This window comes from Lactuca sativa, chromosome 1, assembly GCF_002870075.4.
Source record: "Lactuca sativa cultivar Salinas chromosome 1, Lsat_Salinas_v11, whole genome shotgun sequence".
NCBI classification, from domain to species: domain Eukaryota; kingdom Viridiplantae; phylum Streptophyta; class Magnoliopsida; order Asterales; family Asteraceae; genus Lactuca; species Lactuca sativa.
The window spans coordinates 124,711,320-124,783,408 of record NC_056623.2 but is presented as its reverse complement, the minus strand read 5'-3'; the positions used below and the strand labels follow the sequence as shown (position 1 = coordinate 124,783,408).

The 72,089-nt window shown below is 37.2% G+C and overlaps 1 long non-coding RNA gene and 1 pseudogene across 1 annotated transcript; one reads left to right on the top strand and one right to left on the bottom strand.

The window, feature by feature from the left end:
- The first annotated feature begins 9,610 nt into the window (after positions 1-9,610).
- Positions 9,611-10,118, top strand: LOC128127830 (VQ motif-containing protein 4-like; annotated as a pseudogene).
- A 17,940-nt stretch (positions 10,119-28,058) lies between these two features.
- On the bottom strand, positions 28,059-30,454 carry LOC111893498 (uncharacterized). The gene is made up of 3 exons (XR_006192158.2): positions 29,894-30,454; positions 29,234-29,323; positions 28,059-29,142 (listed from the first exon to the last, which is right to left on the bottom strand). It is a non-coding gene; the product is annotated as an uncharacterized LOC111893498 (long non-coding RNA).
- Positions 30,455-72,089: the final 41,635 nt, after the last annotated feature.

Sequence of the window (72,089 nt, the reverse complement as noted above, 5' to 3'; positions counted from 1 at the left end):
TCCAAACTACCACCACCCAACCTTCTATGAAAACTCTACACATCGACGCCACCATCCCCACCGTTTGTTCCGGTCATCACACTCCAAGTAAGATTTCATATAAGCTTTCAGTCACTTTCTTTCTCTCCCTACCGTTCATCTGTTTCAGTCACTATCATGCACCACTTGAATCTTGATGCAATCGTGCCACCATCACCATTAACAACTTTAACGCTTTTGGTTTTTTATTTGCATCTTGACAGATTTTATGTGTTGGTGTTTTGCAGGAACATAGACTTATATGTGCCTATTTTTGATTTAATGGAGGATTTTTACAGATATGATATGTCAACAAAAATAGGAATGATTTTTCTTTTTGCTTTTGGGATTTTATGATTTTTGGGTTTGCTGATTTTGGGGGTTTCCAACTAGAGCTTGAATGCTTTTGGGTTTTTCTTTGCATCTTGACAGATTTTATGTGTTGGTGTTTGCAGGATTCATCTGGGTTTCCAACTAGAACTTGCTATAAAAAAATAATGTTAAACGCGAATGTGTAAGTGGCTTACTAGTTTCTACAACATGATTCAAGATGATTATGTTGTGCAATGTCAATTAAACTACAATTAACTCATGCCCGTTGGCTTCAGGTATGCAATTGACCTTTTTCCTCTAATTTTCTTAATAGTTACATGATAATATTGCATATATTTTGTTTTTAGATCCGCATATTTCAAAAGGATTATGACAAAGACCCTATCATTGTTTCTAAAAAGCAATTCAGGATGCCACCTAGAACTGTTTGTAGGGTGTGGATAGTATTTTACAGACCTGAATGATGTGGTGGATTAGGTATCAAAAGTTTAAGGAATTTTCTTTCTATACACCACTCTATTAAACACCAATCTAATATACTTAGCCTAATCATTATAATTAGTAATTGTTAGTTACACTGTTTTCCGAAAAAATAATTTTTTTTCTATTTTTTTTTCTCTCTCTCTCTCTCTCTCTCTCTCTCTTTTATATATATGTCAACCAGTTTTGTTTTGTTTTTTTTCCTTTTTTTACATTTCAATAAAAGTAACGTTGCATTATATTAGACAAAATTGCAAAAATGGTCAATGTGGTTGACAAATTTATGTACTTTTTGTCCAAAACGAAATTTTAGTGCACTATTGGTCCAAAATTAGATATTTTTATTGTTTTTGGTCCCTATCAACTTAAAATGACTATTTTCCCCTTAGATTTGTTTTTATATTTTTTATGTTAATATTTTAATTAATTAAAAATTAAAAAAAAATGACCCAACCACTCACCCCTCTCTCTCTCTCTCTCTCTCTCTCTCTATCTCTATCTAGTTTTGTTTTCAAGAAAACACACATGCACACACACATACACACACACACACACTCAAGAACATACAACCCTTAGTTGCCACCATCACTACCAAATCCTACCACCGTACACCACCATTCGCTGCCAACCACCACCATTCGTCGCCCACCCATCCACCTTATCTCTCTCTCTCTCTCTCTCTCTCTCTCTCTCTCTCTCTTCGCCTACCAGAAATCTCCTATTTTCCCCATGCATCTCCTTTATCGGAAAGACGTGCTCAAACACAAATTGAATCACCCATCAAAAATCGTTGCCAGGTGGGTGACGTGCTAAATGAACCCAGTCAACATAGATGAAGAAAGACATTAAACCCAAATCGGATCACTTACCGGACATGGAGCCTTCAGTGGTGGAAGATTAGTTGTAGAAGAGGACAAAAAACTCTTACAACGACTTTAGATCCACCGCTCTATCTCCCCTGTCTCACTTGAAACAACCACATTCATCACCTCCACAGCCTCCATCTCCATCTGTTTCAGCCTCATGCACCACCATAGAGAAACACCTCCTCGACCCCCTACAAACGGCACCGTTGGGGTTATAGACGGATCTGACAGAATCCGAGTAGACCTGGGAGAAAGGGTGAGGGAGATGTGACAAAGGAGGTTGGTGGCAGTAGTCTCGTAGATCGGTTCGACGAAGGTAATGTGTGGCGATGATTAGATCGAATCTCCAGTTGTTGAGCCACCACCTCCTCCTGTCTCATAGATGATGATTAGAGATAGAGTAGAGAGAAAGAAGGTGGGGGTTTTTTAGGGCTTTCCATGGCAGATACCACATATGGTGTTAGTGGTCTTCTAACGATGAGACTATGGTTTTCCTTCGGTTCTGGTGGTATAATGGTCGCCGATGAGGGCATGGATGGTAAGGGGTGACAGTCTCGGACTCGGTGGCGGTAAAGGGAGGTGACAACGATGAACGCTGATAGTGGAAGAGGGATGTTATGATGACACCGGTCTCATTTTGCAGATTTGGAAAGGAAAAGATGGTTGTCCGGCAGGTGGAGGGTCAACAAATGGTGGTTCGATAGGTGGTAGGTGACCGGTGATGGTGTTGTTGTTGTGTGTGTGAGAGAGAGAGAGAGAGAGAGATAGAGACAGAGAGATAATATATATACGTGAGTGGGGGTAAAGGCGAGTACAAGGGGTGGGGTAGGTGTTATTTCTTTTTCTTTTAATAATAAGAAATTAAAAAGGAAATTAATAAAAGAAATATAAGGGCATATCCATCTTTTTAAGTTGAATGTGGAAAAAAACCACACAAAAATGTCAATCATAGGGACCAAAATCACACAAGGTATTCAAAATTTAACCAATGGTGCACCAACATTTCGTTTTAGACCAAAAGTACATTCATTTGCCAAACACAAGGACCGTTTTTGCAATTTTGTCAATATAATATGTATTTAACTCAATATTTTTTTTGATCTTCAAACTTTCATTTTGATATATTAAAATATTTTTACAATCATAAAATTATAAATTATAATATTAAATAAAAAATTATATTAAGTTTGTGAGTTCAAGACACAAAACAAATATAAAAAAATGGGATAATATCTCTGTAGCACATGAAACTTTTTACATTTGGCTAATTTGGTCATTATTGTTTTTTTGGTACATTAGACCACTAAAATCCATTTTTACCTTTTAATTACACCACTATCTAAAAAATGAGAAGGTTCATTGGTTACAATACTTATGTGGCACGCTGGTGTGTCCAATAAGCTTATGTGGGATACTGATGTGTCGAAGAAGTCGAGTTGTCGAACAAGCCTAATTAATTGAAACTCTCAATTGGCCCTTCATTTAAGTGTTTCTTACCCTTTTATGAAAAGTCAAATCCTTTCAACCGACTCTTTCCGTCCTCAAGAACAATGTCTTCGAGCTAATCCACTTCAAGGAATCAACTACAAGTGACTCGTGTTTAGTCACGAGAAGGAGTAAAGCTTTGTGATTGTGGCGTTCCAGCTAAAGAACGAACGTGTTGGAAGATAACAAACCCTGGGAGGCATTTTTGGAATTGTCAAAACAATTTGGTAGGTCCCAATAATCCTGATCTTGATAACTTACTATTTAGGGTTTGCTATGGTGTTTCTTCGTCTAAAGACGATCATGGTTCATTGTATTTTGTAAAAAAAAACTACTTTTATTTTCTTCTTGATGATTATTTGTGATTGTGAATCAACCCCATTTTGTTAGTACATTAAAGGTAGCTGATTTTCTTAATCTTTAATTACTATCAAAATTAAAGCATTTTCATTTATAGATGCATTGGCTTTTTACTGACTAGGTTGAAGAAATGTACCTTCTTTGAATGGAAAGACGAAGAACAGGAAGAAGGGTACTATAAAAACCTTCTATATTCTCTGAAGCATAAACTTGATGCTAAAGAGGATCTGTCTGAGATGAACAATTTGAGGAGAAGGATTATAAGGTGGAAAATAGTGAGAAAGAAGTTTATGATGCAAGGAAGGCAATAGGTAGGTACAGGATGATAGTTGCCTTGTTGTTTGCTTACTTGATCTTTTGTGTTTTGAAGTTAGGGGTGATTGTACTTAGTTAGGGTGGTTGTTGTAAGCTTTTGTATTTTTTTGTAAAAGCGGATTAGAAAGTCAATAATGATGGGCATTTTGTATGTTTTGAAGCTTCTTTTAGTTACAAGTTGGGCTATCAACTTTGATGTGTTGATGTTGTAAACCGGTATGTCCCTAATGAAAGGGTATATGATAATTAATGTAAAAAATATTGAAAGTCCCAATTGTAGGGCATTTTGTAAAATCAGATGTTGATGTTACTGAAACATATGCATAGCCTGTATTCTTAATAATTATATTTAATTAAATTGGCTATTGTGCATGCTATTATATTGGGAGCAAATTAGAAAGTGGTCCATGTGGAAGTACACAATATGTATGGGGACCATTTGTGGTTAATAGTCAGTGGGTGTTTTTATAATGAAAAAATAGGACATTTGAATCCATTATAGAACCATATCCACGACCATATTACACACTCACATGCATGTATATTATTCCAAATTTTTCCATGCAAAAATATTCAAAGCCATATGTCATGAGCTTACTTAAAACGGCAACATACTTTCATAAGTGAGTAAAATATCATTTCATGTCAACAGTTTACTTAAAAAGGTACCATACATTTATTAGTGACCAAAATACCTTTTTATGTCATGAGTTAACTTAAAAAAGCACCATGCATACATAAATGACCAAAATACCCTTTTATGTCATTAGTGAACTTAAAAAGGCACCGTGCGTACATAAATGACTAAAATACCCTTTTATGTCATGAGTTAACTTAAAAAGGCACTATCCATATATAAATAATCAAAATACCCTTTCATGTCATGAATTAACTTAAAAATGCACCATGTATACATAAATGATCACATCACATGTGTTCAAATACACATAATTTCAATCCAAATTACCATCATCCTAATACACAAACTTTAAATCCAAATTACCATCATCCTAACACGTATACTTTAAATCCAAATAACACCAAGTAAAAATCAACACTAATAAATTAGAAGAGCTTTTCCCTTAGAATTTGTTGGATCATCAACACCACCAATTCTCTTGCCTAATTTCAGCTTCAAGATTCACTCTGACTTTCTTCTCCTCATCCTCTTCAAAATCTCTGAAATTGGTCTAACCCTTATCTGCTAAACTTGAATAATAGGAACAACCTCCTGAATTTGAACATTATCAACAACTTGGACATTAGGAATAACCTCATCATCTTGAATATTACCACCTTCCTCAGCTTCCTCACCCACAACACCCTTATCACCTTCCTAACTTCTAGGTGGAGTAACTTGCATAGAATGACTAAAATCCCTTGCAATACCGGATTCGACATTAGTAGGAGTAACTTGAATAACATTTTGAGTAGTATCCATCTCAATTGGAGTCATTTCAACCTCTTCATTTTGTTATGGTTCACTTGTACCACCATATATGGCATGATATAATTATGTTAGTAACAAATCATATGTAAATAAATTTAAATTTTAAATGGTTTTACCTGTCCTGCATTTTGCTTCACAAAAACTTTCTGTTTCTTCACATTTAACTTTTGGTGCCTTCTCTATGGACAAGTGGTCTTGTTGTGATCTATCTCCTTACATATACTACATCTAATTTTCTTTCCAACCTTAGAAACCTTGTGTGTTCCTGTATTCTCTATAGTAGATTTCTTCCTCTTAGTAGCTGGCCTACCATGCATCCTTCTACTAATAGGAGGCAATGGTGGAGTACAATTTGTCTCTGGCCACATGTCACTGCCATTCATGGGGGAAATTATGTAATTGTATGCCTTCCTAAATGTGGTAGTGCTAAACATGTTGTCTACATAGGCTTCTACATCCCTATTAAGATAGGATACGCTAGCTATAGAATGAGCACATCCATATCCATTCAATTGCCACAACCTACATGAACATGTTTTCCTTTCTAAGTCCACCTCATATGCATCTGTTGCTCCCCTTACCTCAAATTGGTTTAATCCACTAGGTAGTACATGATAATGCCTCTGATTTTTTAAGCTAATTCACCTTTTCCCTTATCTATGGACAAATATGATTTCCCATTGTTGTCCCTTTAATTTCAAGTTGTACATTCTGTCCATCATTTATAATCTTAACTCCTCTAACATGGTTATTATGAGCTTCTTCCTGGCATCTACTATTACAACATTAAAACTTTCAGAGAAGCCATTTTCAACTACATCACAATACCTTCCAACTTGAAAGAAAGCTCTTGACCATGTTTTAAGATCTTTCTCCATGAGATATTGACGGGCATCTGGGTTCAATATCTCAATTTCCTTCATCACAACTTTAAAATCTTGCTCAATTGTGGCTTTAGATTCTCTCCAAAACAAGGTATGATATATGACACCAGTGAATCTCTTCTACAAATTCTGGCAAATATGTCTAACACACTGTTTGTGCTCTACATATGGAAGCAACTCTTTAATAGCCTCTATCAAACCCTATATTAATAAAAAGGTTTAAATCAGATAGTTTAAAATAAATATAAATGAATTACAATGTAAAATACTAACCTTATGTTGGTCTGACATTAAACTAAAGCCATTGCCTAAATTCAAGTTTAGATCATCAATGAGAAGCTCTAAAAACCATTTACAATTCTACTTGTTCTCCACACTAACCATTGCCCAAGCAATATGATATATATATTGTCATTTTCATCCCTCCCAATAGCACAAATCAATTCCCCCTTACAAACATCTTTAAGAAAACATCCATCAAGACCTATTATCCTACTACACCCTTCAATCCAACCTTGTTTATCTCCTTGAAAACAAACATAGAACTTGTTAAAATATTTCTTTCCATCTGGACCATCCTCCACATCTAGTTTCACAGTTGACCCAGGATTTGTCCTTAAAATCTCATGATCATATGACCATAGCTTACCATAATGTTCAACAAGGCTACCTTCAACAAGATTCAGTGCATACTTCTTTGTTCTCCTACATTGGCCCATACCAACTTGGATACCAAACTTGGTCATTACATTTACCCTAAGCTTCCTTACACTCATTTTCTGACTTTATACAATCTCTTTGGTATACTAACTCCCAATCCATGCATATGTCACCAATGATCCAAACTTGAAGTTCCTAGTACAATTATGATCAACTTTTAGTGATTTGATTTGGAAACTCTCTTCATCACTCATCCAAGAAGCCCATAATCTAAATGTGCAAGCACCCTTACTACACCTCACCAAAAGTCTTTTCCTATCATTTTTCCAAAACACAATTGATATCCATTAGCCACAACATAGTTTCACAACATTGGTTTTACTTACCCCTGGACCCTTAAATCTCATTCGTAGAATTGGTTTTTGTTTTTTCCTGTGTAATAGCTCATTAAATATGGAATTAGTTTGGATGTTAGGTTCAACTTCTCTCCCAGTATCATCATTTACAATGTTGTTATCCTCCTCCTCACCAACACATAACTTACTCAAGAAAGGATCATTTGATGTCCTATTCATATGCACTACATCCTCATTAAATTTAAAGACAACATTCCTAAGTTCATATATGTTATCTTCATTTTCACCATCATTAAAAGACTCATGTTCATCATCATTATTATCTTCATCATCAAACCACCCATCAACACCAACCCCAATATGATCCACATAAACTGAAATTACATCATCTATTCCATTAGCATAAAAAATAAAAGCAGCATATTCCACATCATCAGAAATAGGATTAAGCCTTTCCATCAGGGAATTGCCTGGTTTACAGAGTAAAATTTTTTACACTATTCATGCATGAAATGTTTGTAGAAGGTCAGAAACTCAGAATAAGTCATAAAAGAAAAGTCGACATCAGTAAACATGGTTTTCACACCACCAGTGTAAGAGAAAGGATTCTGATTAAATACTCGTTGGTAGTTGAGTTCCACCATCGCAAACACTCCATTAGGTTCCGATTTTGCCACTGCTGCGACTTCTTTGGTTCTTCAGCTCAATAACAGAAATGATTCATAAACCCTATATCAGTTTCGTTTACAGCTTAATAATGAAGACGTGTGAAGTTCGATAGCTGAAGACGAAAGGATTTAAGCTTCGTATACCATTTATTGACGTGGCATATCTCATGTGGCATCGGATTAGCCAAAAAATATATATTAATTGACATATATAAAATGTCAACCGGAAAACCATTTAAAAGTATGTAAAATGACTAAATTAATATATCATATACTAGTTTAATGGTCTAATGTACCAAAAAAACTTTAATGACAAAGTTAGCCAAATGTAAAAAGTTTCATGTGCTACAGTGACATTATCCCTAAAAAAGTTATGAAAAAATATTTGGGAGCCGCATGACACCATTGGGCTTTTTTTTTTAATAAAAATTCTTTTTCTTTTGTGTTTTCACAATTTACACATTTTTTAGTAGCATAATACTGATACATCTCCCATTTTTTTTAATAACCACACCTTCTATTTATATCGTTTTTTTCTCTTGTGTTCATCAACTAACCATCTTTTTTTTAATTATAGAAGCCACATATTTTCAATAGTGGATATATATATATATATATATATATATATATATATATATATATATATATATATTCTTTAAGACAATACTTTTATCAACATAAATGTGACAACAATACATGTCATAGGCAAATTTAACCCTTTATTTTTTTTTGAAAAAACATCATAAATGATCCCTGTGTTTTCCCAGATTCTGAAGTTTAGTCCCCGTGGTTTAAAAATCTCATAAATGGTCCCTTTGCTTTCAAAACTTTTGACAGATGGTCCTTATTGCTAACTCCGTTAACTTTTGTCCGTTAATTGAGGGGTATTTTCGTCATTTCACACCACAGGGACCATTTATGATCTTTTTAGTTATTTTTTTTAAAAAAAGAAAAAACTAAATATAATTATTTAATATATAAAATCTCTCTCTCTCTCTCTCTCTCTCTCTAAATCATAAGTTCAGAACGAGCTTTCATCTTCCCTATCAGTGATCATTGCAGATACAAACTCGTAATTGAAAATTTGGATTAGTACTGATTTCGATCGTCAAATTCGTAATTGAAAATTTGGATGAAATCAGAATGTGATGATCAATAATCATTGAAAACAATCCAGTCAATCAAGAAGAATCAAGAACATAAAACATAATATAAGAAAACAAACGCTCTGTTTATTTCTTTCTTTCTTCTTCTTCTTCTTCCTTTTTAATACTACAAGTCTTGTTCCACTTGGCAGCGTCAATATACAGAGTAATCATCTAAAGATTTTCTGAATTTAGAGAAAGAAAATGTCAGTTACAAACTGATCTCTATCAATTTTATGACATTCAAGTATTTCAGGGCAGTTGATCTCTTGATATGGAAGGCGTAGAATCAAAATCACAGTCACCAGGGCAGGGTAGTCGAAATATGCCAGAAAATTCTGCATTCCTTTTCGAAAATGTGGAAGGTAAACAAAGCATTTATTTATCATACTAAATACATCTTTACATTTCAATCTATATGCTAATTGAGCTTGAATTTTCTTGGAAATTAGGGTTCCAGCAGTGTGTTAAATAAATCCTTAACGTGATTGAACAAGATGAAAATTTACCTAAAATTGGTGATATCAAGAAGTCTAAATTGACAGCAATGGTTACAGAGTGATAATAGTGTTTTCTGACCGATACCAAAGATGAAAATTTACCCAAAATGGGAAAACACAGCATTGCTAACCAGATCATCTGAAACAGTCAAACAATCCACAGCCACCACCAGGCCAGACTTAGCTGCGAGAAACCCTATCCCTGCCATGAAAACGAGTCCGAACAAAAAACCATCGAAGCTGTACGAGCGGCAGAGCAGTCTGAAGAACTTCAAAATCAATCGGTTGGCTCCTGGATTCACAAACGGCGGAGGGTTCTCCGGATCCCCACGGAATCCCAATTCCCAACGCGCCGGAGATTATGTCCCCAAGTCTTCTTGATTTGCCGTGGTTGGTGCTTAGTCCGGTCACACCTCTTCTTTCCGATCCGTTTAATAGGTCTCCGACGAATGATTGTTCCCCAAATTTGGATGTTGAGGCTGAAGAAAAGGAAATTGCAGAGAAAGGATTTTACTTACATCCGTTGCCGGCGACTACTATGAGGATGGAGGGTTATATGTTTCGATCGAGAGAGATTAAATTTAATTTAAAAAAATAAAAGAAAATAAAACATCATAAATGGTCCTTGTGGTGTGAAATGACGAAAATACCCCTCAATTAACGGACAAAAGTTAACGGAGTTAGCAATAAGGACCATCTGTAAAAAGTTTTGAAAGCACAAGGACCATTTCTGAGATTTTTAAACCACAAGGACTAAACTTCAGAATCTGGAAAAACACAAGGACCATTTATGATGTTTTTTTTTCCTTTTTTTTAATCTATATGAAACACCAACACATGAGATATATATATATATATATATATATATATATATATATATATATATATATATATAAGAAAAAGAAAAAAAATAGTTTTTCAAAAAACAATGCAATGATTAGTAATAATTGTCAATATAATAATTATATTGTGATTATGATTTAAAATGTAAGCTCAATATAATACTTACTTATATGATAATAATTAGCATCATTCACCTAAAAAGTAAACCTAATAATATAGGTTGGTGTTGTAGATTAGTATGTAAAGTAGAACCCAAAGTTTAATAGGAACTAGCTAATCTCTCACTACACCCATCCCAAGGTTGATTGATAGGATCTTGCTAATAAAGTTTGATAACATAAATGATAAGGTAATACTAGAATATATTTTCTTCTTTTTTTATAAAAATAAAATAAATAATTGTTTGATTTTGTTAGGTTGGAGTTGCACTGTTGATGATTTCTATATTGGGAGCACCTGTGGTGTTTGTAGGGTGTGAGCAATTTTATACAAATCTAATAAAGCTCGATGGTAACTCCATTATCAAGACCATGCTTAAATTAGTGGTCTTTGTGCATGCTTTCTCTATTGTTTACTAGAAAACAGGTTTGTGATTCTGATTTGGTTTAATGTTTGAGGTGATGCTGTTGTTTGTTTTATTTGGTTGTGGTATTATATTTTTAAGCGCAAAATCAGTTAATTAGGTGAATTCATATTAGCTTTTTTTCTCTAAGTATTTTCACTTTGAATGTGTAATTATACAGGACGTAAATGTATTCTTTTGTATAAAAACATTCATTCTCGAGACGCAGAATGATCTTTGTGTGCAAGAGATTGGCTGCGAATACATGCTTTGCCTCCATTGTCAGGCCTCACGACCGTTGGAAATAGGATCCTGGGTTGTCAGTTACACTTCTGGTAGCATCCTGGATGAAAGTGGTCAACACTATGCAAGTACATTTGTCTTGACTTTTGTAGACAAAACCAACATTTTGTCTCACTTTTAGATTTTGGGGATTAAAACAAACACCTTAAAAATGATTTGTTGGAACCGATACATTGAATAGAGTGAACAACATATAACTTGGAATATAATATCAACAAATTAATTTGACTTAAAAGTCCAAACTTTTCTCCTTTAAAAGATATTGATTCACAGAGAGCAGGTTTCATAATCCTTAAAATAACTTCCTGTTAGATTGCTAAGTAAACTCTTTTAGTTTTTTATTTTTATTTTTTTTGAATTTTTAATGTTTGTGTGTATTACAACATATTAACCTTAGATTTTTTTTCTCATTATTTTGAATTTCAAAAACGAATCCATATGATCATTATATAATTTAAACAATAGTTTTTAATTTGAATATTTGGATTTTTAGATGTGCTTCTATTTATATTGATTTGGATGTGAATGTAATTTTTTTCCTTTTTAGCACTACTTGACCAATGAGCAACGACTATCGATATCAACAAGTTTTTAAGCTTGATTTTTAACTATTTTTGGACAGATTTGCCCTTGATGTTGGAGAGTATCTAGCTGGTCAAGCTGTGCATGCTCTTAACATTGGAAATTATGTTATTTTTGAACATATTTGCCCTTGTCCCTTCTTCTTAATTGTTCTTGAAGTCGACAATTTTAACCTGGTATTCTAATGTTGCTTCCAAACCCAAATCCATTTCCCGATTCCCATGAAGCATGAGGCTCCTTAATACATTACTTTTTCTACGTTACTGACCTTGATGAGGATTTTAGTGAATATACCAAAAAGTAAAAGAGAAGGTGAGAAGCAATACTTTTTGGGTTAATACTAGTTTAATGAAATAGCAATGTACTTTAGAATTAATGGAAGTATCTTCGGTTATAAAGCAATATTTACATTACACCCATAGTTACCAGAAACGCGGTACGATACGGGAAACGAGGTACGGTACGGTACGGGGTTCGCGACATATAGCGTATCGGGTACATGGGGGGTAGCCTCATTTCGGTACGAACCGGTACAGTGTATTGTATAGTCCGTGCCTAGTTCTAAGACATTTCATAAAATATATAAAATATATGTATACTATTACTTAGCAGTTTAACGGTTCATGGTTCAAACATTAAATACTTAATAACAAAATACCAATTACCAAATCCCACAGCCACCGTAAAACGCGGCTTATCTCCCGCCCAAATTGCCATGTTAGTCGACGCATAAAATCCCATCGGAAGCAACAAAAACGACTTCAGGTACGCTCGATTTTGACTCCATGTACACTCGATTTTTACTCGAGGAACGTTATTAGAATCGATTGAGATCGCCTGTATCCAATTCGAGGTTCGCCCACATATCACGTACCGGACCGATTTCGTCTCGATTGGGTACAGGGCGTTTGGATACGTGGTACACCACTGTTTGAGCGTTTTTGGTAACTATGATTACACCAGACATTTTGTATGACATTTTCAGTAGATTGTTAAAAAGTAGTATAATATTACTTAGTTTCTTGATGAATTAAATTGATATAATTAATTGATAATAATATCTAATAAAAATGACCAAATTTTAAAAATAAAATTTGAGACATTTGTAAGGATGATAAACCAAAAACAAATGATTAGGTGTTTCACTTTTTTATAATAAAATTTATTCTATATGGTACGGTTCGTTTCATTTTCTAATCAAAACCGAACCGACAACCGTAATAATCGGCTTTTTAATTTTGAAAATCAAAACAGCACCAAACCGATCGGTTGCGGTTTTTCAGTTTTCGGTTATGACCAATTGCAGTTCAGTTTTTTTAACCCAAACCACAGCCTATTATAAAACTCAGCTCAACTCAGAAGATTTAGAAAAAACCAATTCAGTTAGCCATTAAACCAGATTAAAAAAGGAAATTAAAACTTTCAAACTATAAAGATGCTATTTCAAACCCAAGCATGTCACACGTCTTGAGAATGTGAAGCGCACGTGCTTCTCAAGGCTACTCCCACCCTTGCATTTTATAATATTTTACTGCCTTTTATATTTGATGTTGAGAGTGATGTGGGACTAGGGGTGTTAAAAAGTCGGTTCGGTTTAGATAATAATAAGTTTTGAACCGTTAATACGGGACGAGTACCTCATATGCACTAACCGTAACCGAACCGAATTAGCAAAAAAATCGAACCGAACCGAACCGTATAAAGACGGGTAACCTTGGTTCGGTTCACGGGTACCCGCTAAATATAGTTTTCATTCATATTAATTCACGTTAATTTTTCCGAATATCGGTTTCTTTGATATCAATTCATAAAATAATTTTCCAGCATTCAATTATTAATTAGGACATTTACATTTCTTTAAAAATTTGGTTTCAAGCGCATGGTAATTAAAGTGACTGTAACTTTTATTTGATAATGAAAATCTCGAATGAATTAATCCACTTAAATAATGAAAATCTCAAATGAATTAATCCATTGAATTAGCTTCATAGTATTTGATGGCCAGCTAACTACTAATCATTATATTATTGTTAGATATCATCTTGATCAAATTTATTTATCCAGTAAGGAGTAAAAACAGTGTTCATTTAATTTACTCATTTTTAACTATTAATGGCGCCTTCAATCCAATGATGTTAAACGACATTTTATTTGTTATTATTTACCAATGATATATATATATATATATATATATATATATATATATATATATATATATATATATATATATATATATATATATATATATATATATATATATATATATATATATATATATATATATATATACTAAGCAGTTATCACGGTCCAAATTTCAATAGCGGTTACATGCCGCTATTTGAAATCGCGGTTATCGTGGTGGTATAACAGTGGTATAGCCGTTTTTTAATATAATGTAAAATTTATATTATATATTTATACAAAATTTATATATTAGATTATTACTACTATATAAAATTAATATCATAAAAACTCATATAAAACATAACATAATCTATATATAATATTCTAATATAGTTATATGGAAACTAAAAAGTGTCAAAATGTCATTACAGCGCAAGTCGTTCGTGGTTTCTAAGTACTGAACGAGAAAGGGAAGTTGTCATTTGTTGATTTGTAGTTTGTAATTAATTATAATTATTGTTTGGACTTATGAAGGCAAAAAGTGTAGTAGACTAGTTAAAAAAATAAAGATTTAATACTGAAACAACACACAATCGTTTTTTTCTGTAACGTCCCAATTTTCACGTCCAAAAATTTCGTTTTAAAACATTACTTTAGAAAACATTAATAATTAGAAACATTGTTTGATCAACCACATCACATCGTAAATCATGTCTAAAAGCCAAATCATACAACCAATCAAAATATCAGAGTATAAATCCTAGGGAAATCTAATAGATGCGGAAACCAACATGTGTGCATGATGTGCCGCTACCGTGCCAACTCCTTCCCCTTCGATGAAGAGGTACCTAAAACCAAAACTGTAACTATAAGCGCAAAGCTTAGTGAGTTCCCCCATTGTACCACATACCATAAAATCACATAACATACATAAGTTGTCAGGCATATCTGGGTGCCCGACCTACCCCTTCGGTCCTCTCGACCGGATACTGCCTAGCATATCTGGGTGCTGGCCTCCCCTTCGGTCCTCTCGACCGGATACTTCCTAACATATCTGGGAGGTGGTCTCCCCTTCGGTCCTCTCGACCGGATACTGGGGACTATTTCACCCCTACTACTACCATATAACACATATATCACATAGTCTATATAGCATGGCTGGGCATGACCGCCCCTTCGGCCCTATCGACCGGTATTCTGGGGGACTATCTCCCCCTACTGTCACTAACACATAACATAACACAGGTAGTAGCAACCCTAGATGAATATCACAAAGACAATCATTTAATCACATATCTCCTACTGGTGGGCCGGTATTGTGGTCTTAGACCCACCGCTACTGGAAGGTAACTCACCTCGTAGTACCTGCTGATCTGTGTGGGAATAGTCTGTCTGGTGCTGCTGCTCCGGAAATCCTCCGGCTGAAATTCCCACCAAACACTTAGTCAAATACTGCTAACTGTCCTTTGGGTAAAATGATCATTCTATCCCTGATCATGCCTTAAGTCAAAGTCAGATTCAACTTTCAATTGACCCGACTCACCGAGTTGGCTCGCCAACTCGCTGAGTTCATGTCCAAACGACTGTCCTGAATTCTGCTTCTACTCGTCGAGTTTGGCGTTGACTCGACGAGTTCTCCTTCCAAACTGCTGTTCAAGTCCTTCATCCTACTCGCCGAGTTGTATGAACAACTCGCCGAGTTCATCTTCACCCGATGAATAATTTATACCGTGACTCGCCGAGTTGTATGAACAACTCGCCGAGTCTGTTCTTGATCTAAGGAGATTGCCTTGAACTCACCGAGTCTGGGCATCGACTCGCCGAGTGCCATTATGGGTGAGTTTTGGCTTCCAACTCACTGAGTCCACCCCGGACTCACCACACAACTCGACACAGCTAAAAGGGGACAATCTCGGAGACTCGCGACCAGACTCGCCGAGTCAGTTGAGCGACTCGTCGTGTTTGCTTCATGCAAGAGCCATAAACGCGATTTTGCTCGAATCCAGTCCATGCCATTCATCGATCTGGGCTCCTAGAGCATGAATAACACGTAAAGTTTTCAACTTTACGTGTAAATATCCATCTATGAGGTTTTTAGGGTTCAAAATGCACCAAAAGAGAAGATCTAAGGTTTTCATGCAACATGGGTCCATAAAGGCAGTAGATCTGAGCTTCTTGAGCTCAACCATGCCTTGATCTAGAGGTTACTCAGCTTATTACGAACCCCCACACATACACAAGCTTGGAAATGGATCAAGAAAGACTTTAATGGAGCTATAAGGGACTATAAGCATGAAAGCAAGGGGAAAATCGAGTCATACCTTAGGGAACACACTGAGAAAGCTCAAAGATGCTTGACCTCCTCTTCTTCTTCTTGATCTACTCTTTTTCCCACTCCAAAAATTCAAGGGAGCACCCAATTGCTTGAAACTCACAAGGAAACAACTCTTGAACAAGGTATAGAGCTCTGAGGGTGAATGGGGGCGAGATTGGGGCAGAATGAGAGTTTAAATAGGGTGCAATCCCTTGAAACTTAGGGTTTCATCCAACAACGGCGACTCACCGAGTCCAGGATATGGACTCGCCGAGTCGCCAACTTATAACGTGTCCCGGGTCCCGGCTCTACTCGGCGAGTCGGGCCTATGACTCGCTGAGTCCAAGGCTAAAAATGGAAAACACTCAAATAAGATTTACATACTAGGACCCAGGTGCTACAATTCTCCCCCACTTATTTTAGACTTCGTCCTCAAAGTCTGTTGCTCGATCCTGAAACAACTCGGGGTAATGCTGCATCATCTCATCCACCGGCTCCTAAGTCCACTCCGAACCCTTGCGATGCTGCCATTGTACCTTCACTAGTTCCACCCTCTTGTTCCTCAAACCCTTCGACTTCCTATCGAGGATTGCGACTGGACGCTCAATGTAATTCAGGCTGTCATCAACCTGAATATCCTCCAACAACACCACTGCTGAATCATCCACTAAGCACTTCTGCAGCTGAGAGACATGGAAAGTGTTGTGGATCTGGCTGAGCTCGACTGGCAGATCCAGCCTATACGCCAGCTTGCCCACCCGGGCTACAACCCTGAATGGTCCAATAAATCTCGGGCCCAACTTGCCCCGCTTCCTGAATCGAATGACGCCTTTCCAAGGCGACACCTTCAGGAGAACCATATCCCGACTTGGAATTCCAAGTCGGATCGACACTTGTCGGCGTAACTTTTCTGCCGACTCTGAGCAGTCTGAAGCCTGCTCCGAACCTGCTGGATCCTCTGTCATCTTAAGCACCACCTCGGTGCTTCCCATGACCCTCTGGCCAATCTCACCCCAGCATATCGGGGTCCTACACCTCCGTCCGTACAACATCTCGAATGGGGGTCGGTCAATACTCGCGTGGTAGCTGTTATTGTATGAGAACTCGGCTAAGGGAAGATAGGTATCCCAGCTACCACCGAAATCTAACACACATGCCCGCAACATATCTTCCAAGGTCTGGATGGTCCGCTCACTCTGACCATCCATCTGTGGGTGAAAGGTGGTGCTAAAATGAAAACGAGTGCCCAACTCGTCATGAAATCTCTTCCAAAACCTGGAAGTAAAGCGCACATCTCGGTCTGATATCACTGACACTGGCACCCCGTGTCGCACTACTATCTCCTTGATGTAGATATCGGCGAACTTTTCGGCCGAGATGCTCTCCTGGATCTGAATAAAATGGGCGCTCTTGGTCAATCGGTCCACGATGACCCAAATCGAATCTACTCCACGCACAGTCCTGTGAAGCTTTGTGATAAAATCCATCGTGATGTCTTCCCATTTCCACAACGGGATGTCCAACGGCTGCATCTTCCCATGCGGTCTCTGATGTTCGGCCTTGACCTTCCTGCATGTCTAGCACCGCTCGACGTACCATGCCACATCCCGCTTCATGTAGGGCCATCAATAGTCTAGACGAAGATCCCTATACATCTTCGTCGCCTCGGGATGAATAGCGAATCGAGACTTGTGCGCCTTCTCCATCAAGATCTGGTGCACGCCTCCGTGATACGGCACCCACACCCTGTGGTGTAGTGTCAATAGTCCTCGGCTATCATAATCGAAGGAGGAAACCTGACCCACCACACGCTCGCTCTTCCGATGTTCCTCCTTGATAGCCTCCTATTGAGCCTCCCGAATCTGCTCCAACAGGGGAGTCACTACAGTTATCCTCATGCAAATATCCCTGATCGACGCCGCCTTGCGGCTAAGCGCATCGGCCACCACGTTGGCCTTTCCCGGGTGGTAAAGGATCTCACAATCATAATCCTTCACCACGTCCAACCACCGACGCTGTCTCATGTTCAGATTTGGCTGATCCATGAGGTACCTCAAACTCTTGTGGTCCGTGTAAATGGTACACCGAACCCCGTAGAGGTAATGCCGCCAAATCTTGAGGGCGAAAACCACCGCCCCAACTTCAACTCATGTGTCGGGTAGTTCGCCTCGTGAGGCTTGAGCTGCCTCGAAGCATAGGCAATGACATGCCCCATCTGCATCAATACCGTGCCCAACCCTGAAATAGACGCGTCACAATAAACCACAAAATCCTCTATGCCCTCTGGCAGGGCTAGGATCGGCGCCTCGCACAATCTCTGTCTCAGTGTCTCAAACGTTGCCTGCTGCTCGGGTCCTCACCGAAAGACCACGACTTTCTTCGTCAACCGTGTCAGGGGTACAACTATCTTGGAGAAATCCTGAATGAACCTCCGATAGTAGCCTGCCAAACCTAGGAAACTCCGAATCTCAGATGAGACTTCGGAACCTCCCATATCATCACGGCCTCGACCTTGGCCGGATCGACCAGAATCCCATTTTGGTTGACAAGGTGTCCGAGAAATTGCACCTCGCGCAACCAAAACTCACACTTGGAGAACTTGGCATACAAGCTCTCCCTCCTCAAGGTCTCCAATACCTCTCTCAGATGCTCCTTATGCTCTTTCTGCGTCTTGGAATAAACCAAGATGTCGTCGATAAAGACTAGCACAGACCGATCCAGCATCGATCTGCATACGTGGTTCATGAGGTCCATGAACGCGGCAAGGGCATTGGTGAGCCCAAACGGCATCACCACGAACTCATAGTGGCCATAGCGCGTCCGAAACGCGGTCTTCTGCGTATCCTCCTCCCTGACCCTCATCTGATGATAACCCGAACGCAAATCAATCTTGGAGAACCAAGATGCTCCCTGAAGCTGGTCAAAGAGATCTTCAATCCTCTAGAGTGGGTAACGGTTCTTCACCGTTACCTTGTTTAACTCCCGATAATCTATACACATCCGGTGCGACCTGTCCTTCTTCTTCACAAACAGAATCGGGGCTCCCCAGGGTAAACTGCTTGGTCTAATGAATCCCTTGTTTAGCAGCTCCTGCAGCTACGTAGACAACTCCTGCATCTCAGGAGGAGCCAGCCGATATGGTGCCTTGGCTATCGGAGCCGCACCAGGAACGAGGTCAATCCTAAACTCCACCTGCCGCTCCGGAGGTATCCCAGGAAGCTCCTCTGGGAAAACATCTACGAAATATCGCACCACCGGAACCTTGCTCACGGTCGCATTACCCGCCTCCCGGGTATCCATCACATACGCAACATATCTTGCGCATCCCTGCTGAAGGTAGCGTCTAGCCCTCGCTGCTGAACATACTGCGGGTCCGCGCTGTGGCCTCTCGCCATGAATCACTAACTCTCGCCCACCTGGGGTCCTGACCCGCACTAGCTGCTGCGCGCAATCTATCACCGCCCATTAGGGCTCAACCAGTCCATGCCTATGATCACCTTGTTCCCACGCAACGGGATGCGAACCAAATCCACCAAGTAGCGCTCCTCGAACAAACGCAATACGCAGTCCCGACATACCATCGATGCTCGCACCGATCGATCATCAGCAATTTCTACTTCCAAAGGGCAATCCAACATGCCCGAAGAATCAGGAAACTTCTTGCTAAGCGCAAGGGACATAAACGATCGGGATACACCCGAGTCGAACAACACTTGAACTGGGATACCGTTCACATGGAACGATCCTAACACATATACATATACCAAGCACATATCAATATCATAACATCATATAAATTAACGAGAGGGAAAGAATCATACCCGTCACCACATCGGGTGCTGCGCGTGCCTCCTCGGTGGTCAGCTGAAATGCCCAGCTCCTCACCACTGGAGCCTCTGCCTTGCCCTTCTGGCCATCTGTGATCCGCAGGGTCGCTGGAGCTGGCGCCTTTACCGGCGCTAAAACTGTCAACTGGGGGCAATTGGCCTTCTTGTGGCCCCTCTGGTTGCAGTGGAACACAGCAACTCAGACATCTGAATAACTGCTGCCGGAGCAGTGCAATCCCTGCTAAAGTGCCCAGACTTGTCGCACTTGTAGCAGCCTGATGATCCCAACCTGCATGCCCCCTCGTGCATCTTGCCGCATTTCCTGCAGCGACCCTGTCCCTGTTGGCCTTTCGGCCCCATATCTGATCCCTTGGGCTTCTTCCCCGAAGCCCCTCCTGGCTGTCCCTCCTTTGCCTTCCGTTTCCGGATGTGCTCCAAATCTATCTCCCTCTCCCTCGCCCTGCCAATCATGGAGTCCAAGGTGGGGCAAGCTAAAAAACTAACGTGCTCCCGGATATCAGCCCGGAGCATGTCATGATAGCGGGTCCTCCTCATGTCCTCATCGCTCGCATATTGGGGCACCAACAGTGCCCTCTCCCGGAATTTGGTGGTGATCTCCGCCACAGTCTCAGTCGTATGCCTCATGTCCAAAAACTCTCTGGCCAGCTGTTGAAGCTCGACAGCCGGCGCAAACTCTGCCCTGAACCTGGTCACAAAGTTCGACCAGGTCATAGCCTTGATAGCTGAGGCTCCCAAAGAGTCACCCACTGACTCCTACCAATCTCGAGCTCGGTCTCATAAACACCCTGCTGCATACCTCACCTTCGACCCCTCGGGGCAGAAGCTAGTCAACTGTGCAGACTCGATGTCTGCAATCCATCGCCTGGCAGCAATGGGGTCCTTCACCTCGTGGAAATCCGGCGCACCACTGCCCCTGAAGTCCTTAAAGGACACCGTGCGAGATCCAGACTGACCAGATGCCATGTCGCTCCAGAACACCCTGAGGCGATCCTCCATCAACTCGATGATCCCTTCCTTGATCGATCCGAAGATAATGGGGGTCGACTCAAGGATACCTCTGGTGATCTCTGACGCGATGAACTAACGTAACCTCTCATCTACTGGCTCGGAACCTGATCCCGAACCCGATCCCTCTCCTGAACTGCCAACTGCTGGCCTCGGGCATAGTACCACCATAAAGAAATAACAACTGTTAGCGATACTGATACCCCTGGAGGGATCCCACCCACTACAAGTTCCCTAGTCTTATCTTAGCCTTCCTCGGTTCGGGTACGGATCCTCTGCTTTCAGTAGTACGGGCCCATACTACCTTCCACATCTATCCGTACCTTCCCCAAGGACCGCCTCGACTCAACCAGGTCCCTTCCCCTACCGCTGATCACTGCTACTCTTTATCCTAGGCTTACCCTAGGAAACCTCTGACTCCACCCAACCTAGTCCTCAGCTGCTGAAGGCCTCTTGGTGATGCCAATTAACTATTACCTGAATACAATCACATGTGCTGAGGCTCGGATAATCCTTCGAGTAAGGGACTCATCTCTACAACGGTTAAGACTCAAACAAGAGCTACGCAATAGAGTCAAATCCAACATTCTGAGATTATTCAACCCTGATCACATGTGACTTTAACGTATTCACCTAACAGTTAACTCCCATCACTTCAAGGCCCACATAGCACAAAGCAAACAACATTTGGACGTAAGAAAGACAATCTCCAGCAACTCTATCCTCGAAGAGAGAACTAAACCAGCATACAATGCTAAACTCGTACTATCAGGAATAACCTAAACAGACTACCCTACTGCTGTCTACTCAACTTTAGCATGCAACTCTTTCATATACTGAAGCACATAAAGTAGGCACATAAGGCATCACTCCTAGATCCTTAGTCCTATCCTAGCATGCTGTTCTACAGAAACTGATAAACATAAATAAACTTGTATGGGTACATCGGGGAATACTTACTTGAGCTTGGCTGGTCGCGCACATCACACACATTGTTCTTTCTCTTTTCAAATTCTTTTCAACTCCTTTTTATAAAATGGTTTTACTTTTGAAAATTTTCATACCAAGCCCTTAGTTTGAGTTCAGACACACCCGAGAGTATGTCCGAATCCCTCAAACCAAGGCTCTGATACCAACTTGTAACGTCCCAATTTTCACGTCCAAAAATTTCGTTTTAAAACATTACTTTAGAAAACATTAATAATTAGAAACATTGTTTGATCAACCACATCACATCGTAAATCATGTCTAAAAGCCAAATCATACAACCAATCAAAATATCAGAGTATAAATCCCAGGAAAATCTAATAGATGCGGAAACCAACATGTGTGCATGATGTGCCGCTACCGTGCCAGCTCCTTCCCCTTCGATGAAGAGGTACCTGAAACCAAAACTGTAAACTGTAAGCACAAAGCTTAGTGAGTTCCCCCATTGTACCACATACCATACAATCACATAACATACATAACTTATCAGGCATATCTGGGTGCCCGACCTACCCCTTCCGTCCTCTCGACCGGATACTGCCAAGCATATCTGGGTGCTGGCCTCCCCTTCGGTCCTCTCGACCGGATACTTCCTAACATATCTGGGAGGTGGTCTCCCCTTCGGTCCTCTCGACCGGATACTGGGGACTATTTCACCCCCTACTACTACCATATAACACATATATCACATAGTCTATATAGCATGGCTGGGCATGACCGCCCCTTCGGCCCTATTGACCGGTATTCTGGGGGACTATCTCGCCCTACTGTCACTAACACATAACATAAAACAGGTAGTAGCAACCCTAGATGAATATCACAAAGACAATCATCTAATCACATATCTCCTACTGGTGGGCTGGTATTGTGGCCTTAGACCCACCGCTATTGGAAGGTAACTCACCTCGTAGTAGCTGCTGATCTGTGTGGGAATAGTCGTTCTGCTGCTGCTGCTCCGGAAATCCTCCGGCTGAAATTCCCACCAAACACTCGTAAAATGACCATTCTACCCCTGATCATGCCCTAAGTCAAAGTCAGATTCAACTTTCAGTTGACCCGACTCGCCGAGTTGGCTCGCCAACTCGCCGAGTCCATGTCCAAACGACTGTCCTGAATTCTGCTTCTACTCGTCGAGTTAGGCGTTGACTCGACGAGTTCTCCTTCCAAACTGATGTTCAAGTCCTTCATCCTACTCGCCGAGTTGTATGAACAACTCGCCGAGTTCATCTTCATCTGATGAGCAATTTATACTGTGACTCGCTGAGTTGTATGAACAACTCGTCGAGTCTGTTCTTGATCTAAGGAGATTGCCTTGAACTCGCCGAGTCTGGGCATCGACTCGCCGAGTGCCATTATGGGTGAGTTTTGGCTTCCAACTCACTGAGTCCACCCCGGACTCACCACACAACTCGACACAGCTAAAAGGGGACAATCTCGGAGACTCGCGACCAGACTCGCCGAGTCAGTTGAGCGACTCGTCGAGTTTGCTTCATGCAAGAGCCATAAACGCGATTTTTCTCGAATCCAGTCCATGCCATTCGTAGATCTGGGCTCCTAGAGCATGAATAACACGTAAAGTTTCCAACTTTACGTGTAAATATCCATCTATGAGGTTTTTAGGGTTCAAAATGCACCAAAAGAGAAGATCTAAGGTTTTCATGCAACATGGGTCCATAAAGGCAGTAGACCTGAGCTCTTGGAGCTCAACCATGCCTAGATCTAGAGGTTACTCAGCTTATTACGAACCCCCACACATACATAAGCTTGGAAATGGATCTAGAAAGACTTTAATGGAGCTATAAGGGACTATAAGCATGAAAGCAAGGGGAAAATCGAGTCATACCTTAGGGAACACACTGAGAAAGCTCAAAGATGCTTGACCTCCTCTTCTTCTTCTTGATCTACTCTTTTTCCCACTCCAAAACTTCAAGAGAGCACCCAATTGCTTGAAACTCACAAGGAAACAACTCTTGAACAAGGTATAGAGCTCTGAGGCTGAATGGGGGCGAGATTGGGGCAGAATGAGAGTTTAAATAGGGTGCAATCCCTTGAAGCTTAGGGTTTCATCCAACAGCAGTGACTTGCCGAGTCCAGGATATTGTCTCGCCGAGTCGCCAACTTATAACGTGTCCCGGGTCCCGGCTCTACTCGGCGAGTCGGGCCTATGACTCGCCGAGTCTAAGGCTAAAAATGGATAACACTCAAATAAGATTTACATACCAGGAACCAGGTGCTACATTTTTTTGTCAAAGTAGCCCAATATGTACGAAATTGTAAAAGTGGGTGTAGCGTCACTATAACGCTGATGAGTTTCGCGGTATATAGCGCTCAATAGAGCCGTTAATAGCGTCACAACTATTTGTAAACGCTATTTCAAAATAGCGGTTCAGTAACATCGCAAAACGCTATAGCACCGCTATAGCGCGCTATTGATAGCATAGTATATATATATATATATATATATATATATATATATATATATATATATATATATATATATATATATATATATATCAAACGGTTTGGTTCAGTTATCCGCAGATACCTAAATATCAAAACCATAACCGACCCATGGATATTCGGTTTCAATATTTTTCATTTTCGATTTTATTCGGTTTCGAATTAGCCGGTTCGGTTCGGCTCGGTTTTTCGGTTTTGGAGTTTTTTTACACACCCTTATGTGGCACCAAGAAGTAAGAAAACAAAGGAAATATCTTATACACATTGTTTTTAATTTTTAATCTCTTATATATTCTTAATTTTTACAAATTGAAAAGATATTTATAACAATACGTTATCTATTTTAAACAACAAATAATAAAAGTTGATAATCCAACAAATATTGAGTACAAGATGACGTTGGTTTATATATTCAACATATCATTCTAGGAATCAACCCATCAATTGTTATATGCAGATTAAATTATACGAATGATCCCTATGGTTTGCGGTAATTTGCATGTTTAGTCCTTAACTTATTTTTTTTTTAACTCAGAAGGTCTTTACTGTTTGTTTTTGTTACGTGTTTGGTCCCTACTATTTGTTTTTGTTACGCCCTTGGTCCATATTTTACCTAAAAAACTATTATTTAAATAGGGAAAAATGGTGGGGTAAGTAAGGTAAAGTTTGAGGGGTGGGATTTGAGAAGTGTTTATTAAATAAAATTAAAAAATCAAGGGAAAAATAGTCTTTTTAGGTAAGACAGAGACTAAACGCGTAACAAAAACAAACAGTAAGGACATTCCGAGTTAAAAAAATAAGTTAGGGACTAAAAATGCAAATTACTCTAAACCAAAGGGACCATTCGTGTAATTTACTCATATATATATATATATATATATATATATATATATATATATATATATATATATATATATATATATATATATATATAGAGAGAGAGAGAGAGAGAGAGAGAGAGAGAGAGAGAGAGAGAGAGAGAGAGAGAGGGAAGGGTTATTTGGTAAACATAAAACCCTAAAAATCATAAAAATACATAAAAAATATTTAGAGATCACGATACTTTTTAAAAAATTTCTTTATAGAAAAATCGCAGATTTTTTAATAAAATCGCTGAAAAAAATAAAAAATCTGTTTTTTTTTTTTTTTTAAATTTCAACGACTTTATACAAAAAGCTGCGACTTTCATAAAAAAATTCAAAAATAAGTTCAATATAGAATCATTATTAATTAAGGAACCAAGAAATCAATCAAAATGGTCGAAATTTAAAGCGATCAACGGCAAAAGGAAGGGTTGTAGACTTTTACAATTGACGCACATGCACCAGATTATAACAAAACGCACTTCTTTTTTTCGTTTAAAATTTTTCTAGGCCATGTTTTTTATCGAAAAAAAACCGAGTATACCGTTCACGATTTTTCGTCCTCTTTCCAAAGAGATCCATAATGATATATAAAAAACGATTTTTTTTTTCTGAAAAAAACTCACTTTATTTTAATTGTTGAAAAGGTAAGGTCTATATTTTTATAGAAAAAATTATTAAATATATCAAAATTCATGTTTTTTTGTACTTTTTAAACATAAATTCATATTCATGTAAAAAAACGATATTTCAGTTCAGATTCATATTATGAACATGTTCATTAATTTCATGCATTATTTTAATTGTTGAAAAATTAAGGTCTATATTTTTATAGAAAAAATTATTAAATATATGAAAATTCATGTTTTTTTGTAGTTTTTAAACATAAATTCATATTGATGTAAAAAACGATATTTCAGTTCAGATTCATATTATTGATCAGAGTTTTTTCACATTGTGAATGTTAAAAAATTGAAATATTTACATTTTCGATTCACAGTGTGAATCTATACTGTTCGAGGTTTTGTTTTTGTTTTTTTTTTTTTTTTTTTTTTTTTTTAAGTCGGTGTTCATGTTCATTAATAGAGTACAAAAAATTAATATTTTTGGTATAATTTTTTTTGATAAAAATAAACTTAAATATTGAAAAAACTAACAAAATGAGGGAAGTTTTTTTCAAAAAAAAAAATTATTTTTTATATATCAACATGAATCTCTATGAAAAGATGATGAAAAATCGAGAACAACGGTATATTCAATTTTTTTTTTGATAAAAAATGTGGCTTAAAAAAATTTAAACGTAAAAAAGAGGTGGATTTTTTTGGTATAAATTGGTATGTGTGCGTCCAATGTAAAAGTGTATATTTATTTCCTTGGTCGTTGATCATTTTGATTTCTGATGCTTACTATTGGTTCTTTGATTCCTTGTTAATTATGGTTCTTTATTTAAGCTTACATATTATATATATATATATATATATATATATATATATATATATATATATATATATATATATATATATATATATATATATATATATATATATATATATATATATATATATATACTATTTCCTTTGTTCCCTGTTCCAAACAAAAATTTATGTTTGCCCTCATTTTAGAAAAGCATTAGCATATCTTAATGATAATAAAAATCTCAACATTTAATCTTTTCCTTTCCTATTTCCTAGTTCACTGTAATATTTTAAAACTTTTTTTTGTTTCATGTTTTGCTATTGATACAAACATTGCCAAACATAACTAGTTACCCAATACTTGTAACAATATGTGTTCACACAATCAGTGTAGTTCAGTTATTTTGCGGTTTTTGAATTTTTAAAACCAAAACCAAACCGAATATTTCGGTTTTTCAAAAACTAGAAACCAAACCGTTGGTTTTATATTCGGTTTTGGTTTTTTGGTTTTTTTTGCGATGTTCGGTTTATGGTTCGGTTTTTGCTCACCCATACTTATATCTATGATAGAGGTAACTCAATTATAGAAAAAAGCTATAAAGATGTTAAAGACTTTATTTTTAACGACTTACCATATATACTACTTTGAGATAAATATACAACTTAGTCTCAATGGTGACCACTTTAGATAAAAACAATAGTATATATATATATATATATATATATATATATATATATATATATATATATATAAATTAGCCGTTTACCCACGCTAAGCGTCGGACGACAAAGAGTTTCTTTCTGAAGATAGTAATGTGATGATTAGTTTCCTTTAGACAATAAAATGAAAGTACATTGTTATTTCTTGCATTTGCCTCTTGATTTGTTTGGGCAAAATGAAAGAAAAAAGCAATGCACTTCTATATTTTTGTCCAATATAGCATGCTACTCTTGTTGTGATTCTTTAACAAACATAGCACCGAATCATTTTCACTGCATAATTCTACTCAAAATCCAAAACTCGACAAAAATAGAAGATTAAAGATTTACTTGAGAGTAAAATACAAAATGGTCCCTGTATTTTTTTTAATTAACTGCGCTCAGCCTAAAAATTGAATCTGTTTTTTTTTTTTTTCAATTCACATTCTCTTTTTCAAATTTGAATAATTGCTCAAAGTAAAGTGCTAACTATTCCCTGCTATAACGAAGTGAAAGAATGGGGCTCTAATGCATAAAAATAAAATTGTAAGTTGTTATTGCTTGCATTTGACCCAAATAATAATAACAATAATAATAATATTTTTCTTGTTATTTTAGAGAATTAAATTGTAATTTAATTAAAGTAATAATCTTCTTTAACAAGATGGGCGAGGGTTGTCTAAATGAATTAACACTAACCATTAGAAAGTTTCATATAATACCGACCATGATGTACAACTCCATGGCCATACCAAGGATTAACAATGTGATGTTGCATGTCGTATGGACCATTAGACCCATAGTGTAGATCCACTCCACTCTACCCTAAACCTGAAATGTGTAAGTTGTAACAATGGCATACGTGTAGTAATTACATACAAAAATTATAATTCATATTTGATATAACTTGCAACTAATCCATCACATACCTGATGTACAGGCCAGGTTATGAATTTCTACTGTAACAATGTCATACGTTTAGTATATCCTATTGGTGTTTCAAAATAAAAAATTAAGACAAAGTGGAAGAATATACTACAAAACTAAATAAATATATAAATAGTGCCTAAACGACTAAAAAGTTATTAGATGTAATATAATATATAATTAAAGTATGTAATTATGTATAATCACAAATTAGTATGAAGTGGAATATAGTTTATTTAAATGTATAGAACTTACATCATGGTAGTATAAGATCATTCTTTGGTTTGTCAATTTCAAGTGTTCTCCACACTGTACCAGGCTACCGGTAACTAAACGTATCAAAAGACAAAAATACCCTTGGCCTAAAAACATGAATCCTAAAGGATATGGGTAAACCTGATTGCTTTCTCCACACCCCTTTTTTCCTGTAAAAGCCAGTTTCCTGTGCTAATCTTGCATTTATTCCTCACCTTAAAGCAATAAATACAATACAATGATCGTTATCATATATTGTAATTAAATGTTTTGATTATTACCTCTAATATTGTATTTGTTAACAAAGCAATTTCATCATTATAAAACTTTGATTTTCTTTTAATGGCTTCTACAGAAGCTTTTTGTGTTTTGGACGTGGACCATATTGCATTTTCCTCCTCAATTTCAAGAAGCGCATCAGTAATTTGTGGCATGCTATAAAATACAAAAGAAAGACTCAAGTATGAGGAAACATTGTTATAAGGTTGATTGATAATAAAATAAACACTTTTGTTAAACTAATTACCATAGCCGATTCTTTCTTTTTCTCCACCAACATATTAGTAGAGATATTTGCAATCTAATTTTGTACTGTTGGGTATTCCAAGTTTGCCCTCTGAATCAATAATAAAATTATCATTATAAAGAAAATAATGAAAACACCATGAATTTAAAAAACATGCAATATGCAATTTTAAGGTATGATTGATATAGTTGGATCTTGAATTAGATCTTCGGATAATGGGATAAAGAAATACATGTGGTTTTGATTTAAATTGTAAAGAACCCTAGTTTCAGTAGAAAAAAAAATCAGTTTTTATGCTTTTCTAAGAAAGGGGTTGGGTGGAAGAAAGAGAGAAAGCATGAGGCGACTCGTATAGACGTTGAACCATCTTGTTTACTCCTTTTCTAGACCCTCGTAAGTCGTATAGATGCTTCTTCTCAGTCTCTACCCTCCACACCGACCGTCGCTTCTTCTTCTCCATAAGGTACTGTGGATTTGGTTTCATCATCGCTGGATAATATAGGTAACTATCATCTTCACTACCGGTAATCTTCAGGAGCAGATCTTGTGGTATGTTGATTTTGTGCTACCGTTACAAAACATTGAAAAATCCGAACCTAAAAAGGCATAAAAAAGAAACGCAGTTACAAAAACAAAAAGAATCAAGAAAAGATGTAGAACCTTTAGCATGAATCCATCTCTTGCTCTGAACCCTATAGGTTAGACCATCTTTGTGCGTGTGTCTGTTATCATAAACCAGAAATCCAAAACACCCGAAATAGGATTTTAGGGGAAGCGAAGGCAGATAATGACAATGGCTATGAATGGTGGTGACGATGATATCAGAAACGATGGTAACGGTGATGGTGAAGTCGGTAAACGGTGGTAAGATAGGGGATGGTGCGGTGAAGCAGATGGTGAGGTGGTCGTCGAGTGGAAAGTCGTTTGAGGTCGTGAGAGAGATTTCTTTCAAATTTAAATGATATGTGTAAGAAAGGAGCACAGTCGAGAAAGACATGTTCAAGCACAATGGAAGCACTGGAGCATGATGTGCTCTTATGCACAGTGTTTAACATTTTGACAAATGCTAATGTTTACAATACCTCAACCTCAAGCTTGAAGGTGTGCAATTATGCACAACAGCATAAAGTTGTATATTCTACATGTCCTTTTAGTTTCTAGTGGATGAAAAAGGAAGGCAACTAAGGCCCAATGGTAATCACAAATTGAAAACTGTCTGACCAGAATGATGTTAATTTCAATTTAAAACATTCCTCAGCCAATGAACTTAAAAAGAACAAGCTACGAAACTTTAAATCTCATTGTATATAAAGCCGTGTGAGTATCATTATATCATCACTTGCAGGTGCATATGTGTGCAAAATTCGGGTTATGAAACAAGTATGGATGGATATGCAAATAGTAAAACGGAGATTTACAGTTTAGTCTTTGTATTCTGTAAATTCAAAAGCATAATATGAGCTGATTAAATATTCTATTTACTTCTCTGTTCTTCTTTTGAAATCATTTACTCAATTCATTCTCAAATTACATTCAAACTCGATTCCAAATCTCATCAATTGGTATCAGAGCGGGTGTTCTTGATTTGATCAAGAATTGATCCTTGATGGCTTTCTTGATTTGATGATTCTTCATGTTCTTATTGATCTTCGTATTTTGAGAGTGTTTTGTGTTCTAGAAATTGAATTTTTCCTTGATTTGATCCATAATTCGATTTTCTCTTTCTAGAATACTTGTTTGTTTCACTTTCTCTCTCTAGAGATCTCCTTGATTTACACTTTCTCTCTCTAGAAAACCCAAGTTTATATCATTTGATTTGAAAGAAAAGAAGCAATTATGGAGAAATGGATGATACATAGTAAAGATGTTCAAAGTGAATGCTCGTTTGAATATCTTCTTTATAACTTAACTGTTGGATTGAAAAGTGAATGTTATATTGTTGTAAATGGAGAAAAGAATGAAGTTGGAGAATTAATTAGTTGTCCAATTTTTCGAACCAAACATTTGTTTGATCGTTTGGTTACAACATATTAAAAGAGACGAAGAAATAGAAGAGATGGAGAAGTCATAAAAGGAATTTCTCGTGCTGAATGCAAATATGGAAGCAATAAACTTTAATATTATGCAAATTGTCGTGAAGCTCGGGATGGTGTTCTTGATGATGATGATGTTCAAGAAAAAGGAGTTCAAGTTGATTTTCAAGATGAAAAAGTTTTTTGCTCAATTGGAGTTCAAACTGATGATATTTTGTGTTCTTGTGATTCATTTGAAGGATTGATTCCTTATCGGAATCCGGTGATCCAAGAAAATCACAAATATCAAACTCCAAAAGATTTTATTCAAACTCAAAATGTTCATGTTGTTGAAAGTGGGTTTGTTCATGAAGTCAAGTCTTCAAGATGCAAAAAGATGAGAAAGAAAAAGAAGAAGAAGATGAATCGGAAGAATATGCGGGTTTACTCACAAAAATCGTCATATGTTGTGAAGCCAAAATCCGTGAAGCAAATTTGGGTTCCAAAGCAATAATCTCCAAGTGTTGAATTGAATTTGAAGTCAAAACCCAAATGTTTTGGTGGTTCTTTTGAAGATGTTCTTGATTTGATGAAGAACATGAAGAACACGAAGAACAAGTTGTACATCTCGCATGGTGGGTGGTACAATGTTCGATTTGGAGATTTTCTCATTCCAACAAAAGAACCAAGATCTTCTAAATTCGATTCGCTTGTTGAAAATGGAACTCGATTTGTCAAAAAGGTATCACAAATTCTCAAATGGATTCCAAAACGTCCATGATTTCAATTCGTGTTTTACGTTTTTCGTTTTTGATCAATTTGTCTTATTGGATCGAATCCATTTCAACCTCGTTAATTGATCAAATTATTTTTCTCTAGATCAAAACCAAACTAAACTCATTTTTGTTTAATTTCACTGTTCATAGAACTCAATTAAATCGAAATCTTTTGAGCCCAAAATTGATATCACAACTGTTCATCAAGCACGATTTAGCCCAAAACCTTTTAAGTTTGTCACTGTTCATCTTTGGCCCAATCTTTTTCTCTAAACTGGTCACAAATCCGAGTTCTTATAATTTTTTCTCGTTGATCGACTTCTAGACTCTTCGGTTCTTAATCAAGATAGTCGTTGATTAGCTCTTAAATCGAAACTGAATCTTGATTGATGTCGTGAAGACGAACTTTGGAATGTTATCAATCTGGGATGATCTTGTACTCATGATCTTCAACAGATGAATTTGTTTCATCTGTTTTGATTTCAATTGAATGGGAAGAGATATCGGAATGAATGTTGAAATCAATTGATTCATGTCGATTTTGAGTAAGGTTCGATTGAAGATAATCAATTTTTGGTTCCTGTAATGAAATCGAAGGTTCTTGATAATAAAGAACGATTGGAGAAAACGAAGAACGAAGGATCGACAATCGATTAGGGTCTAAGTTGATTTTGGATATTTGGAAATTGATTTGGGAGTCAAACCTTGAGGATAGATTCGATTTTGATAGCAGATGGGTTCGTTATTGATAGCTTAATTTGTATTTGGAGTCGATATATCAATGATCAAATGATTTTGATGTTAAAGTCGAAGAATTGAAGAACAAACTGGAAATGGGTTTTGTTGGAGTTCGAATACACCGACTTATTTTAATCAAGAAAACAAAGGAATTTTTTTGTGTTTGTGGATCAGTCAAAGGATACAGTGATTTTGATTCGAAGGGTGTTTTGAGTTTGAACGAAGAATTTTTGGAATCAAAGAACTAGGTTAAACATACGAAGGATATTATTGTTCATAATATTGTCTTCGTATGCTTCGTAAGAACTGTAAGGACAAAGAATTTTTTTTATCGATTAATGTACGAAGGGTTCTGTAACGAAAGCAAAGAACGAAGCCTTGGTTATTTGATCAATGAATTGGGGAAGAACTTGGATTTGTACGAAGAGATTTTAAAAGATTCATACGAAGAGGTGTTTTGATTTTTGATTTTCGAAGGGTTGGTGATGTGAAATCGATTTTGGTTTGGATGATTAAAGCCAAGGCTGAGTTGGTGTTAGTTTTGATTTTGGTGTCTCGAAATTTTGATCTCGCTGAATTGAAAAAAAAACCGAAGACTTTGGGTTACTAATTTTTGAAGAGTAAGTTTAAAGTCAATGTTTGGGGTGAATGAAAAGAGAAGGACGAATTGTTGATTTCATTAACGAAGCATGAAAACTGAATTCATTTCCTAATTAACGAAGCGTGTTACTAGGTTTTTATTTTCGAAGGGTGGACAATGAATTTACGAAGGGTGTGAATTTCCGAAGAGGAGAGAGAAAGAGTCTTCGTATGTTCGTCCCTTAACAAGAATTGGGAAGAAACCACACAACTTACGAAATTGGTCCCTGATCTTACGAAAGAGTGACAGTTTTTTCAACTCTTCGAATGTTTGGTCACACTCTTAGTACGTTTTGGAGCAAAAAGCCAGATTTTTCGAAAATAATCCCTGAGGCTTCGTAAGTTTGGCAGTTTTCGCCCAATTTCGAAAAGAACTAATTTTTGCTGGAAATTGAAGAATATTCATTTCTGGTCCCTGTAGTTTATGTGAATTTATGCTTTATGCCCGGTTTCGCAAATGGGCTAAAGTTTTCGCATATTTGAATGTTTTTGGCGCAACGAGTCCCTACAAGTTTCAGAAAGTGACAATTTCTACCCGGATTTTGAAAAATCTTGCAACTTTCACCCAAAACGTCAAAATTTTTCATAAATTGAAAATTTTTTGTGGCTTTTTCGTGATTGTTTTTCCGTGCAAGATTTTTGGTGATTCAATTTTGGTACACATCAAGGGGGAGTATCGTGAAGTTTATTCCTCAGGCGCTTCTCATCCTTAGTGGGTTTTATAATCATTTTTTGATTATAAAAAGGGGGAATGATGGGTATTCGAAGCTTCTCGGGTTTGTCGAATATTCATTTGCGGATTTGAAGACCGGTGTTACTTCAAGGGGGAGTTTGGTCTTGATCGCGCTAGCTCGTTGGAAATTAAAGCCGTACATCCAATCTTAACTTTGAGGGGGAGAATGTTAGGGTGCAAAGTCATGCTTGGATGTAATGTTTTAGGCTTTCCTCTTTGTATGTGTAAATGGGTTGAATCTTTTCCTATAAATAGGAAGTGAGTGACTCCCATTATGTAAAGAGTCCATTTGGAGTGTTAGACTAGAGAGAGAAATTGTATATAAACCCATTTGTATAATCTTTCTAGATCTAATAAGGGCTTACAAAGATTTATTTACTCCTTGTGTTCTTGAATTTGTATGATGAATCACTAGATCTTTCTAATTCCGCATATGCCATCATAATCAACACCACATCAGATATTATAAGATGTAAGCAAGTTTTGTTGAATTTAGTTACCAGCCTTGCAGTTATTATATACTCTTGGAATGAAAAGGGATTCCAAAAAATACTATCCAGCCTTGCAGTTATTATATACTCTTCAAACAGCTGTAACTGCAGCTGTAATAGCCACTATGGCTCAAATGAATTCCGGTGATGCCAGTGGAGCTGGAATGGGCATCAACTCCAGACATGGTGAAATTCCCTCACGTGCGCAGGGGTGTACTTATAAGGATTTCATGAACTGCAAGCCGACACTTTTCAATGGGACCGGAGGAATCCTTGCTTTGTCCCAATGGATCGAAAGGACTGAAGCTGTCTTCGAAATGTGATCATGCCCTGAAGAAAGCAAAATAAAGTTCGCTGCTGCCACTTTCACCGAAAGGGCCTTGACATGATGGAATGGCCATGTCAAATCACTCTCCTTGGTAACAGCCAACGCCATGGGCTAGGACACACTGAAGGACCTACTGATGAGGGAGTACTGCCCTAGGGGTGAAGTTCAGAAACTCGAAGAAGAACTTTGGAACCTCAAGATGAAGGGGACTGACATAATAGCTTATACTGCCAGGTTCTGCGACCTGGTAGCTATGTGTCCTAACATGATCCCTACTGAAAGCAAGAAGATAGAACGATACATCTGGGGTTTAGTGCCCCCGTATCGAGGGAACGTGTTAGCATCACGCCCTACGACTTTTGACAGCGCCAAGGAATTGGCCCAAAGGTTGATTGATCATGAAACTCCCTCCACTCCATCAGCAACCACGATGATTACCACTACACCACTCAAATCAACCGACAACAAGAGGAAGCGTTGGGATCAAAAGAAGGGCAAGAAAGCTCAATCCTCTTCTAAAAACCAACATATGGTAGCCGTCCATGCTGCCACCACTCCTGCTACCCTGTACCAGCCAAATCATATGTTGGAAACCTACCCAAGTGCCCCTTCCATCATAACGGCCCCTGCCGTGAATTGCACTGCACTAACTGCGACCGGAAGGGCCATACCGTCCGGTTTTGCAGATCCCAACCCAAACCTATCTCTCAAGTGCCCAACTCGGGAGTGAGCCAGGCTTGCTATGGCTGCGGTGAGGTAGGTCATTTCAAGAAAAACTGTCCAAAGGCCGGAAATACGCGAGGAACAGGAAGACTACTCGCTATTGGCCACAATGAAGAAGTAGCGGACCCCACAGTAGTCACGGGTACTTTCTTCTCGACAACTCTTATGCTTGTGTCTTATTCGATAGTGGAGCAGAAAGAAGCTTCATAAACCAAAACTTTAAACACTTACTTAAGCAATCCCCACAAACGCTAAAAGAAACATTTGTCGTAGAAATGGCTAACGGAAAGATAGAGAGCTCTAACGAAATCCACATAGGTTGCACCCTCACGCTAGATGATAATTCATTCCCAATCGACCTCATACCAGTATCGATCAAGAGTTTCGATATCATTGTGGGCATGGAATGGTTGAGTCTCCATCGTGCTGATATCCTGTGCTTCGACAAAGCAATCCGTCTAAATCTACCGAATAACGAAACCCTGTTAATCTACGGAGACAAACCTAGTACGAGCCATCGTATCATCTCGAGTATTCAAGCCCAGAAGTACTTGCGTAAGGAATATCATGCATTCCTTGCACACGTTGTCGACACAAGCCAGAAAATGAAATATCTAAAAGACTTCCCCGTCGTATGCGACTTCCCCGACGTCTTTCCTGAGGAGCTACTAGGTTTACCTCCTAAACATCAGGTTGAGTTCAAAATAGACCTAATCCCAGGAGCTACCCCCGTAGCTAAATCGCCCTATCGTCTAGCGCCTGCTGAGATGCAAGAACTATCCGGTCAACTTAACAAGCTGCTCAGCAAGGTCTTTATAAGACCAAGCTTCTCGCCTTGGGGAGCACCGATCTTGTTCGTAAAGAAGAAGGACGGATCATTCCGTATGTGCATCGATTATAGAGAACTCAACAAGCCAACGGTCAAAAATCGCTACCCTCTTCCCCGTATATACGACCTATTCGACCAACTGCAAGGGGCGAGTTATTTTTCCAAGATTGATCTTAGGTCCGGGTATCACCAGTTACGAGTGCTTGAGGAGGATGTCCCGAAGACAACCTTCCGAACTCGTTACAGACACTACAAGTTCGTAGTAATGTCGTTCGGACTAACCAACGTGCCCGCGGTATTCATGGATTTAATGAATAGGGGGTGCCGTCCTTACTTGGATCAGTTTGTCATCGTCTTCATTGATGATATACTCATCTACTCTCGAAGTAAAGAGGAGCATAGCGATCACCTACGACAAGTCCTAGAAACCCTACGATCAGAGAAGCTATATGCGAAGTTCTCGAAGTGCGAATTCTGGATCCGAAGAGTCCAATTCTTGGGACACGTGGTTAGCGAAGAAGGAATCCATGTGGACCCATCCAAGATTAAAGCCATTGAGAACTGGTCAGCACCGAAGACGCCGACAGAAATTCGTCAATTTCTAGGCCTCGCTGGCTACTATCGTAGATCCATTCAGAACTTCTCTCGGATAGCAAAACCTCTAACCATATTGACCCAGAAAGGCGTGACATTTGATTGGGGAGAGAAACAGGAGAAGGCGTTCCAAACCCTGAAACGAGCCTTATGCACTGCACCAATACTATCCCTCCCTGAAAGGACAGAAGATTTCGTGGTATAATGCGATGCATCAAATCAGGGGCTTGGTTGTGTTCTGATGCAACGAGGTAAGGTCATCGCCTACGCCTCAAGACAGCTGAAGACACACGAGGTCAACTACACCACACATGACCTCGAATTAGGAGCGGTCGTGTTTGCCCTAAAGATCTGGAGACATTACCTGTACGGTACGAAGAGCACAATATACACCGACCACAAAATTCTACAACACATATTCAACCAGAAGGAGCTCAATATGAGACAATGACGGTGGGTCGAGCTACTCAATGATTACGAATGCGAAATTCGTTATCATCCAGGTAAAGCCAATGTAGTAGCAGACGCCCTAAGCCGGAAAGAGCATTCTGGTCGAAGAGTCAAGTCGTTAACAATGACTATCCATTTGCATCTCTCCACACAGATTAAGGAAGCTCTGCTTGAAGCGTTGAAGCCTGAAAATGTGGTGGGAGAATCCCTGTGAGGAATGGATAAGAACTTGGAAGTCAAGAGTGACGGAGCTTTGTATCTCATAGACCGAATCTGGACACCGCGACACAGTGGCTTCAGAGACTTGGTCATGAAGGAAGCCCACAACACTCGATACTCCGTTCACCCAGGATCAGATAGGATGTATCTGGATCTTAAAAAGTCATACTGGTGGCCTAAAATGACAGCATAGATTGCTACCTTCGTAAGTAAATGCCTCACTTGCACGAAGGTCAAGGTCGAATACCAGAAGCCATCAGGTCTCCTACAGCAACCGGAGATACCGAAGTGGAAGTGGGAGCGGATCACTATGGATTTCATAACTAAGCTACCTAAGACAGCGGGTGGGCTTGATACCATATGGGTCATCGTCGACAGATTGACTAAGTCCGCACACTTTCTGTCCACCAAGGAAACAGACAAGATGGAGAAACTCACAAGAACATACATTAAGGAAATCGTACGGCTGCATGGAGTCCATATATCTATCATCTCCGATAGAGATAGTAGGTTTACTTCGAGATTTTGGCGATCACTGCAAAACGCATTAGGGACGAGGCTGGACATGAGTACAGCCTACCATCCGCAGACCGACGGACAAAGTGAGAGGACTATCCAAACCCTGGAAGATATGTTGCGAGCCTGTGTGATCGACTTTGGTAAGACATGGGATACCCACTTACCCCTTATCGAGTTTTCCAACAACAACAACTATCGCACGAGCATCAAAGTAGCTCCATTCGAAGCCCTCTACGGCCGAAAGTGCAGATCCCCTCTGTGCTGGGCTGAGGTGGGTGACACTCAATTAGCTAAAGGACGAGTTCCTGACAGCGCTCTCACGGGTCCGGAAATCATTCGTGAAACGACCGAGAATATTATACAGATACGCGAACGATTAAAAGAAGCTAGAGATCGACAGAAAAGCTACGCAGACAAACGAAGAAAACCTTTGGAATTCCAGGTGGGAGACCGAGTCCTTTTGAGAGTCTCACCCTGGAAGGGCACGATATGCTTTGGAAAGCGTGGAAAGCTAAATCCAAGGTACATAGGGCCTTTCGAGATTCTCGCTAGAGTCGGCCCCGTAGCTTACAAACTTAACCTACCCCAGGAGCTCAGTAACATACACCCTACCTTCCACGTCTCGAACTTGAAGAAGTGCCTTTTAGACGACACTCTCGTAATTCCACTAGATGAGATTGCGATCAACGAGAGCCTCAACTTCGTAGAGGAACCTGTGGAGATCATGGACCGAGAGGTCAAACGAACGAAAAAAAGTCGCATCCCAATTGTGAAGGTTCGCTGGAACGCCAAGCGAGGACCGGAGTTCACGTGGGAGCGTGAGGATCAAATGAAACTCAAATATCCTCATCTATTTGCTTAGTTGTATTGTAATAACTTAGCTACTTAAATTCTAAATTTCGGGACGAAATTTCCTCTAACGGGGGGATGATGTGACAACCTGAAATTTATTCCGTCACTGTAACCCATTTCCACTAATAAAATAAATTTTATTATTTTCGTTAACATTTGGGTTAGGAAAATAAATTAATGTTTTTATTGTGTTTCATAAGTGTTGAAATGAAATAAAAACACATGTAACACCCTCGAATTTTATTTGAGAAAAATTTTAGTTTACAACTAAGCCGGGTTACGACCATTTAATCGGGTAAAATTTTTAAACTCCGTTTAACGTCAGTATTGGGTAGATTCCCACCTGGCCATAAACTCAAACCCTATATAAGGGTTGAGTGGTCACCAACTTAAGCTTTTTACCACTCTAGTCACTCACTCTCTACTCTCTCTCTTCAAGGCCCGATTCTTCCAAGATCCGCAAGTTTTCGTCCCCAAACTGTAAGTTCTTTTACCTTAGATTGTACTAAAGCTCATTTCATGTCAATATAGCATTAAAATTACCCATGAATGTCAAGAAGAAGGAGTTTACGGCCCAAGAACCTTCTTAGGCCGTAAACCCTTAAAAGGGTGCCAAAATGCCCCCAAATTCCTTCCTTATGCTTAGAGACTAGCTTAGAAATTACCTTGAAGTGTTTTGGACCTTAAAACATCAAGTTTGGAGGCTTGAATGAGGGTTTACGGTCCAAGAACATTCTTAGACCGGAAACTCCCTCAAATGATGCAACTTGAGCCCTAAACCCCTTATTTAGCCTTGGACCTTAACTTAGAAACTTGTAGGAGGGAGCTAAGGACCACAAAAACGAAGGAAAAGGTGTGTCTAAGGGTTTACGGCCGTAAAACATAGTGTTTATGACCGTAAACTCCCAAGGAGTGGTCCAAGGACCGCAAACTCCAAGGGAGTGCCCCTTTTGAACCCTAATCACTTCTCAAGCCTTGGAATTAACCTTAGAACCCTTCCTAGTGATGTAAGAGACCCTTAAGCACACAAATACACTTCTACCATGAGTTGACTACCGTAAAATCATGGGGGAATTGGTCCCTCAACCGCAAACTCACCTAATGTGGGTATTTGAGGAGTAAACTCCATAGTGAGGCCTTACACTCCCTCCTTTCGACCCAATAGCCTCCTAGAACTTGACCAAAGCGTTTTTATTCGCATTAGGATGTCTATACGTGTTCAATTAGTGTTCTAATCACTAATTGTATGTAAACATATGTCTTCATATGTTACTAGGGTCATAAAGTGTGTTCAAGTCTTCACTTACCACCAAGCACTCAACCGACACTTCCATCCGATCCACTCGCTGCAGGTGAGTTCATACCCCTTAATTAACCTTTCAAATGTTTTTAAATGTTTTTATGGGGGGGGGGGAATACAAGTTGAATACAACAAGTTATAGTATCAATCACATGTGATTTATAACTTGCTAACAAAAAGGATTTTCTATACTCTTAACTACTTTGCCAACAAAACTGTTTTATATAACTATCAAACTCATTTTATGTTAAATCGTTATTAAACTATTTTCAAATTATTTTTAAACCTCTTTTCTTTTAAACTATATCTACACCAATATATTTATATAAGTAAGACTTGAAGGACTTAGGACTGATAGCTCGCCTTACTTCCTGTTCTTGTTTGATTGTGGTCTTAGGGTATACTGTTATCTGTCCGACTGTGTTTGAATTCTTAGTTATATATCATATATATATATTTGTGTTTGATATGAAAGTCTTCAATTACTTCAATACCTTCGTAAATCAAAGGCATACAATCCCACACTCTATTTAACTATAATAGGTATAGTTAAGACTACTGCTCATTACCCCTATCACTATGATGCTCACTATAATTACTACTATTACGAGTTATTACATGTTAAAGAGAACACTCTATACACTATACTAAAAAGTTCATTATACTATAATACAAGAGAATACACTAATGCAGAATGCGACACACTATTGCTCTACACGGCACTCTACTGTGCAAACACCGTGTAACCAAAGCTTCCTGGAGGGAAAGCAACCACTACATGTATAGATCTATACAGGACGGACACTATTACATCCTGACTACTAACTACAGTCTGAGCCAACTAGGCCAAGGGGTGACGAAACATTGCTACACTACGTATGACCGGGAAGGTCATCGGACACTCTATTATCACTCAGATTGGTTACATGAGAAATCACATTCATACCCAAATTAACACACTAAGAATTAAAGGTTAAACTAACTTCTCGGAGTGAATATATATACATATATTACTAAACTGAAGTTTGCAACACTACTATATCCAGCCAGCAGTAAAACTGCTGAAATAAGATGTTATCTTTCCTCTTTTACTTTATAAGAATGAAATCTATAACCTTATTTTCATGATTGACAGTCTCAATGGGAAAACTTTTACACACTCAAAGGATCAAACTTACAAATATGCAAATCTGGAAAATACAGGATTTTCTAGGGATTTTACTATTTTCAAACATTAATCATGGCTTTTATATTACAAGATTGTAAACACTTTTATTCAAGCAATGACACTAAAATTCTTATGAACTGACCAGCTTTATGCTGATATTCGTTTTCAAAATAACTTGTATTCTCAGGTCAAAAATAGACAGGTACTGATGCAGCTTTTGAGAAGATGGAGCATATACAAGACCCATATTTTATTTTCGTTTATACTTTTGGTGTCTATCAAACTCTATTGAACACGCTTGTATTTACAATTACTATATTAATGCAATGGTTGTTGTCGCTTGTTTTACTATTATGCATTGTTATGATACTGTACATGACGTCCTCCACCCCAGAATGTATTCCGCCGTTCTCGGTTTTGGGGTGTGACAATCAAAATCATTCATTTACAAACCATTGTTCTTAAAAATATAAATCGTATATCAAAGTGTCCCCAAATCAGTATCATTAAAACCAAGAGGATGTGCACGGTCACGTCTTCGCCTTGTCCCGATCATCTGAATTACCTGAACATAAAACTGAAACTGTATGCACGAAGCTTAGTGAGTTTCCCAAAGTACCATCACACAAACAGATAACATATACAATCATGCATGTTAGGTCCACAACTCCTGGTTAGATTACCCTGGCCCACAACCTCCCGGTTGGATTGCCCAAGCCCACAACCTCCCGGTTGGATTACCCTGTCCCACAACCTCCCAATTGGATTGCCATACATATCGCATACTGGGTCCACAACCTCCCGGTTGGATTACCATGGCCCACAACCTCCCAGTTGGATTGTTATACATATCGCATACTGGGTCTACAACCTCAGTTGGATTATCTTGGCCCACAACCCCCCGGCTGGATTGCCCCAATTTTATTGATTGGCAGCACAAAGCAACACAATCTCAAACCAATTGTCACACCCCCGAACTAGATGGTGGAAACGTCCGAGGGCTCGTGTGACTATAAATTGAAATATCATCACAATGAATATACATGAAACATAACACCATCGTCACCAACATTACATATTACAACTGGCATTGTTCACATCAAGTACATTGTTTTACATTACATAATTCGAAAGCATAAATTGTACGATAATTGACACTTGCGTAAAAGAAATCCCAAAATACTCTTGACGGTTCTTCAGCTTATCGATTTCCTGAGAATACAAGTTATTTTGAAAACGGTCAACATATATAATGTTTGTGAGTTCATAAGCATGTTTAATTGAAAAACTTTGTATTGGGCACGTAACCCAGAAAATCCGATATTTTCTGTAAAATTCTCTGAAAAGATGTAATGATTAAGTATAAATGTATGTGTGATATTCATTGTAAAATCATGTATAAATGAAAGATCCAAATTCCTTGTATTATATCTGTTATGAGAAAAAGGTAATGATTAATAGTGTTTCCACAGAAAATCCGATATTCTGATTTATAAAAGTGTTATAGTTCTTGCACTATCATATAAATTGTTCTGTATCGACACGATTGAAGAGTTTGATTTCCGAAATGTTAAGATGGTATTGGACCTCTATATGAGCTGTTATAACCATGCATGATAATGACTAAATTGCCTGCCTTGGCATTTTCCAAACGCCGGTATTTGATCAAGGTTTTATCACCCTAGACTGACCTAGGGGCTGTTTGGCAGGGTCTGAATTTTTAAGATGTCTGAATTATTAAGAGGGTCTGAATTTTTAAGATCTGAATTTTTAATATGTTGTTTGGTTGGAACCTCTGAACTGTTGTGCTGAATTATGAAAATGACCATTTTACCCTTCTGTATAAGGGTATAAGTTTTTGCTAAGTTCAATTTTTCTGTTTATAAAATAATCGAATCAACCTCTTGAATATTTATAAGGAAAAATATAAACGTCATACGCAAATCAAATTAAACATAAATCAAAATTTAACACAAATACAAATCAAATATGGTCCAACTTCATATATTTGATTGTTACAAATACTACTTGTATACATAGAATCCAAACTAAAGCCGATGTGAATAAATACTTGTGCCTCAAATATGGCATAACCAACATAATAGCTTCCTATGTAATTATCCCATCCTTTTATTCTTCTTGTCCGACATCATCTTCATTTTCCTTAAGTGCATTAGAAAGTGAAGAAAAACTTTAATCAACTCTTTCATTGTCCAAGCAGATACGTTCTCATAACTCATTTTATTCAGCTTTTTCACACCAATAACCTTTTCCTTCTTATCTTCTTCTACTCATTTTTTAGAACTTGTAAAACTTATATATCTCCTTTCAAAATTCTCCATCAATGTAGGCCCTAAAAGGGTCTGGAGAACATATTGATGGAAGACAGATTCTTGAATCCAATCAAAAAGTATCTTTAGATGAATTTTAACATCAAATAAGCAATCCCTCTAATGATATAATTTAGAGCTCTCCTTGGGTTTCTTGATGAACACCTCGCTTAATTAACATAAACCATCTGATTTCAACATATACAGTAAACAGAAACAACACATATGATTCCAACTGTGATTTCAGGAAAAAAAAAAAGAACAACAACGACGATTCTGTGAAGTCGTACCTTTCAGGGGATACAAAAACTCAAAATTTCAAGCCCTAATCGACATAGCACATTTCATTACATAGCAAGACAAAGAGGGAGGCTGAAGACATTACCTGCATAAGTTGTCGGGGGTGGAGGCGGTGTCGTTATGGTGCAACAATTGGAGCTCGGGCGGAGAAGATGCCGACAACGGAGGTAGAGACGGAGAGGAGGCCGGCGATTGCGATGGCGGAGAGGGAACAAAGCTTTAGTAGATCGGACGCAGGTGTGGCTGTGTGCGTCGATGATCAAAAAAACTGGAGGCGTGAGAGAAAAAGAAAGAGCGAGACCTAGGGAGGGCAGCACGCGTCTTTTTCTTTTTCAGATGTCTATTGAAGTCTGAAATTTTAAGAGGTATTTATGGAATTCAGATGTGTTTTATAAGAGGATACCAAACAAGCTATATCTGAATTTTTAAGAGGTTACCTCTTAATTTTTCAATTAAGAGGTAAACAAACAGGACCCTAGTCTAACTGTAGCGAACAACTCAGGTGTGGGGGAGTCACCCCCGTATAGATCTATACACAAACTCTCGCTCTCCATCCAGGAGACTCTGATTATAACTACAGGATACAACCATACACTCAGTGATGTCAACCGACAAGTCCCATTAGATTCCAAAATTTTCCACATGAATATGTATAACGTTATATGTATTTAGTTTACAAACACTAGTTGATATATGGATGTGAAATGATAAAGCCCAACAAAACATGAACAAAGGACAACTGTGGCCCATTAGACGTGTAAATTGTTTCAAGGCTTGTTAGGTATGCAGAAGGACACTTAAGGCCCATTAAGCATATAATGAATAGTTCAGGCCCAATTATCATGTAAATGGGCCGCTAAGGCTTAATAAACATGTAAATGATAATTTAGGCCCATTAAGCATGTAACTGGGTTACAAAGGCCCAATTGACATGTAATGAATATATTGGGCCCATTAAACATGCAAACGGACGACGAAGGCCCTATAAGCGTGTATAGGAAATGTTAGACCCGATGTTCGTATCGTTGTTGTATTTCGTTTGTTTGTTATAGTGTAGTTCATTTGGTCGGAAAAATTTATTTATAATGTTATAAAAATCTAGTGTATTGTTATAATGTTATTTCTAGCTTGATACGTCAAAATTCTATAATTTGAACTTGTTTTTAATAAAATTACACTTTAGGTCCCTTAAGAACTAAACTAACATTTATAGGCTTATTTTTACATACAATGTCATTTTTGGTCTATTTTAATTAAAAATAACATTTTAGTCCTAAGTTGCACGGAAACGGATACGACAATGTGATACGGATACGGCAGAGATACGACAATATAAAATTGTGTATGTGTGTGTGTGTGTCTATATATATATATATATATATATATATATATATATATATATATATATATATATATATATATATATATATATATATATATTGATGCCAAGCCCCGCAATGAAAGTTGATTTATTGATGTAGTTGATGATCCTTGTGTTTCTTGACAAGCCATAATCGATGATGTGATTAGGAATTAAGAGAATCAAGTACGGTGATGAATGATGATTGACGATCCTAGTGAATTGTGATCGACTAATCGGTTAGGGACTTAGGGGAATACCAAATACGTTTTGAGCCTTAAAAACAGTAGCCCATTAGCCTTTTTTGGATTTAAACTTAAAAAGCTCATGTAAACCCTAAAATAAAATAGAAACGGCTAGGAAACTTCATTGAAACTTCAAGGAAACGTTTCCCTGATACCCGATACTTCCAAGAAATGTTTCCAAGGCGTTTCCATGGAGTATTCGTTTCCATAGAGTTTCGGAAACGGGAACGACAACTTTAGAGAAGTTTCCATGCATCATAGTTTTAGTCTATAAATTTATAAAAATTTGTACTTTTGCCCCAAAATGTTTAGTAACGTACATATTTGGTCCAAAAATACATATTTTGACATTTTCGGCCCATTTTTGCAGAAAATTACATTTTCAGCCCCTTATTTGCATAAAATGACATTTTCGGCCCAATTTTTATAAAATTAGCATTTTTGGCCCAAATCTTGATATAAGTGTCATTTTCAGCCCCTAATCTCGTTTATTCTCATTTTTGGCTCAATTTTTGCTTAAGTAACATTTTAATCCCCAAAGATTGATATTTTTGCAATTTGGGCCCAATAAGCCGTGAGACCCACATTAAGGCCCAAAATGCAAAATTTTACACTTTTGACCTTTAGGAAAATATGGTTGTTATAAAAGCTCATTTTCAAGCTAATAATACCCTTTAAGCCCCTATAAACCCGTAGGTGTCACTCTTGTCCCAAAACTTTTGTTTATTTGCGAAAAATGATCCTATTACAAGATTTTGTTTTGTTTTTCACAACTTAGGCATTTATAACACTTTTAACTTTGTAGTATGATGTCTAGAGTGTTTTTGTTTATGAATCTCACTTATTTTTGTTAGAGTTTTATAGATCCATCGAGTTTATCACATAAACACAACAAAAGCCAGGAAATTCACACATAACACGCATAAATGTATAGATCTACAGATTTTTCTTGTATTCTCCCCCAAAAACATGTAAAAACCGAAAACAAGGGGTATGGAATTACCTTTCTTGTTTGTTCTCGGTTTGGTGAAGAAAAGATGGAGGTTTCAGCCCTAGCAAACTTTCCTTGAGTAGATCTTAAACTTAATGTTTAGAAGGAGTGATCTAGAATAATAATGAAGTTATTTAGCTTGGATGTGTGATGACTTACCCAAGATTGATGATCTTTGGTGAAGATCTTCTTGATACACTTAGAAATCTCGAAAATTTGGATGGAAGGAAGGAGGATGTTCTTGAGTGTTTGAGAGAGTTTTCTTGAAAGATTTTTGAGAGAATGAGGGTGGTGTGAGGTGTTTCGGCCGAGAAGAGAGAGGGAGTGAGGTGATGTGCATGGAGATCCACCATGTAATAAAGAGGTGGAAAGTGCACAATTTATCTTAATTTTTATTTTTTTTATTATTTTTTTGTTGTTTGGCTGAGAGGATGAAGGAAGAGGAGAAAGGACAAGTGGTTTGGGCCTTGAATGCTTGATTTCAATATATTGGGCCCAAATGGAAGGTTCTCGGGGTATTAAAATAAAATGAATGAAGTTTATGACCCATTAGGGCAAGTTAATTCATTTATGGCCCAATAAGGCCCATTAGGGTTAGAATGAATCATTCTAGGCCCAAATGGTCCAAAATGTTATAGGTTTATGTATTGGCTCCATTTAGAATCCAAATAGAGTTTCTAAGCCCTATACAGTTGAATTGAATGCTTATTGGTCCATTAGGCCCAATAAGGAAATCCTAGTCCATAATGAACTTGAACCTGAATCTCTAGGGTTTTTAACTCCCCATTTGACTATTTGGATGCTTTGTGTAGAGTATTGAACTTCACTTGTGAATGTTGATTAAGTTTTTGGTCATAGAGTGAACATAGTGTATGACATCAAGTTAGAGTTACAAGTATTATCATAGATGACATTTACATGGTCACAAAATTTTCTGGCTAAAATGCCAGTTGTGACATCATTCCCCCGTTAGAGGGAATTTCATCTCGAAATTCTTTTGACAACTAGGATTATGAAGGAGAGAATAAGTGAGGGTACTTCTGCTTCATTTGATATTCACATTCCTATGTGAATTCCGGTCCACGCTTGGCATTCCATCGAACCTTCACAATCGGAATGCGACTTTGCTTTGTACGCTTTACTTCCTTATCCAATACCTCGACTGGCTCTTCGACGAACATAAGATTCTCGTTGATCTCGATCTCTTCCAAAGGAATGACAAGAGTTTCATCTGATAGACACATTTTCAGATTCGAGACATGGAACATGGGGTGTACGTTGCTGACAACATGTCCTAAGAAATTTACACTGCAGAGCTAAAACTCACACGTGGAGAGTTTCACATATAATTTCTCAACTCGCAAGGTCTCTAGAATTTACCGGAGATGACGATTATCGTCCTCTTTACTTCGTGAGTACACGAGGATATCGTAAATAAAGACTATTACAAAGTTATCAAAGAATAGGCGACAAAATCGATTCATGAGGTCGATAAATGCGGTGGGGGCATTTGTTAGACCGAAGGGCATCACGAAAAATTTGTAATGTCCATACCGTGTTCGAAAGGCGGTTTTTAGGATATCCTCCTCCCAGACTCGGAGTTGGTGATAACCAAATCACAGGTCTATCTTGGAGAAATAACTAGCCCTATGAAGCTGGTCAAATAGATCATCGATTCTTGGAAGTAGATACCGGTTTTTGTTAGTAAGTTTGCTTGGCTCCCTATAGTCGATACACATCCTGAAGGATCCATCTTTTTTTTTTTTTGACAAAAAGGACCGGAGCTCCCCAATGAGAGAAATTTGGTCTTATAAATCCTTTATCCAGGAGTTCACTCAATTGGCTTGATAATTCTTGCATTTCAGCGGGAGCCAGCCTATAGGGTGATTTGCCAATCGGAGTGACTCTAAGCACGAGGTCGATTCGAAATTCGACTTGTCTTTCTGGGGGTATTCCTAGAAGTTCTTAGGGAAATACATCCGAAAAATCACATGTCACTGGGATATCTTGTATGCTTACTTCTTCTTTGGTCTTGTCCACAACGTGAGCAAGGAATGCGTAGTTCTTCTTGTGTAAGCACTTCTGTGCCTTGATGCACGAGATAAGACGAAGATTTACACTGGGTTTATCTCTATATGTTATTAGGGTTTAATGTTTTGGGAGACGAAGGCAAACAACCTTTTCGTGACACATAATATCGGCATGATGGGGGCTCAACCAATCCATGCCGATGATCACATCAAAACTCCTAATATTTACGGGCATCAAGTTTATTTGGAAGGTGTGATTGTTTAGAGTTAGTGTACACCCTACATAGATATCCTTAGTTGATTCAGTCTTCCCATTATCCATTTCCACCGTAAAGGCTTCATTAAGCCTTTGGGGTTGTTGTTTTAGTAAATGTTTGAACTTATTACTCACAACACTTCACTCTGTCCCGCTATCAAACAAGATGCATGAATATGTATTATGGAGTAGAAATGTACCAGTGACAGCAGTGGGGTCCTGGATTGCTTCTCCTTGTCCTATAGTTAGGACCCTTCCCGATCCTCTGTTTCCTTGGTTATTAATGTTGGGGCAGTTTCAGCGGATATGTCAAGCTCTCCCATACCCATAGCAGGTGGGGTTGGCCACAGTGTTGATGTTGTTGTTGTTGTTGTTGTTGCGGTTGCTGCTATTGTTGTTGTTGCTTCCCTGTTGCTGGTTCTGTGGAGGATAGATCCTACAATATCTTGTTGTATGACCTTTTCGGTTACAGCTGGTGCAATGCATCTCCTTGCATTCACCGTGATGGTGGAGATTGCATTTGTGGCACTTTGGGAGATTCCCGGAATACTGTCTAGGGGCACTCGAGGTGGATGAGGCGGGAGCATGAGGTGTGGTGATTGCTTGAGTAGCAGCATGTACAATCACGGTTTGTTGTTTCTTAGATGATTCCGAGTTTTGTTTTCCCTTCCGCTTGTTGTTCTTCCCTTTCTTGTTCTCACCTTCTTTCTTAATCTCCGCTTCTCCTGTTTTGCCACCCCTTTTGTTACCTGATCATACAGTTTCTTGGCCAGCCTTTTTGCACTATCATACATCTCAGGGTTTGGCGTAATGACATTCCGTTGGATAGGTGCGGTTATCCCTAGATAAACCTCTCAATCTTTTTCTCTTCCGAGGTGATCATTCCGGGACACAGGAGAGATAGCTCACTAAACCTGGATATGTATGCGTCTATATTAGAGTTTTGAACCGTGAGATTCCACAACTCTTGTTCCATCTTCTGAATTTCGCCTCTTGGACATTATTCAGCTAACAACATCTCCTAAAGTTCTTCCCATGGCATTTCGTTCGCCACCGGGAGTGTCATGGCCTCTACGTGGCCATTCCACCAAGAGAGAGCCTGATCAATGAATGTGCAGGTTGCAAACTTGACCTTGCACCCATCTGGACACCCGCAAATTTCAAAAACTGATTCCACCTTCTCAATCCATCGCTTCAGGGCTATTATGCCTTCTGTTTCATTGAAGGTTCGAGGCTTGGCGTTGGTGAAATCCTTGTAGGTGCAAGTTCTTACGGTTCTTTGGTTTGTTCCTTGATTTGTGCTTCTGGTTCCCTGTCTGTTGCCTTCTCTGTTGTTTTTGTTGTGAATTTGGGCGAGTGTTGCAGTGACCATAGCGGACACTACTGCTTGGAATGCGACTGAGTTAATTTCTGGGGGCGTTGGTGTCCCGTGGTTTCCACGGTTTGGTCATTGAGGCATCATTCTGTTAAGGATTCAGAAAGATGTCGAGTACATATCGTATTCCGAGTTTAGAATTCCATAGATGCAGTGTATCGAGTGTGCATTAAAGTGATTCCATGTATGAACATAAAACAGGGAAATAAAACACATAGCAGATAACAACATCACGATAAAAACATAATGCATTTCCATTAATACCAATTGTTTTTAATACATGAAAATTTGCCAGGAGGCATACAGTACATGGGGAAATATAAAATCCGGCAGCATGACGACCCTATGAGTAGTGTGATAACTTAAACACAAGGTCGATAGTACATATCATAGATCATATAAACATAATACTAACGAAAGACACGACTGGTCGTAGTCATGGTGGGGTGTGCCAGGGGGTGGTGCTGAGGAAGTGGATGTTCCCTGAAGGTGAGCCACCTTTCGCTCTGTGTCTCGAAGTCGGGCCTCCCACCTTACCTGTCCCATGTGGAATTCCCGGATAACCTCTCGTGTTTCCTGCTTTGCCCTCGCAACTCTTGTTCTCATTTGGTGCATCTGTTCGGCAGTGTTCTGAGCCAGATCTCCAGTATCCCTCAACCGTCTCACCATGATCGGGAGTGCTTGGTCAGCTGGTCCTCCATCCTTCAGGTCATAGAACTCTCTTGCTATCACACCCCCGAACCAGACAGCGGAAATATCCGGGGGCTCTTATGACTAACAATTGAATAATCATCACAATAAATATACATGAATCATAACGCGATCATTACCAACATTACATAATACAACTAGCATTGTTCACATCAAGTACATTGTTAAAATACATAAGTTCAAATTGTTAAAAGTACGATAAGTGCTATTACATAAACGAAACCATACACACTTGCAAATCTTCCGACTTAACGATTTCCTGAGAATACAAGTTATTTTCGAAATCGTCAACATATATAATGTTGGTGAGTTCATAAGTATATTTGAGTAAAAGTCTTTGTATCTTTCATAAAAAAACCCAAAAACCCCAATATTTTCTGTAAAATGTTTAAAAATGATGTGAAAATCAAGTATAAATGCATGTGTGAATTTAGTAGTTAAAAACTTGTATGAGTGTAGTTTAGGTTCATTGGATTTTGAATAAATGATAACAGTATAATAATAATCTCCCCAGAAAATATGATATTTTCTGTTTTAACACACCGTTTAGATTTTTGTATCATTAGATAAGTCGTTTTGCATTGACATGATTAAAGAATTTATCTTCAAAAGGTTATATTTTGGTATCGAATCTCTATATAAGCCGTTATAGCCATGCATAATAATGACTAGCTCGACCTTCTTGGTATTTTTCCAAATGCCGGTCTTGCTAAGGATGTTTTCGCCCTAAACTGACCTAGTCTAGCTGTAGCGAACAGCTAAGGCGTGGGGGGTCATCCCCTATAGATCTATACATAAACTCCCGCTTTCCATCCAGTAAACTCTGATTATAACTACAGACTACGATTGTACACTAAATGGTGCCAACCGACAAGTCTCACTAGATTCTCAACCTTTCCCGTTTGATAATATTTTCCCATGTTTAATGTTTTACGTGTAAATTATAGATTTTTCCATTCCAAAGGTAAGTATACAAATTCATAAACTATGTAGAGGTATATTTACAATTTACAAGTATGTGAATTTTCATTCCAAGCCCGATTAACATGTAAACGGGACACAAGGTCCAATAACATAATAAAAGGGTTATTTAGGCCCAATAGGCATGAAAATGGGCCACAAAGGCCCAATAAATGTGCAAGTGGGTCGCAAGATCCAATAAACATGTCATGGAACACATTGGGCTCAATATACACTTAGTTGGGCCCTAAGGGCCCAACGGCCAAGCATCATGAATATTAAGCCCAAAAATTGGTTATCGATATATTTCGTTCGTTTTGTTTTATTCCGTTGTTTATTTTGACTTGATGTTCGATAGATTGGTGATAGAAATCCTCTTTTTGTAAAAATGACACTTTAGTCCATAAATTAATAAACGTTTGCAATTTTATCCCAGATGTCTATAAATTTACGTTTTTAACCCAAAATGTTATATTTTTTACATTTAGAACCCTGTTTTGCAGAAAAATTCATTTTCAGCCCCTTCTTTGTAAAAGTTTACACTTTCAGCCCCATTTTTGGAAAACTTTACATTTTTGGTCCAATTTGCAAATAAATGATATTTTCACCTCTAGATTTGGTTTATTTACAATTATGACTCAAACTTTGGCAAAATGACATTTTTAAGCCCCAAAACTCATTTTTTTCGCAAATTGGGCCCATAACCGTGAGGCCCAAAGTTTTGGCCCATTAAGCTAAAATTTGCATTTTTGGTCCTTTTAAAAGTATGTTCAGCATAAAAACACATTTTTATACTTGTAGGACCTGTTTGGCCCCTTTAAAAACATAATTTTCACTTTTTACCCTTATCTTTTGTTTTCTTGACAATTTTAACCTTTAACAAGGTTTTTGTTGAAATCTTTGTATCTTAAACATTTAACACTTTTAAGTTGATAATTGGATGTATATAGTGTCATATTTCATAGATCTTTGCTATATAATACTTGAAATTTTCGAGATTTGCTAAGATCTAACAAGTATTTTACCAAATAAACTAAGAATTCACACAAAACATGCATATAGCACATAGATCTACACGATTTTCTTGTATTCTCTCCCAAAAATCATATGAAACCGAAAACAAGGGGGGTATGAACTCACCTTTGCTTTGATGTTTCGGTTTTTAAGAAGAAATGAAGAAGATTTTGGTCCTGGCAAGCTTTTTTGAGTGGATTTCGAACTTAAGAAGTTCTAGGAAGCAAAATCACCAAAAACTTTGATTAAAAGAGTGATCTAACATGAGAATGGAGTTATAAACTTGGATGTGTAAAGACTTACCAAGAAGTGATGATTATCTTGTGAAAATCTTCTTGAAACACAAGCAAATCTTGAGAATTTTGGAGGACGAGATGACTAATTCTTGAGAGAATTGGAGAGAATTTGTTGTAATGTGTGTGTGGGTTTGTGGCTGTCGGTCGTGAGTAGAAGAGGAGAGGGGAGAGAGAGAGTGGTGAGGTGACTAGTATGGATACATGGGAGATTTTAACATTGATACATGTTGGGCAATATATAGGTGGCATTTCCTAGTCAACCCCCCCCCCCCCCCCCCTTAATTCTCTTCTTTTCCCTTTTTTTTATATACATAGACCGAGATTTTGGGCCAAGGAGAAATGGTGAAGTTGTTTGGGCCCATTAACTTTAGTTTGGATTTTTGGGTCCTAAATATAAACGTTTTCGACCCATTGGGCTCTTGGAAGCATTCATGGCCCAATTAGAATAAAAGAATGGGCTTATGGCTCACTAATGGTTAATTGGATTTGTTATGGCCCAATAAGGCACATTAGGGTTAAAATGAATCATTCTTGACCCAAATGGTGCAAAATGTTTTAGATTTATGAATTGTGTCCAATTTGGATCCAATTAGGGCTTCTAAGTCCAATGAGGTTGAATTGGGTGCTTATTGGTCCATTCGGCCCAATAAGAAAATTCTAGTCCCAAACGGACTTAAACCAGGATTCTTAAGGTTTTCAGGCTCTTTGATGAACATTATTGATGAATTTTTATGAGCATTGAGTGAGATCTACTTAGGGTATAAGATTTACAATAGTTGAATGGTTACATAGGAATAGGATTTCCTAGCTAAAATGCTAGTTGTGACACTTGCCATACCAAACGGGGGTCGCTGTCCCTGCTGTCTGCTCCACTTCCAAATGTCGATACCCCAGGGAGGTGTAGGGCCACTGGGGGGCCCATTTGATGAGCTGACACCCTTACTGGGAATGGTGGATTGTTGACTACAGACTTTGCGTCTGAATCATCATCGTTGTCATCACCAGAATCTTCTCCTCCATCATCTACTACGGGTTCAGCAGGTCCCTCTTCGATTTCTTCTTCCTGTTCTTCCTCTTCCTCGGGGTCCTCTCCAGGTTCCTCTTCAGGTTCTTCTAGCTATCCGTTATTTCCTTGATTGGGAAAGTAAGGATCTCCGGGGTGGTGAAAACCAGCCATACTGATTGCACGAGAGCGCATAAATAAATCATATTTAGATTATCCCTATAGTATATCTTTAGTTTTTGAGGTTTAGGTTCCCTAGAGTTATTTGAGATTGAGGTATGGTTTTGGATTCATTTCCCGCTATGATTACTCTCAAACCGAATTGTCCAATTGGACAAATTGGATTGGACTATTTAGTTCGGATATTCGGATTTTTGGATTGGTTTTCAACAAAACTGAATTACTATTTTGGATTTCAGATTGGTTTTGGTTTAATATGAACCGAATAATCCAAAAAAACCGAATAACAATTTATTATTTATTTATTTTTAATATAACTATAACTATTTATTAATTTTATAATTTATTTTTTCAAATAAGTTCAAAAAGGTTCATCTAATAAAAAATATTAATATGCATTTTCTCTTAAAAGTTGTTATCTATTAAATATTACTATAATATACATTCTTAGTAGTTTATAAATTATAAATCAAAATTACTTTTTTTTGCTTCTTCTATAAAAATTGGATAATATTATAATTATATGTCATTTTAAAATGTTTTAGTTTTTGAAAACCGAATTAGAAAAACCGATCCAACCTAATTGTAATTGGATTGGATCGGATCGTATTTGAATTTAGTTTGGGTTATTCAGATCCATATTTTGAAAACCGAAATCGATTTAGATTTACTTAATTGGATCGGATCGAACTGATCCATTCAAACAAACACCCCTAGCTATATTTATCCCCAACATGACTACATAACTGTCCAGGTTTAATTATAGTGTTCAAGTCCCTTCAAAAGCTTTTATTAAATATTGTTGTGTTGTTATTCTAATATGTGCACATAAGTGTGAAATTTTTGTTTTGTTCAGAGGTATTTAGTCACATTGTGTTTATAGTTGTATATCATGTATGGTTAGATATGCCAGTTCACTATAAACAATGCTCTGATACCAACCTGTCACACCCCCGAACCAGACGGCAGAAACGTCTGAGGGCTCGTGTGACTATAAATTGAAATATCATCACAATGAATATACATGAAACATAACACCATCGTCACCAGCATTACATATTACAACTGGCATTGTTCGCATCAAGTACATTGTTTTACATTACATAATTCGAAAGCATAAATTGTACGATAATTGACACTTGCGTAAAATACTCTTGACGGTTCTTCAGCTTATCGATTTCCTGAGAATACAAGTTATTTTGAAAACGGTCAACATATATAATGTTGGTGAGCTCATAAGCATGTTTGATTGAAAAACTTTGTATTGGGCGTGTAACCCAGAAAATCCGATATTTTCTATAAAATTCTCTGAAAAGATGTAATGATTAAGTATAAATGTATGTGTGATTTTCATTGTAAAATCATGTATAAATGAAAGATCCAAATTCCTTGTATTATATCTGTTATGAGAAAAAGGTAATGATTAATAGTGTTTCCACAGAAAATCCGATATTCTGATTTATAAAAGTGTTATAGTTCTTGCACTATCATATAAATTGTTCTGTATCGACACGATTGAAGAGTTTGATTTCCGAAATGTTAAGATGGTATTGGACCTCTATATGAGCCGTTATAATCATGCATGATAATGACTAAATTGTCTGCCTTGGCATTTTCCAAACGCCGGTATTTGATCAAGGTTTTATCACCCTAGACTGACCTAGTCTAACTGTAGCGAACAAATCAGGTGTGGGGGAGTCACCTCCGTATAGATCTATACACAAACTTTCGCTCTCCATCCAGGAGACTCTGATTATAACTACATGCTACAATCATACACTCAGTGATGTCAACCGACAAGTCCCATTAGATTCCAAAATTTTCCACATGAATATGTATAACGTTATATGTATTTAGTTTACAAACACTAGTTGATATATGGATGTGAAATGATAAAGCCCAACAAAACATGAACAAAGGACAATTGTGGCCCATTAGACGTGTAAATTGTTTCAAGGCTTGTTAGGTATGCAGAAGGACACTTAAGGCCCATTAAGCATATAATGAATAGTTCAGGCCCAATTATCATGTAAATGGGCCGCTAAGGCCTAATAAACATGTAAATGATAATTTAGGCCCATTAAGCATGTAATTGGGTTACAAAGGCCCAATTGACATGTAATGAATATATTGGGCCCATTAAACATGCAAACGGACGACGAAGGCCCTATAAGCGTGTATAGGAAATGTTAGACCCGATGTTCGTATCGTTGTTGTATTTCGTTTGTTTGTTATAGTATAGTTCATTTGGTCGGAAAAATTTATTCATAATGTTATAAAAATCTAATGTATTGTTATAATGTTATTTCTAGCTTGATACGTCAAAATTCTATAATTTGAACTTGTTTTTAATAAAATTACACTTTAGGTCCCTTAAGAACTAAATTAACATTTAGAGGCTTATTTTTACATACAATGTCATTTTTGGTCTATTTTAATTAAAAATAACATTTTAGTCCATAAATTTATAACAATTTGTATTTTCGCCCAAAAATGTTTAGTAATTTACGGATTTGGTCCAAAAATACATATTTTGACACTTTCGGCCCATTTTTGCAGAAAATTACATTCTCAGCACCTTATTTGCATAAAATGACATTTTTGGCCCATTTTTTATAAAATTAACATTTTTGGCCCAAATCTTGAGATAATTGTCATTTTCAGCCCCTAATCTCGTTTATTCTCATTTTTTGCTCAATTTTTTATTAAGTAACATTTTAGTCCCCAAAGATTGATATTTTTGCAATTTGGGCCCAATAAGCCGCGAGGCCCACATTAAGGCCTAAAATGCCAAATTTTACACTTTTGACCTTTAGGAAAATATGGTTGTTATAAAAGCTCATTTTTAAGCTAATAATACCCTTTTAGCCCCAATAAAATCGTAGGTGTGACTCTTGTCCCAAAACTTTTGTTTATTTGCCAAAAATGATCCTTATACAAGATTCTGTTTTGTTTTTCACAACTTAGGTATTTATAACACTTTTAATTTTGTAGTATGATGTCTAGAGTGTTTTTGTTTATGAATCTCACTTATTTTTGTTAGAGTTTATAGATCCATCAAGTTTATCACATAAACACAACAAAAGCTAAGAAATTCACACATAACATGCATAAATGTATAGATCTACAGATTTTTCTTGTATTCTCCCCTAAAAACATGTAAAAACCGAAAACAAGGGGTACGAAATCACCTTGATTGTTTGTTCTCGGTTTGGTGAAGAAAAGATGGATGTTTCAGCCCTAGCAAGCTTTCCTTGAGTAGATCTTAAATTTAATGTTTAGAAGGAGTGATCTAGAATAATAATGAAGTTATTTAGCTTGGATGTGTGATGACTTACCCAAGATTGATGATCTTTGATGAAGATGTTCTTGATACACTTAGAAATCTCGAAAATTTGGATGGAAGGAAAGAGGATGTTCTTGAGTGTTTGAGAGAGTGTTCTTGAAAGATTTTTGAGAGAATGAGGGTGGTGTGAGGTGTTTTGGCGGAGAAGAAGAAGAGAGAAGAGAGAGGGAGTGAGGTGATGTGCATGGAGATCCACCATGCAATAAAGAGGTGGCAAGTACACAATTTATCTTTTTTCTTTTCTTTTTTTTGGGCCGAGAGGAAGAAGGAAGAGGAGAAAGGAGGAGTGGTTTGGGCCTTGAATGCTTGATTTCAATATTATGGGCCGAAATAGAAGGTTCTCAGTCCATTAAAATAAAAGGAATGGAGTTTATGACCCATCAGGGCAAGTTAATTCATTTATGGCCCAATAAGGCCCATTAGGGTTAGAATAAATCATTCTAGGCCCAAATGGTCCAAAATGTTATAGGTTTATGTATTGGCTACATTTAGAATCCAAATAGGGTTTCTAAGCCCAATATAGTTGAATTGAATGCTTATTAGTCCATTAGGCCCAATAAGGAAATCCTAGTCCATAATGAACTTGAACTTGGATCTCTAGGGTTTTCAAGTCCCCAATTGACTATTTGGATGCTTTGTGTAGAGTTTGGAACTTCAGTTTAAATCTTGATTAAGTTTGTGGCCATAGAGTGAACATATTGTATGAAATCAAGTTAGAGTTACAAGTATTATCATAGATGACGTTTACATGGTCATAGAATTTCCTGGCTAAAATGCCAGTTGTGACACCAATCACACTATGTCCACATAAGCATCAGATAAACACATAACTAGTCAGCTGACAAATAGGCAGATCTACAGATCACTACCGCATAACAACATCCTATATACCAGGATACATATCTAACATACCACTACAACATAACAACATCCTATATACCAGGATGCATAAACAAGTGGGCCGACATTGGTACCTTTGATCCACAGGACATTGAGGAAAACTCATCTCTCAGTTTGAAAAGATCGCTGAACAGGACACTGCTCCGAATATCAGCTCCACTAGTCACCTATTCATGTGAGCATGACCAAACTTAACTTATAATCAAAATACCCAAAACACCCTTAAGTCAACTTGGTCAAAAACTGGTTAATGTTGAAAACTCAAAAAGTCAAAGAGTCAACCGAATCAACTCAGCTGAGTATGCCCAATGTACTCAACTTGTATGATTAGCGTACACAAGCCTTTACCAGAAATGGGGTGATAACCTTGTATTCCTTGCGTACCATAGCGTATTCCCAACGTATGTGTAACCATCATTTCATTCTTATAAGAGCTTAATTCTGTAAGCTCTTTCGTCCAAATTCTAGATCTAGTCCTCAAATGTCCTTAACGATAAAGTTTCCAACTTTATGGTCTTGCATGGCCATTAAATACTCAATACTAATAACCCTAACTTCCTAACTCTTTAAGACATCCTAACTCATGCATGGAAGGAAACTAAGGTCAAAGATTATATTTTTATGGTTCCTAATAACTCCATAATTGATAATGTTTGCAACTTTATCAATTAGAATGGCCCAACCAACCAAAATCTAGTCTTTAAGTCTCAAAGGAACCAAAATTGCATCTTTTCCAACTTAATCCATTAAGTCCAAGTCTCAAGCCTTTAGATCTGAATCAATATGATGTTTAGATAGATAAATTTCCAACTTTATCCATACAAGGTCACAAACTTTCAAGATCTAAACTTTATGCACTAAGTGACCAAAAACTCATAGCACCCAAAACTAGCTAGATCTATCAAATGCATCATCAAGATTCAAACTTTATACCTCTAGAAGAAAGATCAAGGTGAACAAAGTCTGGATCTACAAGCTCCAATGCAACCAAAACTTCTCCAAATAGCTCATTCTTCTACAAGATGCACCAAGAACACTCCAAAGAACTCAAGCACACTTTCTTTTGCTCAAAAGGCTCAAACTAGGGTTAGGGTTTTCATGGGACGGTGTTAGATAGGCGGAGGGTGAGTATGGAATGGGTTTAGGGAAGTTAAGGAGCTTAAATAGGGCTAAAACCACGGAAATAGGGTTTGGGCATTGATCGTGTACGCCCAACATACTCATGGTACGCCCAACGCACTCAGGGATGCCCTGGTACGCCCACCGTTCTTGCCCATATGGACAACGTAGGCGGCTTAACCCAAAACCGTCCTAACTTTAAACGGCCATAACTTCTTCATTTCAACTCCGATTTCAACGATCTTTATATCCATAGAAAGGTGTTGAGGAGCCCCAATAATATTATTTAAATATCTTGGAATAAAAACTTCACAAACAAAAATCCATATTTCATGCAAGAACCCGACCTATGACTTTTCCCTTTTTACCCTTCGGCATAAAACACAATTCAAGGGTTAAATCTTTTAACTATCATTACCTCCCTCCACATGGGCTAAACTTTGCATATTTAAGGCACAAAGTCTTACACAATCGACTTCTAGCCCACGACCCAAAAATGGTAGGAAACAAGATGTTACAATTCTCCATCACTTAAATTAGATTTCATCCTCAAAATCAGCTCTCGCTTCCACTTCATGATCCAATCCCTCACATCAACCAAAATAACCAAAAACCTATATATTTGATCGGCTCTAAACCTCCTCGGTCAATCATCGTCATGTTAATCCTGCAGATAAGTGCACTATCACGACGAGAACCAACTGGATGTTGGATTTGGATTATAATCCCATGACTATAATTGGTATGTACTTGATTTGATAGTAGCATGGTCCTTTTGAGTTGCCTTCACTCATGCAACTTGACAGGATGATTGGTGGAGAGAGAGTAGAATTTATTATGTAATAATAAATTGGTACTCAATATGATTTTATTAATATATTATAAGATTAATATATTATTTGGAAATCATATTATTAATTAGTAATTAATCAGAAATTAATTTGATATTAATTTTGGGATTAAAGGAACTAATTAATAATTGAGGGTCCGTTTTGCAAATCATTGATAGTTGCAAAACTAGGCTGATAGACTCCTTAATTAGGAGTGAACGAAATCCTATAGGAAGGTCCTATAGATTTCGTCCAAGGCCTACTGGTAAGAGGTTCATGGGCAGCTTAAGCCTTAAGTAGGAATTTAGGGTTTCCTCTAGAAACCCTGGCAGCCCACAACTATATAAGGAGCCCCACCACATGGGATTTTCAGCCTACACATAAGATACATAGCCCTAGCGGAAATTTCCTTGTCTCTCCTTCAACCTATTGCATTGGTTGTTTGCGACTCCATTAGCGGTGCAACACTTGGGGCACTAAGCTTTCAATAGTCAAGGATCTTAAAGGATTGTCTTGTTATTACAATATAACAAGTGAGGTAATTTTCTAACCCTTTTATATACATGAATTTCAAAAATTGTATGCTAGTTCTAGGGTTATTGCTTTGGTATTCAATTTTCATGTTCAATAGAGAAAAACTTAGATCCAAAGCAATTAGGGTTGCATGATCACATAGGAATGTAGATATTCTCAAAACCCATCAGTGATATTAGAGCCAATGATGTTTTGCAATTGAATTCATGCAATAGTGAATTGTTCAAAGCTGAAACAAAACCGATTTGGCTGTCTGATCATGAAACTCAACGAGTTCGTTGCCCAACTCGATGAGTTGACTCATCAGTTACCTAAAATTTCTATTTTCAGATTTAATCTTGATTAGGATAATTGCCTTATTTTGTTTTTACTGCCTAAATTCAATTTTTTGAGTGGTAATTTGATATCATTATCAAAATTAAAGGATTTGGTTAAATTTTTGGATTATGATAAGATTATCTTCCTAATTTAAATTTAACCTAGTATTTTGAAAAGTTTTAAAATACACCCTTTGGTTTTATAATTTAAAATTTAATTAAATAGTTTTAATTTTGAAATATTAAATTTTAGAACGTTGATATTTTTTGAATAGTTTAAAAATACACCCTCATGGATCATATTAATAAATCAATCAAGTGTTTAATTAAAAGAAAATTAATAAATCCATAAAATGGTTTAAATTTAATTAAGTTAAAAGTTTAATTTATTAAAAGATTAAACCACTTAGTATTTTAAAAGTTAATTATACACCCTTATACTATATAAAATTAAAAGTCTAATATATTATATATGTATAAGAAAATTCAGTCTTGCTGTTAGTAGGCCTCATTCATGAAGTTGGTCTATAAGGGGTGTTTAAGGAAGCGACCTGTAAAATGACCGCCATTGGGTATCCATTGTTACCCACCGTACTCTTGACTAGTGGAGGGTCGTTAGCTGAACAGGTTTGATAGGATACTTAATCCTCATTAAAATTATAATGAATTATAACGTGACTAAACACTTTTATAAATTCCCAATCTTAGTTACTTTAGGAAAATGTGAATTTGATGCTAACCCATGAAATTGCACATTGCACCTTATTGGTCGTTAGTTAAGCGTGTGTGGTTAACCGACACACTAATTTGGGACTAACGAAGGAAGGTAATGGGTAGCTCGTAAATTATCAATTGTTCAATGGAGTGTGTGCGGTTAACCAACACATTGATTAGAAGATAAATGACATCGAGAGTACCAAGTTAATTTGCATGGTTATTCACACCTTGTTTGTGATCCTCGGTATCCCAGTCACAAACTTGAAGGGCATAATCAAAATTAAACATGTCATTAAAAAGTTCAATGAATCTCAAAAGATCTAGGAATTTTATTTAAAACCTAATTCGTTAAAATTTCGTTTCGTGGTGGAATTGGTAAATCGCCATTTACCTACCTTGAAATAATTTGCAATTGGATTACGACATCCCTCTTTTGAATTGTAAATTATTGTGTTGTGTCCTAGCCTTAATATTTCATTTGGGTGTTATATTAACGATTTAAATCAACTAACTTGAATTTTCTCCCTTTATAAATGTCAAGTTCAGACAAATATGGTCTTCCTCATCCTTTTAGAAAAAGCTTTTCGTTTGAAGATAGTCTTCCACGTGCTGATCAAGGTGAAAGATTGTTCACTTCTTCGTGCATTGGTGGAACTGGAAATTATTCTCTTCCTCCACCTCCTCCAGTGATTCTCCCTGACCCACGTTTTCGTTGACTTAACAAATTCAAGGTCAAGCCCTATTGGCATGTGAACACCGAGATGGAAGTTCTATGTGTGCACACGTCCTGAAGATGAAGCCACACATTGACATATTGGGAATGTTGGGTGTCGTTTTCCCAAGAAAGCTAGGTATTGACTTGGTTCCTTAATCGCTTCCTGATTCATATAGTCAGTTCGTTAAGGACTACTATATGACAAATCACGACGTGACCCTTATTGATCTGACATATTTGTTAATTGCTACTGAAGCAACAATGTTTTGGCGCACTGATCAAGCAAATTTGATTAGAAGATCCACCTCCCAAATTTCCATGTACATAGGCAATGACAATGATGATAGTCCAAAAAGGATTTCTTCTTCCAAGGGAAAGAAATTGGCTAAGATCAAAAGGTTTGATAATATGAGAAAGGCCAATTCTGAGATAGTTTCACGTGTCACTCCTAAAGAGTCCATTTGTCTCTATTGCCGATTGAAGGGGCACTAGAAGCGAAGCTTCCCTAACTACCAGAGAGATCTTAGAGATGGTAAAGTCAACTTATATGACTCTACTTTAGGTACATCCACTATCTAACTCTACTAAGTTCCTATTTATAGATTCTTATTACATGATGTGAAAGTTGAATTTTGATGTTTTGCAGAATCTGAGGGAAAGAAGGAAACTTAAGGAAAGTTAAGGCTAATTCTCATTTGAAGAGATGGATTTCAGTCACATGGTTCAGTGATCAGGATTTTGTGCTGTTACTTAGGAGTTATGATAGATTGATTAGGAATATCTAAAAACATAGTTTTCATGTGTATTTGCATTGTAAGGACATGTTTTCCACACATTGTCAATAAAATGAATTTTATGGTTTATATTATTTACTTTATGATTACTTGCAATAGAATTTATGAGAATTGGTGTTTATATTTATATTAATAGTAATATTAAAAATGGATATGATTCTTATTTATATCGCTTGTGGTAGTGTCATAATATACCAAGTGATGAAGGATTCTTATCACCCAAGTTTCAGTTGGATACAAACATGGAATCATACGATTTGAATTTTATGATGAATGAGAATCTTAATATTTGGTAAATTGAGACTAATTCCTTGTTCATATGTATATGTGAGTCAAGTGAAAGACTAAAGGATCTAGTACACATTGATATGTACTGGTCAGATACGCCACAAAGGTCGATAAAGTCTGGTCGTCATGATTTACTAAGGGTTCAATAAATATGGTTATGCTTATAAGATTAAGTATAATTTTGATACCTTGAAAAAGTTTCAAAGTATAGAAGAAAGAATAATAAGAATCAATTGGACAGAAAGATAAAAGTTTCTCCAATCTGAAAGGAAAGGGTAGTACTTTAGTATCATGTTTTATGATCATCCTAATGATTATGAAACCATGTCACAATTAATCCCCTAGGAACATCTTGTTGGGTTTTGAGCATTCTGACACTCCTAAGTGTACATGCAACCCTAAATACCTTGGATCTATGTTTTCTCTATTATACATGCAAATAAGAACATCCAAGGTATTATCCTAATCTAGCATACAAAACAATGACTATAGCAAGATAGAATACATACCTCTTTGATGTAGAAAGTCTTCATGAAGCTTGAGTGCCTAGTGCCCCAAATGTGACACCTCAAATGGTTCACACAACACCAAATACAAATGGAATGACTTGAGAGAATTCTACACTTCATGAAAATCGGCTAGCCCTTTCTTACTCTCTCTAGTGTGATACTAGTCGCCGATTTTGTCAAGAATAAGATCTTTATATAGTGTTACAATTAGGGTAAACCCTAATTGTCATGACTTTCCATTTCCTTGGATCCATGGGTACAAATACACCATGGAGCATCCATGGACCATCCTATGGGTTTTAGCCCAACTTGATTATCCATGGAGCATTAGCCCACTATACAAGTATGGATGATTTACACAATCAACCCATATATTTAATTAGTCTTCTTTTGATCACTTAATTAATCCTAGATTAATTCTTGATCAATACTAATTAAATAATCTCATTATTCTTATTATTAATATACTAGAACTTATAATATATTAATAACCATAAGTGTCTTATTTCTCTCATTATAGTCTATCCAAGTGCATGATGCCATGCAACCCAAATGGACCATGCCAGGTCGGGTCAAGTCTTACCAATTATAGTTATGGACTTAGACATTAATCCAACAGTCTCCCACTTGGATAAGTCTAAAACTATTATTGCGTATGACTTCAGGAACCAACTGGCAATCGTAGCTCTCAAAAGCTTCTGTCGAAGTCTGACCTTGTAGATGAACTCTGACCTTTGTCAATGACTTGTCCATTAGATAAGGGATCATATATTCCTCCATTCTAGATATCATATGGACTGAGACATGGATTATAATCATTCTCTCTGTCCATTTGTTGTTTCCCGATTTCCGATTTATGACGACTGACTAATTGAACAAATCAAATCAGTCCTGGCCCGGCCGAGCACTTCCATTTGTCATCATCAAATCATCGAGGGGCCTACAGATATCGCTTTTATCCCGAAGGTAAAAGTAATGGATAAACTTCGACTCATATGGCTTGTTCTACTACTTGTTGAATCATACACAAAGGCACGTTTTATAGCACCGAGTTACCAAATGCGTTTTCGTGCAATCAATGTATAAGATATTATCGTCTCATGATCACTCGTGATAAAATCCATGAAGTGATTCCAATGAGCGCGGGTTGAATCCAATACTCAGAACTTATGAGCACTCATGAGTGTTGTAGCCCTTTGTCCAACACGTTAGACCTCTACAAGCCAACCCATGACAGTCTTAATTCATATCTACTTCCAACATATGACCGACTGTGGATGGTTTGAATAAGTTAGTCATTCCGGAAGAATAACCTAGTTTATTCGGGAAGTCAAAACATGCTAAGTGAAACACAATAATAATTGAATCCAATATGGTATCAAAACCTATGAACATAAATAAAACACCTTTTATTTATCACCATATGATTACACATTATTCATTGTATACTGTTTCAGCTATCAACTTTATTCTTGAATTTAAAACAATAGTTGTCCCATGCTCCAAGCATGTACACTATGTTTTCTAAACACTATTCATGCCACACACCAAGTATACATACTATGTTTGTCTATGATCTTTACTTTGTGAACTAGATCAATTGAACATAACTTCAATGATTCTCTTTTCACACTCCCAAATCCTTACTGCAAATGCAAGAATTCCAAATTCATGCCATTTACTGAAATCTGTTAGATTCTAAACTTATATGCATTGTTCCTCTTGTAATGATTAAGCAAAAAGTCAGAAAGACTTGACAACAATCATTACAGAGTATTCCAAAGGAGACCAGCTCCTTGGAAACAACCTTCTTGCATTAAGTTTCCTAATCGTAAACAGATTGAAAATTCTAACTTTGAAACATTTCCAGATTCCATTTTGACTATCACTTCTGAACAAGAGTTGCCTCCTTACAGATTATGTCAATATGGTCCTTCCAGAAGTATCACTATACTTCCAACTGTCCTTGAGCAACCAATCTTTGGTAAACCTTAGATTGTCCTCGACAATTGTTTAATCCTTTTAGTCATATCCAGTTCTAAACCTTTTCCCTTCTTAATGCCCCAGGCATTTGGAAAATTTTAGAGAGGATGAATATAGTACATGTAATCGATCCTATATCCGAAGCATATGGGACACGATTCATGATGTCTCACATAAAGACTAAACCAGTCTTTTGCTATAACATTTCCATTTCTATTTGCCAAGTTCTCATAATTCAGATTATGAAAAGGGATGTCGTAATCATAATCAAATTTTAGAACGCAAATAATGGACCCATATACATAATTTCCTTATGTTGAGCCATTCCAACATGAAATTCATATATATATATATATATATATATATATATATATATATATATATATATATATATATATATATATATATATATATATATATCCTTGACTAAATCATTAAAACCTCACGATCTAAGCTTATAGATTTGAGATGAAGCATAATTTCCTCTCCTTTAATTATAACAAACAAATCTTTCCCAATAGAAACCTTTTGTTTTCTATAATTAACATCGCTAACTTGCAATACTTATCATAATTATCATGCTCCCAATAACATGATGATTATTAGCATAACACTTATGCTCCCACTAGCTTTGACATGTACTCAGAAATCAGCAGACTTTCTTACCAAAGTTCAGATTTCTGATACTAGATTGTTTTGATAAAACTTTATCAAAATCATACACCTTCCCTTAGATAGCACACTTGTGTGTCTAAACAATTATGAAGAGGGATGCCATAATCATAATGGTTAGACCTTTTTGTCACTTCTCACAAGTCCAGGTTAGTGTGCCGGTAAACCACACACGCTCCACTAACGACTTTGAGAATGAAAATATCACAATTGCGATCTAGCTAAAATCTACTTAGTGAAAGTGTATCCTCACCATCATTTTCATGAATCAGAGAGAAACCTTATGACACTTAGATTTAATGGTGTATGTGTTCTTATCCATGTGAATTATCAAAACCATAATCACAAGACAAGGATAATGACAAATCCAAACTCATATAGACTGAACTCAATCTTAATTTCTTGCCACCTGGCAGCTCAAGGGCCTACCATTGCTTCCAAGTTGTTATGCAACAAATTGAGAACTCTAAGAACTCATATGCAAAACCAACTTTAACTAGAATGGGCACAAAATATGTCAACACGATAGGTTATAAACCGCAAGTCGTGTGCTAGTGAAGAACTTCAGGTTCTATTCTTGATTAGTTCTTGAGACTTTCAAGACCTTTAAGACTCCCACTGTCCTCTTGACATATAAGACTTTCTTGTCTGATATTCAAGAGATAGTGTGGGTTCTAATCAAGACAAACGCTTCACACAATTGGCCTAAGTTGGTCTTTGTTTTATCCAAAACATCACAACTTACCAATTTCAAATGTACAAGAGTAAAAAACTTTTACTCTTACATTTGACAAGTGTTTTAAACCTTCTTTAAGACATGTCACTCTAGTTACAATCTTGGAGTATGACTCTAAGACTTGTATTAGAATGAAGTATGACTCATCTTCTTGATTTAACCATTTCAACAATTCAAGATCCCTCTTCTTAGTCATAAGAATGCACTAAGATTTCCTTAGAGAACTAATTGTGCTATGGTTTCTAAATCATTAAGATGAGCACAAAAAACTGATACTAAAGTACTCTCCCATCTTTTCAGATTTGAGAAACTTTTATCCTTCTGCCTAATTTGATTCTTCTTATTCGCTCTGCCATACATTGGAACCTTTTCCAATGCCTCAGAGTTACACTTAAGCTTGTAAGTATAACCATATTTACTAAGCTTTAGTAAACTATGACGAATAGTCTTATCGATCTTTTGTGGTGGACTTGACCAGTGCACAATAATGTATACTCGATCCCTTAGTCCTTCACTTGACTCACATATCCATGTGAACAAGTAATTAGTCTTAATTTTCCAATACTTGAAAGTTCTCATTCATCATGCTATACAACTTGCATGATTCCAAGTTCCGGTCCAATTGAAACTTGGGTGATGAGAATCTTTCCTTATTTGGTAAATCTAGACATTACCACAAATGAAAGAATCAATTTCATATTTCCACTCTTGCTCTTAATGGAATCATATAAGCAACAATTTTTCCTCAAATGCCATTGTAAGGATATTTAAAAAAAAAATAAAATCAAAAATATTCTTTTATTTTAAAACTTTGCGGAAAAACTTATCCTTACAATCCATATGAAAACTTGTTGTTATCTATTCCTAAGCAATATCTCATAACTCCTAAGAAGTAGCTCAAGAATCCGATCTTCAAACTACGCGATAGAAATCCATCTACGCGATCAGATTCAACATATTCTTTCTTTAAGTTTCTTCACTTTTCTTTGATTCTTAAAACATCACCATGTGACCCAGTCACATCATGTATCAAGAATCTCAGAATAGAAACTTAACAGAGTTAGATAGTGGACTTTACCTGAAGTAGAGTCAAACTTATTTACTTTAACATCCTTAGGTAAATTTGGCAGCTTCGCAACCAATGCCCATTCCTTTGGCAATATAACCATATGGACCCTTTGATAATGGTACACGAGACTATCACAGACTTAGCTTTTCTCTTTACCATTTGGTCAACCGAGTTGACTATGGCCGATCCCTTTCCATTGGGAAGAGAATGCTTTTCTGGATTTCCTGTGTCACTATTGTCAATGTCCATCAAGTTTTAAGGAAGTTGATCTTAACAAATAGATAAGATCATTAAGGGTCTTGTCCTAGTCTGTTTCATAGGTATCCCGAAGGAACTCACTATGTGACTTAGAAAGTAGTTGAACCACCAACTTTCTCAAGACTTTTACACCCAACTCTCCCGGCTTGTCAATATGTGACTACATCTCCAAGATGTGACCACACCTAGACCTTGCCTTGCCAATAGGGCTTGAGTGACCTTAAATTTTTCAAGAACTTGAGTGACCTTAAATTTTATAACCATTGCCAACTTTTATGAGTTTTATGAAACTTAAATGTGACTTTTCATATAACTTGAGGACAAGTTACAAAAAAAACATTTTAGAATCAACTCTTAGACTAATTTGGATTGAAAACAACTATTTCACTCAATTTTTCTATTAATCTAAGCAACTCATAAGAACAAGATAATTCAAATCAAACTTTTTCATGTAATTAGTCTAAACCTTAAACTAATACAAAACATGAATCTATTGACAATTATCTTTGAAATTGGATTAGCATGAACATTACCACTTCAAAAACAAGTTTATAAGATCAAAAACATCTTAAGGTAATGTTCCTAGTCCAATTCCAGCCAAAAAGGTCGAATTTATGCTCTTTGGGGGTCCAACTCGTCGAGTGCATGAACCAACTCGGCGAGTTGGATCGATTTGATCACTTTTTAGGCATGGACTCGCCGAGTCTCCTGATGGACTCGCCGAGTCTGATGATCAGAAAGCAACAATTTCGATTTTTTAAGCAGTTTTGCAAGTATAACAAGAAAACAAGCCTAGGCTCTGATACCACTGTTGGGTTTTGAGCATTCTAACACTCCTAAGTGTACATGCAACCCTAAATACCTTGGATCTATGTTTTCTCTATTATACATGCAAATAAAAACATCCAAGGTATTATCCTAATCTAGCATACAAAACAATGACTATAGCAAGATAGAATACATACCTCTTTGATGTAGAAAGTCTTCATGAAGCTTGAGTACCTAGTGCCCCAAGTGTGACACCTCAAATGGTTCACACAACACCAAATACAAATGGAATGACTTGAGAGAATTCTACACTTCATGAAAATCGGCTAGCCCTTTCTTACTCTCTCTAGTGTGATACTAGTCTCCGATTTTGTCAAGAATAAGATCTTTATATAGTGTTACAATTAGGGTAAACCCTAATTGTCATGACTTTCCATTTCCTTGGATCCATGGGTACAAATACACCATGGAGCATCCATGGACCATCCTATGGGTTTTAGCCCAACTTGATTATCCATGGAGCATTAGCCCACTATACAAGTATGGATGATTTACACAATCAACCCATATATTTAATTAGTCTTCTTTTGATCACTTAATTAATCCTAGATTAATTCTTGATCAATACTAATTAAATAATCTCATTATTCTTATTATTAATATACTAGAACTTATAATATATTAATAACCATAAGTGTCTTATTTCTCTCATTATAGTCTATCCAAGTGCATGATGCCATGCAACCCAAATGGACCATGCCGGGTCGGGTCAAGTCTTACCAATTATAGTTATGGACTTAGACATTAATCCAACACATCTTAGTACATTTGTATGACTAAGAAGAGGAATTAGGTATTGTTGTAATGGTTAAATAAAGAAGACGAGTCATACTTCATTCTAAAATCAATTTTAGAGTCATACTCTAGTTACTCCAACTTGTACCTTGAGTAACATGTTCTAAGTAGGTTTATAACACCTCATGAAATGTGGAGTAGAACTTGTATATTTGAAATTGGTAGTTATGATGTTTTGGCTAAAACAAAGACCAATTAAGACCAATTATATGAAATGTTTCTTGATAAGAACCCACACTGACTCTTGAATATTTGTTTGTCAAGGAATGTTTCTTGACAGAGAATATTATATGTCAAGAGATTAGTGGGAGTCTTGATGGTATTGAATAGTTTCAGGAACTAATCAAGGATAAACCCTTTAGTTATCGCTAACACACGACCTGAGGTTGATAACCTATCGTGTTGACATATTCTTGTTTATGTGCCTATTCCAATTAAGTTGACTATGTATGTGAGTTCTATGAGTTCTCATTTGATTGCATAAGGTTAAGCACCTTGATCAGTGAAAGTATATTGATTTGTATGGGTGAGATGCTCAATAACTTGGAAGCACTGGTAGGCCTTTGTGCTACCGGATCATAGGAAAATCAAATACATTGATCTCTAGGCCCCTCGACGATTTAGTGATGACATCTGAAGCGCTTGGCCAAGCTTGGACTGATTTGATTTGCTCAATTAGTCACTCGTCATAAATCGGAAATCGGGAAACAACTCTTGGAAAAAGACTGATTATAATTCATGCCTCATGTCCATATGATATCTTGTAGAATGGAGGAATCTTCTATCACTTATCTAAAGGACACGTCATTGATTATATCAGAGTTCGACAACGACTTTTGAAAGCTACGATTGCTAGTCAAATTTTGAGGTCATACTTGCAATTATAGTTATTAGACTTATCCAAGTGGGAGACTGTTGGATTTGGTGTTTAAGCCTATAACTATAATTTTTATGTACTTGATTTGATAGTAGCATGGTCCTTTTGGATTGCCTTCACTCATGCAACTTGACAAACTTGACAGGA